This window comes from Ruditapes philippinarum, unplaced genomic scaffold (assembly GCF_026571515.1).
Source record: "Ruditapes philippinarum isolate M1 unplaced genomic scaffold, ASM2657151v2 ctg4042_1_1_1_1, whole genome shotgun sequence".
Lineage (NCBI taxonomy): Eukaryota > Metazoa > Mollusca > Bivalvia > Venerida > Veneridae > Ruditapes > Ruditapes philippinarum.
The window spans coordinates 1-68,456 of NW_026853023.1; the positions used below are offsets into that span (position 1 = coordinate 1).

Here is a 68,456-nt window from a genome sequence, read left to right on the forward strand (position 1 = left end):
TTTACAATGTTTATAAAGGTAGCAATACTCTTCCTTTTTACAATGTTGATAAGGTAGCAATACACATACTGTAATTACAATGTCAATAAGGTAGCTATAACACATACTTTTATTACAATGTTGATATAGGTAGCTATGCACATATTTTTCTAACAATGTTAATAAAGGTAGCTTTAAACATATTTTTATTAGAATGTTAATATATGTAGCTATACACATTCTTTTATTACAATGTTAATATAGGTAGCTTTACAGAAACTTTTATTTACTGGTTCTTCGCGTTACATCGTATAGAGGAGAACCATTGTCTAACTGTAACGGATTACATAAACCGGTTCTGAAGGCTTGAATGTATTCAAGCATACATGTGTATTTCATACTCGGGTATATATACCCGCGGCAGAGTATGAAACTCAGTTCAAGCGATATTTCTATTACGAGATCACCAGCATTAAGCAAGCATGGAAGATTTAGACAGAGTTGTAGAGGACAAGGTCAAGGCGTCCTTGGAAGAACATAAGGAGAACATGTCGAAGGAAATAGGCAGCCTTTTTGAAGTCAAGTAGCAAATTTTCTAGTATGATGATTAACAGTGTAAAATTTAAGCGTAAAACTTAATAGCAATGAGAAACAGTATAAACATAATGCAAAAGTTATGATAAAATTAGAAGACGCTGAGAATGGCTTACAGGATAAGAAATTAGAGGAGTGTAGAGCTAATAAAGCAGAAAGTATTTTAAAATTTAATTTAAACCAATATTTTGTACTTCTATTCTTAACTCTCGATTTATACAAATGTTGGCACGCACATACGAGTGTGCCTTAAAAGTTATTCTAAATTGAATTTGTTTATCTGTCGGAAAGGTATGACAATTTGTTTCGTATTTTGTGCACTAAAGTATAGGTGAAAGAAATTTAGGATATTTGTGAAATTTTAACAAGTCATAAATTATACGTTATGTATGTGTGAAGACTAGAATAATCTTAGATAAATGAATTATTCATGTTTTCTGAAGAGAATACCTCGGCAAATGTTTTGTGAAACGTGTAGACCAGTATTTCCCAGGATACTCGAGTTACCGGTCATGTAACTGTGTAGTCATGTTTTCAAGGGTTTACCGTTATCTAAATATATCATTGACTGTAGTCACTTTGATATGGTATATTAATGCTTGTTGGTATTTGTATGGGATTTTCATGAAAGAACGAACGGACGAAATTTAAAAAAAAATCATTTCTTCTTGAAATAATAAACGTTTCTACAGATAATTGTTTTGTGAATAAAATTCGTCGATAATTTTAATTAATGATAGAATGTTTATTGTTTTTAAGTTTATAAATTCATATTGTTTTGATAATGTCGAAATTCGCTGTGTTTCAGCAAAAGAAATGATGGCTCGTCGGCAGAAGTTTATAAAACTTGCGGATTCAGCTGAGTTGGGTTGGAGAGTCGTTCAGTAATATGAAGCCAATCCTTGAGCGAGCGACTCAGACAATGAAAAAGAATCTTTAAAGCGGAAGCGAGGGCGTCTAAGAAGTACAAAGTAGAGAAATCAAAGAAAACTAAGTCTGCACGTAACTGGCCATACCGGAAACAGCAGCGTATGTTTACAGAGACCAGTACCGGAAGTAAACAATTGGTAGGTCTGTGCTTTGCATGTGGCAAACCGGGGCATTGGCGAGGGGAGCCGGAATGCCCAGAAAGGAATACTAATAATAAGATAAGTAATGATTCATTTACATGCATAAACAGAGAAAATATTTACGATGGCTGTTGTGATAGTAATTTATCAAACAGCAAAGGTGATGTATTACATATACCATATTTAAATGAGAAATATGTTGAAGAACATAAAATATGTTCACAGTAACGATCTGTAGAGGAGCAAGAAGACACAGTTGTTTCACCAGTAGGTAGGTTAGGAAATAGTGTAAATAAATGGAAAGAGGCATCGGATAGTGCATATATTATTAAGTTTGTTGAAAATGGTTATATGTTACCTTTGAGGGAAGTACCGCCAAGCGTACTATAAAAGCGTACAAATAATAGATGTGCGAGAGATAATACAGTAATAAGTTTTTAGAAAAAAAATAGGGCGTCTTTAAAAAAAGAAAAAATTTGTTTTTGCATTAATTCAAAGTAAAATTTGAAGATATCAAGGTAGGAGAAAAAATGTTTGAGAAACTCATTTTTGTTTACATTTTACTTAATAGGGGCATTTCATCATATTGATATTTTTTTTCAGAGCACCGCACATACTTCTTCATATTCTTGATATGTCCGAAAATTATTTATACGTAACATATCTTAGAATGGATAATCTTGAAAAATCAATAGATTCTGTTTTATTTCAAATCAAAATAGATAAATTTGGTATCACTAATGTGAAAAATTTAGCATCAGTGGTGGGAAAAATTATTTCTCTCCAAAATGTTATAGGGAATAAAGTAAGAATAAGAAGCTGAGAAATGTATAGATGTATTATGTCTAGAGCAAGTTGGAATGCTCCAGTCAAGGTAAGTGAGTCAGCTATCGCCGAATTAAAATTCCTGTGAGAAAATGTGAGGAAATTTAACCAAAAAGGGAAATATTTCAAAGATATGTCAGTTTGTGGAGTAAGTATATATCGTTGCAAGTGCGGAAGGGTATGGTGGATTTATACATAATGAGCAAATTACTGAGAAAAAAGACAAAGAGCTTGATGAAATCTATTCTCAAGGTGAGATATCTATGCTTCCTATATTGAGTGTACATTCCGAATGTATATCGGATATATGTACAGATAAAGTTGGGTTCCCGGAAGTGAATTGAACATGAATGACAGTGGGCTCCAAGAAGTGAGCACAAACTCCGATTTTCTATCGGAAGTGTGCACATGTGAAAACAAACTTCCGGAAGTGAGTATTAATTTCGAAGATATATTGCACACAAGTGCTCTTGGAAGTGAGCTTTGATACCGATTGTATATTGGAATGTCATGACAGTAAAGACAAGCTCTCGGAAATGAGCTTAGTTTCAAAATGTCTCCCGGAAATTAGTCATGGCAGGTTAAAAGAATGTAGAAATAATTCTTAAGGGCCGCCAGAAGAGGGCAAGGTTCTCGCAGGCGTTCCTGGTGTTGACAGGAATGATATGGTTAGCACTCTGGTTCAGAAAGTACGTTATATGCATAAAAGAAATGGAAAACTGAGTAAAGCTTACAAATGCATTACGCCAAATAGGCCAGGGAAGGGAGGAGTAATTGCGGAAACGGAATTTCAGGTAATTGGTAAGTGGGACGATTTCGAAAGAGTTCGAAGTTCCACGTGGAGAGAAACCGAAACTGTAAGTAGAGTGCATATGTATAAAAGAATAAGCAAGTTCAAGTATTGTCTGATAATAAAAATGTTAAATCCATTTTATTAAAACGGAAGTAAAATTCCAAGTATTCAAAAAACGGACTAAGATTTAGACATTTTTTGTGAAAATGAAAGTATTGTTTTATGTCCATAATGGATTCCTCGGGAACATAATGAGCTTGCAGATTATGAGTCGCTGTAAAGATTGCGATGATTGGGAAATACACGATAGTGTGTTTTCACGCATTGACCGTTTATGGGGACCGCACACAATTGATCGCTTTACCTCCCCCTAAAATAATTACTGTCTAAGATTAAATTCCTGTTGGTGGGTACCAGGCACTGTGCAAGAGCTGAAAAAAGAAAATAATTGGCTTGTTCCGCCACCAAGATTTGTAGTGCACTGCATAAATAAGATAAATAGAGAGCACATAAAATGTACATTGGTTCTGCCAAAAATGGAAAAGTTCTTCTTTTTGGCCAATGTTGATCAATGAAAATTGAAATTTCAAATTGTTTGTGAAACAGGTACTAAAGTTTTACAGAACAAATATTATTGTCGGGAATGGTTATAATGGCTCATTTGACAATGAACCATTAAAATTTGATATGATAGCTTAAAGAACAATAAGTTAGGTGATGTAAGATTATTATATATGGTAATATTTTTTCAGGTGTTGGCTTAAAATCTACACTGAAACGTAAAATGCACGATGCCGGAGTTTATAGCAGCGAAATGGACACTATTGCTAGTAATATGGCAAGCTATTTATTGCAGTCACGTGCTGATAGTACTACAACTAAATATAAACATTGTTTTACTTTATTTGAGGAATATTGGTAAGTGAATTGCTTACAGCACAATGCGCCATGTATTTGGTCAATTTATTGGATCAAGGAAAATCGTATCACGTTATTTCATCTGCATTTATGCAAATAATGGGTGCATTGATTAAATGATCAACCAGGTCCTACTGACAGTAACATTGTACAAAATTTGTTAGAAACAGTGAAAAGAATTCGTTCTTCGCCAACTTCTAAGAAAGATGTTGTTGTAACCGAAATGTTAAAAACGTTATGTGCTTTGTATGAGAATTTCACAGACGTTTTAGAATTAAGAGATTTATCAATGATTTTAATTGGTAATGCTGGATTTCTTAGGTTTAATGAATTGAGCAATTTATTGTGTAAGGATGTTGAATTCAAAATAGATCATACTGTTTTTTAAAGATTAAAAATAGTAAGACCGATATTTATAGATCGGGTAAAGAAGTTTTAATAGCTAAAGGTTGTTCGGTTGCATGCCCGTATTCAATGTTACAAAGGTATATGACAGCCGCACACTTGTCAATTATTTCAGATAGTTATTTTTTAAGTCTGCGTTTAGATCAAAGGGTAAATCATCACTAATTAAATAAACAAAAAAAATAAGTTATACAAGGGCTAAAGAATGCATTGTGAAAAAGCTTAAAGTAGTTGCTCCGTATCTTAAAAAAAGAACACATTCGTTAAGAGCAAGTTGCGCTACAATGGCCGCAAACAACATACTTTTATTATATATATATATATATATATATATATATATATATATATATATATATATATATATATATATATATATATATATATATATATATATATATATATATATATAATATTACAATATTAATAAAGGTAACAATATACATGCAATTATTATAATGATAGTATATGTAGCTATACACATACTTTTATCACAATGTTAATAAGGTAGCAATACACATACTTTTATAACAATGTTTATAAAAGTAGCTATACACATACTTTTATTACAATGTTAATATAGGTAAAAATACACATACTTTTATTACAATGTAAATATAGGTAGCTGTACACATACTTTTATTACAATGTTAATAAAGGTAACAATACACATACTTTTATTACAATGTTGATATAGGTAAAAATACACATACTTTTATTACAATGTTAATATAGGTAGCTGTACACATACTTTTATTACAATGTTGCGAGGTTATATTGAAATCCTTCTACACATGTAACAGCTTTGCTCAATCAAGCCTTTTTTAATGATCTCTAAGTGTGACCTTGACCTTTGACCTGGTTCATGCCTGCAACACGGCTTCTCATAGTGGAGAACATTTCTATGAAGTTTCATCAAAACCCCTCTATGATTGTAGGAGATATGCTCTGGACAAAACGTGGATGCTGCCCGCCAAACCGCCAGAGTCGTTCCTATTGTACAATCTGTTTTTTTTCAAATGGGCGCATAAAAAGGTAACAAAGAGAAATGGAACGAAATGCCTTTTTTCTTAAACTGTGTTTTCTCGTGCCTACAAGTGAAGGTGATGGTCTTTAAAAAAAATTGTCATATATAAAAGTTAGTTATGGCATCCTTTTGTTTAACAGCTAACACAGCTAACAATAATACAGAACTGTTTCCTTTACCTACCAACATATTAACACCAACCTCAATCCATTCTAAATGCGCTAACTTGAAATATTTGAAAGATAATTTAAAATGAAATATTTTTTTAATAACTCACCAAAAACATCTCTGCTGATATCAAAAGTTGATTTGTTGTAACACATAATGATGTTAATAGTTACAAAGTATAGACTATGTTGAAGAAATCACTTACTACAATTATGTTCATCTTCACCAAACATGCAGTCTCTATGACCATCACACACTTTCTCCTTTGAAACACAGCCACCATTCTCACACTCGATGTCAGGAAGACAACCTGTATAATATGATATAATATAATTTCAGGAACACAACAGTCTGTGTATCATAAATCTGAAACTATTGGAAAATTTCAAGCTTCCTTTATCAGATGGAATTTCACATAAGTACAATGTACCTTAATCTTGCTAAGTAATGTATGTATGTGTTGAATATGTATTTTGTTTGAATGTACATTGTTTTCTGTTGTTGTTGTTTTCATGTATATAATATGCATTTTGTGTTTTCATGTAAGTTATTTGAAAATTTCGCTGTATAACCATGATGTAAATTATGTATATTTTATGTATATTTATGTTTTGAGGCCCACATGGAAGATTGGGTAACCAAATTTGTAGCCTCAGTAAATAAAGACTTTACTTACTTACTTACTTACTTACTATATACTAGTCGCATGGGATTTCAGGACAACAGCCTGTATGTAATATATTGGCATGGGTTGTCAGGAAAACAGCTTGGATATAATATCATAGTCACATGAGATGTTGGGACATCAGCTAGTAATATAAATAGCATGGCCACATGGGATGTCAGGACAACAACCTGTTTATAATATATTCACATAGCATGCAATGAAGACAGCCTATATATAGTATAGCGGTTGCAATCTGTCATAAATATAACAGTTAAAAAAATTACAAAAGCTGTCAGAGAAAATAGGAATGCTTGACTAATGAAATACTGGATACAGTAAAGGAAGAAAAAAACTATGAAGAAAAAAAAACAATTATGATATAAATATATTTATGTTTCATGATCAAGAAAGCACGCAAATGTTTGATATTTTTGCACAGTGTCAATTTAAACAGACATTCATATACTCTTATTTGAAATCTGAAGTCAATCCCTTCAGTGGCAAAAATGATAAGAGCAAAAAGTATATAAAGTTTTTAAAGTAAAATTATAAGTTCAAAGAGGAAATAATTCTTGAAAGATGCTAGAGTTATGGACCTTGTCATGCATGATGTGAGTAATGACAAAAAGCAATTATCTTATGTCTAGACTAGATACCATTTATAATGAAAATATAACAATTTTTAGATAAATTAAAAAATTAATGGAAATAATTCTGGACAAACAGGAGCTAGAGTAAACATTTTTTATCACATATGACAAAGGTTATGATAACAAACATGTCTTTGAAGTTCCTAAAGTAAAAAAGAAGTTACAGAAAAAATAAGGACAATTCTAAGTTTAACAGGAAGATAATTTGAAAAATATTGATGCTAGAGTTATGAACCTTGCCATATAATTATTTAAAGATGCTAGAGTTATGAACCTTGCCTATTATTTTTTGATATCATAAGGGAATTGATATGAAACGTAAATTTAACGTTTAAAATAAATCCTTTGAAAAAAGAAACGAGATAGCAATTAAAAAATTCATTGGGGAATAATTCTAGAAATATTCATGCTAGAGTTATGAATCTTGTTACACATGATGTGAGTGATAATAAGTAACAAATATTTGAAGTTTGAAACAGATACTTTAAGAAATGACTAAGTTCCTATATATAGTAAACAATAACATTTTATAACATAAATTCAAAGTTTAAGGTAGGATAATTCTGAAAAATATTATTGCTAGAGTTACGAATCTTGCCACACATAATGTAGGTGATAAGGAACATATTATATTTGAAGTTTGAAGTAGATACCTTAAGACATAAGAAATAATAGTTCAAAATAACATTTTTTAAGTTAATGGGGAGATAATTCTTGAAATACTGGTGCTTGAGTTAAAAACCTTCCTTATCACATATGATGTGGTTGATGATAAGGAACATATATTTGAAGTTTGAAGTTGATCCCGCTAAAAAAAAAAGAAAATAAAAATTTAAAAAATAATTTTTCCTTTTAAAAAAAACAGTTTTAAGTTTAAGGGGGGGGATTTAAAACTTAAAAAAAAATTTCTTCTAAGATTTTTGAACTTTTTCAAAATAAGATGTTGTTTATAATAAAAGGGCCAAACCCAAATTTTAAAGGTTTTATAGTTTTAAAAAAACTAAAAAAATTTAAAAAAAAAAATTTTTTTTACTTTCCCCAAAAAATTTTAAAACTGGGAAAAAGGGCATGGACGCTGGGGGGAGTTGGAAAAATCTCCATAAAACCTTGAAAGTCAAACTTAAAATGAATAAAAAAAATCAATGTATAAAACAATGATATTTAAAATTTCTTTTTTAAAACAGACAAGGTATGACATTTCATAACCCTTATATTAAAACATTACCACAGTTTTAAATTCATCCGAGGCAAACAATACAATCGTTTTTATCCGTCACAGACATAGCTTCTATCAATACAGTCACCATTATTACAATGATACTGGTTCGCCTTACATTCTCCTGTTGTTATAACACATGAATATCAAAATAATTATCAAATTTAAGATAAAAAACTTCTTCCTCAAAAGCATAACACTTTTCATTGATTTAGTTCACATTTGAACAAAAATCAGAAGGATTTTCTTCTAAGCTACCAAGATATAATATTTATATTATAACAAATCTAAGTAACATTTATACACATTTATACACACATTTATACAATGTTTTAAATAACAATGCATTGTTACAACATATGTAACATTTATATGTTACAATGCATGTAACATTTTTATGTAACATTGTACGTAACAAATTATACGTTACAATGTGTAACAATGTATGTAACATTTATATGTAGCAATGTATGTAACATTTATACGTTACAATGTATGTATTATTTTTATTTTACAATGTATGTAACATTTATACTTTACAATGTATGTAACATTTATATGTTACAATGAATGTAACATTTTTATGTTACAATGTATGTAACATTTATAAATTACAATGTATGTAACATTTATAAATTACAATGTATGTCACATTTATACATTACAATGTATGTAACATTTATATGTTAGAATGTATGTAACATTTATATGTTACAATGTATGTAACATTTGTAACTGCAACAGTAAGTTTATCTCCTCCTTATAATGAAGCTGTCTTGACAGTAAAGCTTACAGTTTGAATGATTTCCATTCAGTTGTTATAGAGAATGTTTTATGCCAATTTTAACCCATGCTTATATCTCTGTGGTGTGTTTACCTTTTCAACTTACCTGGATTACTAACTAGTTATTACCAATTTATCTGAAAATGACCAACTACTTAGCTGGCATAATTTTCGAATCAGCTGTGAGAGACCAATGTCCATTAGACTTGATGTCAGAGATCATTGTCACAAAGAAATTTTGCTTTGCTCTGGGACCAAAAAAACCAGCAAGTCCTGGATTACAATTCCATGTATTCCCTTTTGAGCTTAACAGCCAGATGGTAGTAGTGAAATAGCCTGGACAAAAGCAGGTAGATATGGAAAACAAAAATACAAAGATGGAGAATTAAATAAGATGGTATGTAAGTGAGAAATGCTTACTACAGTTTTGTTCATCTGTTCCGTCCTGACAGTCTACATGGCCATCACATACTTTATCATATCTAATACATGTATTGGTATCACATTGATGATCTAAACCCTTACATCCTACAGGAAACAAAGTCAAATGGTAGTCAAATTACCAGAAGTCAAATTACCAGTAGTCAAGTACATAATATACAGACTACATATACATCTTATACACAAAGAGTTGCCAGACTATTTAAGTCATTAAAGTACGTCCTAGTGCTATTCAGAAAGATAATTCCTTCTGCTGAGGATAAACAGTAATTTTGTGGTATTTGAAAATGTTATTGAGAAGCAATTCATTCAAATAGAATTAAAAATGTATAAAAATGTACCCCATACAAAATCTGTTCATAAATAATGCAGAACTAGTGTAATTTCCTGAATTGACAAAATGTGACCTTTAACGTGAAGGTCATTCAGAGATTGAAATATCAAAGTGAGGCTCTAGACAACCAAGTAATAGATTTTATGGCCAGTATTTAAGTTCATAGTCAAACATTGATACAGGAGAACTAACTATATGCCAATCTGTCAATAAATCAAGGGGCATAAGAATTAAACAAACTGATGGTCAGATGTTTCATTAAGACTCAGATAATTTGTTATTATATAGGTTGCTGACTGTTTACCTGTATCTTGGTGCTTACCAAGACATACCTAGGTCTCAGAAGGCTATATTCTCTGGTATATCCCATCAGCATTATTTTGTTAAGAATTTGTAATATTAAAATAAACTCTTTTTAATTACCCCACAGGACGCATGACGTATGTATTGTTTGTGTATATACTTAATTTTAATTGAAAACTGTTGTAATGCAATAATTAGTTGATCGATATACACTAAATACATATTCAAAATATACAATAATACTTCCATCACACTTCATACTATTTCTCTATCAAACTAAGTGCATTATTACATGATAAATGCACAACATAAAAATGAATGATTACATGTCATATGACATCAGATATGACATCAATTAAACAAATGTACTTGTACTCTCAATGTTGTTCAACAGAATTAATTTTATTCTTTTTCTTTTATATAAGCATGTTGTAATTAAAAATTGATATTATTTTTTTGCATTATAGTATAATAATGCACGCTTAATAAATGCTTTGGTCTTCGTGATTATATTCCTACGCATTTGAACTCGAACCGTGCATTTTATACTTAAAAACAGTGTCTCTGAAAATCGATAACTAATCGGACCACCCCAAAATCGGTGACAATCGATAGTCCTTTTTTTAAAATCGATTATTCAAATGTTCTACCACCGCTGAATTGCCTAGGGCGTAACATGTAAATGAATACACAACAGGAGCACAATTAAATGATTAAGACAAACCAGTATAAATGTATGTACACATTAACAAATGTAAATAATAAAATTCAACTAATTTACAAAACCTAATATTGACTGCCATAAAGTTGTATTTTTCAAATATTGACTGAGACAAGAGTTTATTTATTCACAAAATGAGGTCACTACTGTATAAAAAACCAAGCATTGGTACCTTTAAAGAAAAAAGGGATATAAAAAATGCGAAACTCGATTATACTATCGGCAGACAATCGATTGTGGTGGTCCGATTATCGATAGTGATTTTTGAGTCCGATACCCAACACTACTTAAAAACACTAAAAATTGATTTCTATTTCCTAAATATCACAAACTGACTATTAGTGAAAACACTAGAAAATGCAAATGCCTTTCCACCATATCATTGAAACTAGGACGTAAAAAACAATACTCAATTACATCTACAGAGGCAAGCACAGCCCTTAAGGCAGATAAGTGTTCATGGAATATATTTGGCAATGCATAATATTCGAGAAATTTTAATTATTATTATCATAATAAACATATATATTTATTACCAAAAGTGAGCTCAAATGATTTCTGCACCCAACCTTGGTCTTTCAGCCATCCTTTGCACTTGTAAATTCCAATGTCAGAGTATAACATGTCCTTGATTGTCAGAATATTTACTCTATCGAATGTTGTTCTATCTTGATACATTCTGTAATATAAACAAGAGCTGTCAGTAGGACTGCATTTTTGATTATTCTCAGTGCTTATAAGCCCTCAGTGTCGGTAGAACTGTATCTCAACTATTCTCAGTGCTTGATAGTTAAACAACAGCTGTCAGAAGGACTGTAGGCTCAACTATTCACAGTGCTTGATAGTAAAAAAAAGCCCTGTCAGGACGACAGCAGGATCAACTATACACAGTGCTTGGTAGTAAAACAAGTGCAGTCAGAAGGACAGCAGGAGCAACTATTCACAGTACTTGATAGAAGAACAAGTGTTGTTAGGACATCTGGATCAATATTCACAGTGCTTGATAGTAAAACAAGTGCTATTAGAAGTGCTGCAGGCTCAACCATTCACAGTGCTTGGTAGTAAAACAAGTGCTGTGTAGTGAAATAGGAGCTGCCGGCTCAACTTTTCACAGTGCTTGATAGTTAAACAAGAGCTGTCAGAAGGACTGTAGGCTCAACTATTCACAGTGCTTGATAGTAAAACAGGCCCTGTCAGGAGGACAGCAGCATCAACTATTCACAGTGCTTGGTAGTAAAACAAGTGCTGTCAGAAGGACTGCATGCAAAACTATTCACAGTGTTTGGTAGTAAAACAAGTGCTGTGTAGTGAAATAGGACCTGCGTGCTCAACTTTTCACAGTGCTTGATAGTTAAACAAGAGCTGTCTGGATATAAATCACTAATGGTTCCTAAGGCAGGGATGGGATTTAAATAACGAATGGTATTTAAGGCAGAGATGGGATTTAAATAAATAATGGTACCTAAGGCAGGGATGGGATTTAAATAACTAATGGTACCTAAGGCAATAATGGGATATAAATCATTAATGGTACCTTTGACAGGAACGGGGTTTTAAATAACTAATGGTACCTAAGGCAGGGATGGGATTTATAAATCACTTATGGTACCTAAGGCAGGGATGGGATATAAATCACTTATGGTACCTAAGTCATTGATGGGTTATAAATCACTAATGGTACCTAAGACAGGGATGTAATTATAATCACTATTGGTACGTAAGGCAGGGATGGGATATAAATCACTAATGGTACGTAAGTCATGGATGGGTCATAAATCACTAATGGTACCTAAGTCATGGATGGGTTATAAATCACTAATGGTACCTAAGTCATGGATGGGTTATAAATCACTAATGGTACCCAAGACAGGGATGTAATTATAATCACTAATGGTACCTAAGGCAGGGATGAGAGTCAAATTACTAATGGTACCTAAGAATGGGATGGGATTTAAATAACTGACGGTACCTAAGTCATGGATGAAATATAAATCACTAATGGTACCTAAGTCATGCATGGGATATAAATCACTAATGGTACCGAAAACAGAGATGGGATTCAAATCACTTATAGTACCTAAGATAGGGATTAGATTTAAATCAATATTGTAGTGCAAAATATCTTTGATTTATATTAAAAAAAAAGATTGTTTTACTTTGCAAGGCTATGTTTCAAGAGCAAACTGAAAGGTCTTATAGCAAACTGACCTCCAAGCGTAGGGCCATTTTCCCACAGGAATATTTTTAATGTAAAGAATATGAAAATGAATATGTTTTTTTCTCAGTATGAGCCTTACGGAAGATTTACCACAAAACAACATAATTCAAGTTTATGTGGATGTTCTAAAATACAAGTTTTAACAAGTTTAACACTGGTTAATAAGTGACAAACCTTCCGCGGAACATTCTGACTGGACGTTGGTTAGGTGCCTTGTACCATTTAAGGGCTGGGGTGGGGTTCGGTCCTGAACACAGAGCCTTGCAGTAAATCTGATTAATTTGTCCACCTAAACCAATAACATATTCACCATCCTGTAGTTCCAGACCATCTTTCTGTATTGTGAGATCACACTGATTACCACTGCCTGTAACAATTGTTTTAAAATAAATATTTAGAGAATTTCTCTTACATTTGTAACCTAAGTGCGGGTTTACTCCCATTAAATGATTAAAGGAGTTAATCCGTTAATGCACCAAGGTGACAATTTCACATCATAGATCATGAGGTAGTTTCTAGGTGCGTTAAACTTATGTCTTTAAATCATTTATTCAAGCCATTTTGCAGTTCACATTTTATTTTATTTGTATAATATTGCTCAAAAAGAAATAGGTAAAACGATATTAGAATTTCTCACATAGCACCGTAGTTTCTCACATAGCACTTTAATTTATCACTAACCGCTTGTTTAGATTTTCTAGTTGATTTTTAAGTACCACATTGCTTTAAAAAAGTGTTTATCAACCTAATAAGTTAAAAAACATTTCACCCTAGTTTAATGGACATTCTTCAAACAAAATGAATTAAAGGACCATTATGCCTCAGAAATGCTTTTATTATTTCTCAAAATCTTTTAATTTGTTTTCCTGTTAAAATTTCTAAAAACTTACATGTTGGCCAATTTATTTATTGAATCATACACCTTAACTTAGTATTTCCTGATAAGGAAATAATCGAAAGTTATGTTTTTGGCGGCAATAGTGCACGGGATTTTTGTAATTAGTAAAGCGGGCATTCGAGGTTTATTTGTCAAGCCGTTAGATATGAAATTTTGTCAGAAGAAAATCTAAATATATTAGCTTCAAATAATGTCTGAAAATTTAGAGCTTGTGGAAATAAAATTTTCCAAAATTATCACGATAATAAGTTCACGGAATTTAAAAAGGACATTTATAAAGTGCCAGAAACAACTAAAGAAAAGTCAACTGCCGTAAAATCTAAAGGAGCACAGGTACAAATTGATTTCAACTGTGAATTGCTGACTTTAGTTTGGAAGCTTGAATCGTGTTTCGACAATCTTGAACATTACGGAGCGAGCTTTTGAAAAATAAGCTTGATCGTCGAAATAAACTTATCCGACTAGCATACACGTCGCCAGGTGGTTGGCTTACTGTTTCCGAGTATAAACAAAACGATCTAGCGAGTGACGAATAAGACAGCAAGAAAATTAACAAGAGCTGTCGGAAGGACAGCAACGCCCGACTATTCTTAGTGCTTGATAGTAAAAAAAAGCTTTGTTTAAAAGGTAAAATTTTCTCAGTAAAGAAAAAGGCAAAATTTTTCTTTAAATCCATATTACAGTTATAGGCATTGCAGAGAGTCCTATTATGCTCTCAAAGAAGAGTATAAAATTTCAACATGTTTCAAAGCCTTATGTCAATGAACTTTGAAAATATTTGAGGTATTACAAAAAATTAAATAACGTAAATTCTAAGTCGAAAAAGGGGCATAATTCTATCAAAATACTTGATAGAGTTACATCATCCTGTTTACAGGTTGGAATCATGATGGTGAACAAGTGTGCAAAGTTTCAAAGCCATATGTCAATGGACTTTGAAAATATTTGAGGTATTACAAAAACTTTAACGTAAATTCTAAGTCGAAAAAGGGGCATAATTCTGTCAAAATGCTTGATAAAGTTACCTCCTCCTGTCTACAGGTTAGGGTCATGATGGTGAAGAAGTGTGCAAAGTTTCAAAGCCATATGTCAATGGACTTGAGGTATTTGAGGTATTACAAAAACTTTAACATAAGTGGTTACGCCGACGCCGACGCTCGGGTGACTACAATAGCTCTACTTATTCTTATCGAAACGGATGGCCTCGGCTGAGGACATTGATGGTGTTTGCAGTAATTCCACCAGTACTGTTTGTAAGTAACTTGTAATCTGGACCTACCAGTGACTGCTGGGAAAGACCGGCTGACAACCAAGAATAGAATGGTGACGTCTGGAGAGACAGATGGCATTCAGGGAAGACTGAAACCAGGGTGTGAAGGGTTGGCATCCCAACACACTGTTCCTGTTCCTGCCAAGCTACAGAACAGAATAAAGAGCAATACCCCCAGGGTCTTCCGAGAGGGGGGGGGGAGGATGAGAGACCCATTGAGCAGGATAAAACGGTAACAACTCGGCTAATCCAACGGACTTTGACTGGAACAACGGCAGAAACCAAGTGTCATTGTGGGAAGGTTTGCAAGAACTTAAAAGGTCTGAAGATACACCAGGCAAGAACTAAGTGTGGATCTGGGAAGCAGCAAAGGGAACGCACAGTTAACACTGATGAGACGACGGAGGACCACAGCCAGGAAGCACACCACAGTGCTGAGGACCTCTTACCTAATGAAGCTACTCAGATCAACATTGAGGAGGAGCAATGGAATCAAAACCAGCAGAGAACATCGACACCTTCAACAGACAGCAGGAAAGAAAAGATACAATGGCCACCAACAGATGATAGGAGATGGGAGATCTTTGATGAAGACCTAGACAAGATCTTGGATAACACACTTACTGGAGACGTACAGAGAAAGATATCGGCATTGTCAACTATTGTATATGCAGTAGGACAAGATCGATTTGGAGTTAATAACACCAAAACCAGAGAAGGCACTCAGGGTAACATGAAACATAACAGACGTCAACAAGAAATACAAACACTCAGAACCGAAATAAATGATGTCACAAAGCAGTATAGAAGAGCAAATGAGGAGGAAAAAGAAGGATTGAATGACTTAAGATCAATACTGAGGGAAAGAAGAAACAATCTACAAAGAGCAGAAAGAATCAGAAAAGCAAGGAGAGAAAGAGGGAAGAAGAGAGCAATGTTTGTTGCCAACCCCTACAAGTTTACCAAATCAACACTGGACGGAACAAAGGCGGGATCAGTAAAAAGCACAAAAGAGGAAGTGGAAAAACATCTATCAGAGACACACAGCGACGAAAGGCAGTGGGAACATCTAGGTAACTGTGATAGGATAGAAAAAGTACTAGAACCAGAAATACCAATGAACACTAAGGAACCATCATGGAAAGAAGTGTCAGATATAGTGAAAAAAGCCAGGTCTGCATCATCACCAGGACCAAATGGCATCCCGTACAAGGTATATAAGAAGTGCCTAAAAATTTTGAAACACCTGTGGAGGCCACTGAAAGTAGTTTGGAGGAAAGGGAAGATACCATCATGTTGGCAGAAAGCAGAGGGGTGTTTCATTCCAAAAGAAGAAAAATCGGAGGACAATTTCCCTCCTCAATGTAGAAGGAAAGATCTTTTTCTCTATTATGGTTAGAAGGATGACATCATATATGACAGATAACAACTATGTAGACACTTCAGTACAGAAGGGCGGAATACCAGGATTCTCAGGATGTATTGAACATACGAGCATCCTTTCACAACTTGTTCAGGAGGCCAAAGTGAACAAGAAAGATCTTACAGTAGTATGGCTAGATTTGGCCAATGCTTATGGTACTGTTCCTCACATGCTGATACAAGAGTCATTACATCATTACCATATTCCCGACCACTTTAAGAAAGTGATAAGAAGTTATCTCAGTGGGATTGAGCTGCGATTTACAACAAGCACATTTACAACAACATGGCAGAAACTACAAAAAGGAATAGTTATAGGATGTACCATCTCAGTTATCTTGTTTGTCATAGGAATGAATATGATTATCTGGAGAGAGAGAAACTAGAGGCCCAAAAACATCAACTGACATCAGGCAACCACCAAATAGAGGGTTCATGGACGATTTAACCATCACTACAGAAACCGATGTCCAGGCTAGATGGGTATTAAAGGCCTTGGAAGAGACAGTAACATGGGCAAGGATGTCTTTCAAGCCAAAGAAGTCTAGAGCTCTAATTATAAGAAAAGGGAAGAGAGCACACCAAGTCGAACTAAGGGTGCAAGGAGAAGTCATTCCATCAATAATTGACAATCCCATCAAGTGCCTAGGAACATGGTATGATGACTCTTTAAGTGACAAAAACAATATCAAGAGAATTGAACAACAGGTGTCAGAGGGAATGAGGAACATCGACAAGACAGGTTTACCAGGGAAATTAAAGGCATGGATATACCAACATTGCCTCCTACCAAGGATATCATGGCCACTTATGCTGTACGAAATTACATTGACAACGGTTGAGAAGCTTGAAAGAACCATCAACAGACATCTTAGGAAATGGTAAGGTGTCCCTCCAAGTTTTACAACTGTAGGACTGTACAGCAGAACCGCAAAGTTGCAGCTACCAATTACATCTCTAGTGGAAGAATTCAAAGTTAGCCAAAAGTCGCCTTGTGATGACACTGAAAGAATCTAGAGATGACGAAGTAAGAACAGCAGGTGTCCAAGTAAGAACAGGACGAAAATGGTCAGCATCAAAAGCAGTTTCAGAGGCAGAGAGTAGATTGAGGCATAAAGATATCGTAGGAACAGTGGCAGTAGGACGACAGGGCCTTGGTACATCAAAAAGTTGCTACTGGAAGAACGCTAACACCCAAGAAAGACGAAGTCTTGTCCAAAGAGAGATAAAATCTAGAGAAGAAGAAAACAGACAAGCAAAGACAGTAGAATTAGGGAGCCAAGGCGCTTGGTCGAGATGGGAATTGGAACAACGATCCCTAACATGGTCAGATATATGGCGATATCCGCAATACCAACTGCAGTTCCTTCTGAGATCAGTGTATGATGTGTTACCGACACCTTCAAATCTGCACAGGTGGAAACTTTCAGAAACACCAGATTGTCCCTTGTGCGGAAACAGAGGAACTCTACAACATGTTCTTTCAGGGTGCAATATCGCTCTTACACAGGGGAGATATACATGGCGACACAACCAAGTACTCCGAGAACTCGCTGAAGTGATAGAGAAACAGAGGAAAGATGCAAAACACATTAGAAACAAACCTATGAAGATCCAGTTTGTGAAGGAGGGTGAAGTAGGCCAGAAAAGTAAAAAGAACATATCAGGAATGCTAAATCAGGCAAAGGATTGGCAGTTAGAAGTTGATCTAGGAAAGAAGATGCAATTTCCTGATATTGTACCAACTAACCTAAGACCAGACATGGTACTTTGGTCTACAAGCAGTAAAAAGGTAGTAATCATAGAGTTGACAGTTCCCTGGGAGGAGAGATGTGGCGAAGCAAATGAAAGAAAGAGGGCAAAATATGATGGACTGTTGGCAGAATGCAGAGATAGAGGATGGCAGACATGGAACTTTCCTGTTGAGGTTGGCTGCAGAGGCTTCCCTGCACAGTCAGTGTGGAGAATGTTTTCTGCAGTGGGAGTGACTGGCCAGAATAGAAGAGCAGCAATCAAGAAACTGGGCCAAGCAGCAGAGAAAGCATCTTGCTGGATATGGATGAAAGAGAGACAGTAGTAGCTGGAAACCCACCACCAACGCGCAGTGATTCATCACCACTGTGGACCCCCCATCCTGAGAGTGTACGAGCTAGGGGTCGAAACACATGATGGCGGATGGCCTCGGCAGTAATTCCACCAGTACGGTATGTAAGTAAAAATAGTCGAGCTAAAAAGGCAGAAAAAGCGGCACTCAATATCATAAAAGAAAGAGATGAAAAACGAAAGTCTGAGAAAAAGCACGTTAGTACCCGTTATTCTCCTTATTCTGTTATTCTGCTACCAACGTATATGTTCTTCCTACCATTCAGCAGCCGAGATCAGGGTTTGAACAGAGTCTTTTTCGCCCCTATACCTACGCTTATCAAGGACATCGGAGATTTTTTCAAGGACCAAAATCCACGGACTAATGCTTTGCTTGCGGAAAATTCGGATACTATCGTTCCAGCTGTCAATACAACTACATCAACCGAAAATCCGATGTTGAGCTCAAAACAGTCGTCGACGCAGACATCATCAAAAAGTCCACTTGAAGGACAGTCCCAAGAAGTAAATGAACTCAAAGTTGAGTATTCTAACTTTCATTCTTTGTTTGTGACATATAAGGAACACAGAGAATATTTTGAAATTAAAGAAAAATAAATCTATAGATAAAACGTCGTTAAATGGCAGACTTAAACAGAATATAAAATGTTGGGAAGAAATTGGGGCTAACAGTTATATCAAAACGCATACATTATCCCTTTTATTCATACGCCAAAAATCTATGTTTATGAAAAACAACAGATAAGCTCTGGATAACATGCCTTTTGTTTTAGATTCAGTTTCAGAATAACTAGAATCTGGCAGAATTTTAGAGGTTCCTTTAAACCTTTAGTAGCCAACACTCTTTTGGTTTCTGCAAAAAGCGGCTCATTTTATACTTACGACATATTTATAAATCAATAAGTTTAGAATGAAAAATGCGTTTCGAGGACGTTAATCTAGCACAAAATTATATTTAAAAGGGAGGATTTATGTTTAAATTCGATTCAAAATCAAGTTACCATCATATACGTAGATATATCGGCAAAGCAACAAACTTTTTGGGATTTTAATTAAAGACAAAAAACAAAACGGAGTTTTCGTTTAACCGTTTTACCCTTCGTTTTATGTTCTGCGGGAAAGTTTTGCGCGAATAAGTACACATGGAATAAAAATTATTGTATATTTAGACGACGGTTGGTCAATTGATTCCTCTTACAAAAAGCGGTTACAAATTCAAATTTTATACCAGTTTCCTTACGCAAATCAGTTTTTTTTTCGACATGATGAAAAGTCCGCCTGGACCCCTGTTTAAATTCTGGCATGTTTCAATCACAATATAACAAAGTAGAGGATAGATAACCTTAAACAGGAAATTGAAGAATAAGTTTAACAGAGTTACTTCCCTTCCTGGTGTGCTGGCTTCTTTGCATTTTGTATTTGGCAATCTACATTTTATTGCCGTTTAGATGTAAAATTTCCGAAAATTTTCAAATATTTTCGACTAGAAACGTTGTTTATATTTTGTTACTTTTGTGACAAATTATTTCACATTCATTGCTACTGTCTTTGGGACATGAACAGGAACATGCTCTAAAACCATTTTTTAAACGTAATGAAATAAATGCCCTTTCTTCAGAATGATTTTTTTTATTTCTGAGGCATGATGTGCCTTTAAGGCTTGAACTTTCAACTGTGACTTTGATGTGGCTTCATCTTTGTAAAAGTCATTTGTAACTAATTACAACTTACCTTGTGATGTAAGAAGCACAGTCTGTTTTGTAGAAGTAAATATCCAACAATTGTGAAATATATTGCAAATTTTATGGACATTTAGCAGATAGAACACTTCGTATGTATTTCCTTTGTATACGTAACCATATTATAAATATTTAATAATGTTATTTCAAAATATCAATTTATCAAAAATCAATATTGTTACATATCCCGTATGTGACTGGTATTAACATTAAAAGGGTCAAGACGGCTCTAGATTGGCCACCTGAGAGCCATAAAATGATGCTACACGTTTTATTTTCCCATATGAAGATATTTAAATACCTGTCTTTTAACAAGTCTTTGTAATTTAGTCACCCTTACGGCAAGGTCTATTTTTTGACCCAAGGGCATGATTTATTTAACGTATGGAGCATACATGTGATAAGTAAAAATTGGGCCAAAACTGGATTTTCAGCTGGATTTAGGGGTTCTAAACTGGATTTTTTTAATCAGCTCGAATTTCAATGTGTGACACAATTGGTATAAAGAACCCATATTTCCATCAAAATGACAGATATTTTTTATGGTTTTATTCATGGTCTAAAAAACCCATCGTGATATATAGCCTATGTCTTACATGTCACAAAGTGACAAGGTGGGCTATTGTGATCGCTTTTCGGCCGGCGTCCGTCTGTAAACTTTTACTTTAAACAACATATCCTAATAAACTACTAAGACAATTTCATCCAAACTTCACAGAAATGTGGTTTTGGTGGTGACCTTTAAAAAATTGTTCAAAGAATTTCATTCCATGCAAACTCTGGTTGCCGTAGCAACCAAAAGAAAAAAACTTTAAATATCTTCTTTTATATACCCAAAGAGCTAGAGCTTAGATATTTGGCATGAAACATCTTCTAGAGAGTGTCTATCAAGTTTGTTAAAAAGGGCCCTAGGATTAAAATTGGCCCTGCCCCTGGGGGTCATTGATTTTCCTTATATGTATATAGTAAAAACTTGAAAAATATTAAGCATGAAACATTTTCTAATGAGTGTCTACCATGTTTGTTCAAATAAAAGCCCTTGGATCAAAATTGGCTCTACCCAGGAGGATCACTGATATTCCTTATTATGTATATAGTAAAAAGAGTTTAGATGTTCAGCATGAATTATCTTCTAGTGGGTGTCTACCAAGTTTGTTCAAACTAGAAATGTATCCATAGGACACGGGTACCCCTACATTCAACTGTTTTGTGAATTTTATGACTCTATGTAAAATACTTTTTGGGGAACATGTACCACATGTTGAAAACTAAAAATCTTAGATAATCGTTTTTAAATAAGTATTGTAAGAGCATGAGGTGATGTTACTTGCCAAATATCTAAGCTCTAGGCATTGTAGTTTCTGAGGGAAAGATTAAATTTTTTATGTATATTTTAAGCTTTTTGGAAAAAAACCCTGAAAAAGTGACTTATGCGCACGAAAAAAAACTTTGACATAAAATCCGCAAAATTTGCCAAAAATACAGGTAATATACATCCGACCACCTTTGATAAATATCATACTAAATTTCATTACAATTCACAAAGTTTGGGGGAAAAAAGTCAAAAAAATTTTTAACTAAGGTTTCAATAATTCATACCAAAACTGAAAAATCAAATAGGCTTAAAATATGACACCATGCAAAAAATTTTTTTAAATTTTCCTCAAATTTCCCAAATTTTTTTTGGAGATAAGGGTGGGTTAAAAAAATTCAAATACTATCACCCTGGGGTTTGGGGCAAAAAATCCTTGAAATTTCATAAAAACCCCAAGTTTTTTGGGGAATGTAAATGGGGCAAACTTTCTTTACTCAAAATTGAAAAGATATAATGTGAAAAAATTTAACGGGAATCAAAATAAAAACCCTTTAGACTGGGCCCCAAACAAACCCGTAAATTTTCACTGAAACCCCACGGTTTTTTTAGAGTAGTTAAAAAGATTATTTAACTAAAATTAAACCATTAAGGGACCATAACTGTGCCCAAACATCAAGCAGGATATGAAGACAGTATGCGAAACTAGGCTTGGTTACAAACAATCCTGTGAAGTTTCACTGAAATCCCCCATAGGTTTTGGTGATGAAGCGCGGACAAGATTATTTTACTAAAAAAAATACAATTAAGGGGCCATAACTCTGCCAAAAGAAGTTCAAACGGAAAATCAAGATACTTTGCATAACTAGGCTTGGTGACAATCAATCTTGTGCAGTTTCACTAAAATCCCCCAGCGGTTTTAGAGATGTAGTGTGGACAAGCTTATTTTACTAAAAAATTGACCCGTAAGGGGGTCATAACTGTGCAAAAAAAATCAAGCGGAAAATCAACATACTATGCACAACTAGGCATGGTGACAAACAACCGTCTGAAGTTTCACTGAAATATCCCCAGTAATTTTGGAGATGAAGCGTGGATAAGATTATCCAACAGAGGAACAGTGCAATTACTATATTATAAGGCCCTTCAGAGGGCATAAATAAATGGAACCATTAATAAATCTATTTTAGAGTCACCTGTAAAGTTTGGTACAAATTCACCTTGTGATTTAAAGACCAAGATATTGTTTACAGAAAATGTTGATAACCAAAGTTGACAAACCAACATGCTATCCTTTGAACAATTTGTGCTCAGGTGAGCTTAAAACAAGGAATGATATTTTACAGAAAACTTAGGGAAAAGTTCATACTCAGCATTAAAGTACAATTTTTTTACTTATTGCAAATATCTGTTAGACACTATATAGTTATGAAATAGCTACATTTATAACCCCCAGAAGTGTCAGTTATTCTAATTATAATTATATGACTTGCTAGATTAAACTTTTTATTACTTATAAAACTTAAAATAATATTTTCTTCAATTATGAAAGCTGCCATATGAAATTTACTGTGTTGGTGCAACACTAAACCCAACCAAAAAAAATTGTCAGAGTAGATCTACTGTTTAATTGTCAGCATTACAGATAATAACCCTGCCATTAAAAGAGTAATTTTACATAGTTTGATTTCTTGTCAGTATTTAAGTACCTTAGTTACCACGCATTTCAATTATTATACAATTAGAATGAATATTGGAGGCATGCTGCCTGACTGTGTCATAAATAGAACTTTTGAGAATACGTACTATATGTAAAATAACTTACACGTTTGATAGATTCCAAAAAGAATCCCGGTAAAAATTAAACACTTCATGTTGAAATGCAAACTTTTCATTGACTTGTCTGAAATTTCCTAAAATCAAACTTATACAACTGTACCAGTTTATTCTCAATTACACTGATTGTTTAATCTGACACCCTGACCTCAGTCTGTTTAAAAATATAGCAGAGTGTGGAAACAAACATAAACAGTCCAGAAAGCATTTTATTGTCTTAGTGCTTGTTTTCTCAGATACATTTCTTCACTTCTAACAGGATATAAACAATCTAAGACTCAAGTGACTTATTAAAAAGATATGAACAAGGATGTAATAAGAGCCACTTAACTCTTAAAATGTTCCCTGGAGTAAAAAACTTGTTTATGTAGTTTACTGACAGCACCATCGCATATTAAGTTTCGTGGTAATGGCAAAAAGGCAATGAAATTCTGCTAAGAAAATTACGTATCCTATAATGCTACATAACTGTTTATATAATGACAAAACATTAGGGAGAGATTTAATAGTAATTACATACATATGCAACTATATTTTCTAAACATTATATGATAAAAATAAATATTATATAAATTTCCTCTTATTTCGCCAATTTATCAACTCTGCCATAACCATGATATGTAAAATAAATATCAAGATATCAAATAGATATCAGATATATTCCATGCAGAAGACTGATATCAGATATCAATATGATATCTTAGAAATGTCATGGATTTACTTTAATGAAATAACATAGATGATATCAGAGATATCTATATGGCATCACAGAGATATCGAGGTGATATCAGAGATATCCACAAGGCACAACAAAGATATCAAAATGATACCAGATATCAACAAGGTGAAAAAAATCTACAAGACATCACAGAGATATCGAGATCAGGGATATCCACAAGGCATCACGGAGATATAGACATAATGTCAAAGATATCTACAAGGCTTCACAGAGATAGCGAGGTGATATCAGATGTATCCACGCGGTGATATTAGAGATATCCACAAGGCATCACTGAGATATAAAGATATCAGAGATATCCACAAGGCACAACAAAGATATCAAAATGATACCAGATATCAACAAGGTGAAAAAAAATCTACAAGACATCACAGAGATATCGAGATCAGGGATATCCACAAGGCATCACGGAGATATAGACATAATGTCAAAGATATCTACAAGGCTTCACAGAGATAGCGAGGTGATATCAGATGTATCCACGCGGTGATATTAGAGATATCCACAAGGCATCACTGAGATATAGAGATAATATCAGAGATATCCATAAGGTATCAGAGAGATATCAAGGTGATATCTGAGATATCCACAAGGCATCACATATATTTCAAGGTGATATCCGAGTTATAAACTAGGCATCACAGAGATATCGAGATGATATCAGAGATATATACAAGGCATAACAGAGATATAATGGTGATATCAGAGATATCAACAAGGCATCACAGAGATATCAAGGTGATAATCAGAGATATCTACAAGGCATAACAGAGATATCAAGGTGATATCAGAGGTATCCACAAGGCATCAGAGATATAGAGATAATACCAGAGATATCTACAAGGCATCACATTGATATTGAGGTGATATCAGAGATGTCTTCAAGGCATCAAAGAGATATCAATGTGATTACCGAGAATGCAGTGTATGATACTTTAAGGCTTTAATAGTCGTGATTCCATGTTATATCAACCAGAAAACAGTAATTTTGGGATGACTTAAAGCGGTAAGTACTTAAAACGTCAAATGATATTTATAACAGATATAATGAATATGCAGGACTAATAATCCAATGGTCAACAGGCGCATACAAAAGACGTCTGTGTAAGGTATCATTAGACGACCTTTTCATCTGTTATTTAAATTTAAACAGCAGGGTGTTAAAGATTAAATTTTATTACCCCTGTATTACATAATATATCACAATGTGTACTGTACACTTCCCTTGGATTGGCCAGGCGGTAAGTGTTAAACAGATTGACACGCGACCGTGGTTGTTTGTTTCCAGCTAGATATTGTATAAATATCATTCAACCGGGACGTTTTACAACCATGACATAGTTAATCACGTACAATTATGAAAATCGTAATTTAAGTTAGATAGATAGTTAGATAGATACTTTTTATTCCTCCAATATTGAAGAGCAAAACATATTTACAAAACCGAACAATAACAGAGCATGGCATATGTACAATAAATTACAAATCATAACATCTAAGCAAACATCATTTGTTATACAATTCTTTCAGATCGAATAAATATATGGAGATATGCTGATATCTACATTTATCTCATTTATGATGTATGTAACAGACTTTAATTATATAAAAACCACATCGTATATTTGTATTTACTCTGCAAAAACTAGAAGTTGACTATCAAATTATAAAGTATACAGGATACAAAAGATATATTTAATTGCTAAAGTTTAGTTTGAGAATTCATGTATATTCATATCTTTCTTCGGTTACTTCTGTCAAAATTTTACTCGAAACGAAATAGCAAAATGATGACTAAGTTATTAGAGTATTTAAAGGTACTCTTAAGAAAAGACGACATTCAATGTTACAATACCTATCATACTGTTATATAATTACGATGAATTTTTTCCAACCGAGGAAAACAAACAAATTATAAAAACAAAGATAGATAATGATAGTTTTTATGAGATCATATCAGTGTTTAAGGCGTTACGTTAATGTCTCACAATAATACAATTATATATATTTGAACAACTTGTATAGGCATTTTGCTATACTATAATTGTGCAATATCTTCCCATCATTATCTGCAGCAAACTGAACAACGCGCCAACACTGACTTTCTATTGTTGTTGTTGTAAGGGATAAGAATATATCCATGCCTTTCGATTGAATTATTGCATCCCATAATTGTTTTCTCCTTGCAGAGTTTTTTGTACAAAAGCATATCACATGCGCCACAACACTATCGTTTAAAAGTTCACAGTTTTTACATAAAGAAATATAGCTTGGTGTCAAACAAGTACCAATTAAGTCTAACAAGAAGGAGCAAATATATTGTTGTTTCGGATTATGTCGGGCCACTTTCCATAGTTGCGATGGACTATCAGACAGAACAATCCGTTGGAGCTCTTGCCTTTTTGAGAGCAACCTTTCAAATCTATCACTATTCGCTCTCTGTAAAACAGTTTTAATCAGTACCGATTTCCAAGACTGTTTAGAAGGAAATATACCACAATTCAAAAAAGTTATCAATACTTCTTCAAGATTATACTTTTGAAGCAGGCGATAAATGTCAGGGATAAATCCAAATATTTGTTTATCAAAGAGTAGATATTTAGTCAGTCTGTTGATAAATACGTGTTTTACCAAATATATGCAGGGCAAACGACACAGTTGTCCGAAAAATTGAAGCTTCCTGTAATTTATGATAGTTTCAATATCATTGAGGTTAATTGCATTCAGGGCTAAGTCTGTTGGAGTTCTTGGTTTGAGTCCCTGAATGAATTTCGCACAAAACCTATGAGAAATTTCCAGCTGTTGCATATCTGTAGACGAGTAACTATTCCAAAGTTCACAACCATACAATGCACGAGGAATGACAACAGAGCAATAAATAGTTCTTGAGGTGATTGGGTTTAAAAGTTGAGGATTTATGCCATTATTATGAATACTAAGCAAAGTGCCGCGAAGTTTGTTCCCTGCATCAAATATTGGTTTCTTTGTGTTGAGGGTTTTTTCAGTCTCTATGCCTAAATGTTTATAACTTTTTGTTTCTTTGATCACTTCATTTCCTAATTTGAACACACGATTATCTTTTGATTCTGTATCTCTTTCGTTATAAACAATTATTCCACACTTCATGACATTATAGTTATATCTCCATTGACGGGAATAATTGGAGCATATCTCGAGCATTTTGTCCATACCACATTTCGACAATGACACTAGGACCATATCACCGGCTACAGTTGGGGTTGAAACATTTAGGTCATATACACAAAAGCCATATCCACACTTCTCTAATTCCTTTATCAACCCATCAATGAAGAGGAGGTAAAATAATGGCGAACTTTTCCCTCCTTGTCTAGTTCCTTGTAATACGGGAAAACTGTCTGATTTGATACCCTGATACTTAACATAGCTAGTCACTCGTTTATACATTTCGACAATGCAGATTATTGTTGTATTGTCTACTTCACACTGCATCAGTTTGTAAAATAATCCCGAATGCCAGACATTGTCGTAGGCTTGACGTCCATCTAAATAGCACACGTACAACTTAGAAGAGTTTTCACGGGCAAACAATATGCTCTCGCGTAATAGAAATGACGTCATCAAGCAACCAAGTTTCTCTTGAAAACCACCTTGTTGAGAACTAAGTTTTTCCAGTAAAGTATTTTTACATCTTGATAACAATACCAGCTCGTACACTTTCAAAATTACTGATGATAATGTTATAGCACGATAGTTATTGGGATCATCCTTCCTTTTAGTTCCTCCTTTATGTAAGGTTATAATCACGCCTTTTTTCATATCGTCTGGAATGTAGCCAATCCTAAGCATATGTGTGAAGATATTGGCTAGAATTCTAGAAACAATGTCTTTTGAGTAAATTAAATGTTCGTACACTAAATTATCCTCTCCACAAGCTTTTCCTACTGGCAGGGTCTGTATAGCCTCAGAAACTGTATCTGGAAGCACGCGTACTGTTTTATCGGTTGTGATACGCCCTAGTGTTTCATTTACCGTCGCTGTCACTGACTGATTGGCCAGGCGGTAAGTGTTAAACAGATTGACACGCGACCGTGGTTGTTTGTTTCCAGCTAGATATTGTATAAATATCATTCAACCGGGACGTTTTACAACCATGACATAGTTAATCACGTACAATTATGAAAATCGTAATTTAAGTAACTTTTATTTATACCGATCTCATCAATGTTTATTGATTTGTGAAGAGGCAATAATTGTGACTTGCATTAAAAATATTAACATGTGTTACGAGGAACCGGATAAAACGAGTGTTATATCACTTTACTTAAAGATTTTGAAAAAAAAAATAACTATTTAAAATATATTTATGTGACTTAAAACTTATCTGTTTTGCATCACAGTCAAATAAAGGATAAAATCAGGTAAGCTGAACACTAAAAATCACGGATATATATAATATAAATCCGTGTAAAAATGCATTATCACCGTGCCGGCCTGCTCTGACTATTTTCAGAATGCTAATTAACCTCGATTTCATATGTTATAAAATTTCTTTTATCTTTTTTATGAACCATTTCAACAACAATTTAGTTGACTCCCATTTGAATAAAATATATAATTCCACATTTTCTTACAAAAATTCTCAATGTCAGGTCCGTGACCGTAAGCGGGCCCACCGTAAACAATTTCCTTTTCCATGCCTTTTTATGGCAATCTTGGCAACAAAGCTATAAAGGAATCTTTTCTAGTTTTGTTTAAAGCTATTTTATATAATTTTCTACCTTTTACCTTATTGTCTAGGAACTTCTTCTATATTTCTATGTTGGACTAAGCTTTTTTTTGCCCTACGCAGATCGCGCATATGCGGGGAAATAAGTACTACTTCGGTCGATTTTTCATAGCAACGGACCGCGTCGTAAAAATGTCTTTAACTTTGCAAAAATTATGTTAAGATTTTGTGCCCATCTGAAATGGTGTCATGTTTAACAAGTTAACATGTTTATAATTTTAAGATTATCTGTCCTTTTGAAAATTTTGCGTTCTTCTATGACAATAATCGTGTATACCGGGTTTGAAGTGAATAACTTTTATGGTTTCTGAGAAAATGGACCTTAAATTAAAAGGTTAACCAGCGCTGGCAGGGCATAACTCTTTTAATTATGAGTTGATTGCAGTAAAAAAAATCTTATTTAACCTGTGTTTTGATAATGCATACTTAAATGCCAAATGTAAACACAATCATTCAAAAGTTATGCTGCTGAAACCAATAATTTCACTTAAAATGTAACCAACGCCAAGGGGGACTTCATTCGACTTTTTATTTTACAGTAAAACACATCATCGGAAAAATAACTTAATTTTCTTGAAACAAAATATTTTTCAAATTTCATATGTGACTTTGACGGTTAAGGTCACATTGGGATAACCATGAAGACATTTCTGTTTTGTCATATGTGTTCTTTTGTACAAGTATGAATGAATTCTGTAAGATAATAACCAAGTTATGAAAATTAAAGCAAATTTCAATGACTGACATTGACGGTAAAGGTCATTTAAAGGTCAAGGTCATACTGAATATTTAAGCAGTCAGTTTTGTCTTTATCAAATTCGTAATTAAATGACAAAGTTACAACACTTTTAGCAAATCTTTATAATTTTCCCTTAATTAACTCAACATGTTGGTTTTGTCATTTGTCCTTTTGTTAAAGTTCAGATTTGTAATTAAATAACAAAGTGGTGACGATTTAAGCAAATTTCAATAGTGTGACATTGAGGGTTTGTGAAATAAAAGACAAGGTCATTTTTAACTAGAAGGTTTTTTTAAAAAAAAACATATGTCTCCAAAAACAAGGTATGGTACCGATCACTCCTGTGAATTTTGTTCAAAATCCCGCAAGCAGTTGGACTTTTGAAAGGTGGAGAAGATTGTTCTTTTTATAGCTCTGACGGCATTTTTTTGCAGCAAAGCGAAACATGCTGTTTCATTGAAATCCCACATGCAGTTCAACCTGTGAAAGTCAGACAAGATTTTTCTATTACAGCGGAACATGCCGGCGATATGCACAACTAGGAATGTTATTGATCTATCCTGTGAAGTTTTATTGAAATCCCAACAGCAATTTCACCAGATTTTTCTAATAATAGTTCTGAAAGACATCTAGTGCAGTGGTCAAAATCCCGCCAGCAGATTAACCTGTGAAAGCCAGAGAAGATTTTTAATTTTTAGTTCTGGTGGCCATTTTGCGCCAGGAAGAGGTACATGCCGGCCATATACACAACTAGGGATGGTACTGATCACTCCTGTGAATTTTCATTGAAATCCAAACAGCAATTTGACCTGCGAAAGCCAGACAATATTTTTCTATTTATAGTTCTGAAAGACATCTAGTGCAGTGAAGCAAAACGTGCCAGCCAATTGCATATCTAGGGATTCGTTCTGACCACACCTTAACAGTTTCATTGAAATCAACTGTAATTTTTTTTCAATTTTAAGCTCTGGAGGCAATTTCGTGCAGCAGAGCAGAAATTGCCGGAGCTATGCATAATTTGGGATTCTACTGATCACTTCTGTGAAGTTCCATTGAAATCCCGCCAGCAGTTTGACCTTTGAAAGCTTGAAAATATTTTTCTAGTTATAGCTCTGGTGGCCATTTTGTACAGCGAAGCAGAACGTGCCGACGATATGCACAATAGGGATGGTATTTACCGCTCCTGTGAAGTTTTATTGAAATTCCGCCTGCAGTTTTTGACCTGTGAAAGCCAGACAAAATTTTTATTTTCATAACTCTGGCGACCATTTTGTGCAGCGGAGCGGAACTTGCCGGCAATTTGCACAACAAGGGAAAGTACTGATCACGTCTGTGAAGTTTCATTGAAATCCCGCAAGCAGTTTGACCTGTGAAAGCTGGACAAAATTTATCTTTGAATAACCCTGACGGCCTTTTTGTGCAGCGGAGCGGGACTTGCCGGCGATATGCACAACTAGGAATGGTACTGATTACGTTTCATTGAAATTCCGCTAGCACTTTGACTTATGGAGACGGACAAGCTGAATGCGGACGCACGGACGGACAGATAGCGAAGGCAAAATCAGTATTTCTCACAAACATTTTGGGAGACATAATTGTTCAACATGTTGGTTTAGTTATAAGGGTTCTTTTTACAAAAATTATTCAAATCAGTAAAGAAATAACGTTATTCATAGGCCAAGGTAATATTGGAATAACTTAATATGTCAGTTTTGTTTAAAGTGTTCCTTTGCTTTAGCATAAATCAAATTCATTTTTAAATAACAATTACGAAAATTCACTTACTAGTATTTGTCCTTTGGTGTCAAGATCTTATTAAGGTCAAGGTTAAATTCAATTGAATCTTTAATGTCAAGTGACAAGGAATGTTGTGCCCAAGTATTCATTACATACAAAGTTATAGCCAATTGAAGCGAAAAACTGAAATTACAGAAATAACAAAGTTATGAAAATCTTGGCTTAATTTAATATTTGACCTTCAATGTCATTTATTTTAAAACATTGCCATTAGGATACTTGTGGTCAAGTATGAAGACAATCCATTCATAACAAAGCTCCATGATAACCAATTATAGCAAAAGTCGATCAAAATTCAATACTTTTACCTTCAAGGTCAAGGTCATTGATGAGTGGGGATCATGATCAATTTGAAAGTCTTGTCCATAGGATTGTTGTGTCCAAGTTTGATGACAATCAATTCACAAATAACAAAGTTTTAGCCAATTATAGCAAAAATCAATCAAAAATCAAACATTTCAGCTTGAAGGTCATGGCCATTTATAAGAGAAGATCAAGTACCCTCTGGTCATTTTAAAGGTTTTGTTCCAAGGATTGTTACGTCAATGTTTGAAGGCAATTCATGTAGTTATAAAAAAAATTATGACCAATGTTTAAGTTGTCAGATAGCAATGTCAACATGATTGTAGCAATAGCTTTTTTTCTTCGAAAGATAATCTGGCTAAAAATTTCTTTAAAAAAGTGGCATGACTCTGTTCACTTTGAGTTGATTGCAGCAACAATAAATCGTGACTCGTGTTTTGATATAACATACTTACATGCTTTACATGCAAAAAATAAACACAATCACTGAAATCCATCAAAAGTTATGCTTCACAAACCAATTATCTACCAACAGATAGACAGACAGACATGCCTCCAACTTGAGAAAAGGGGTCATTTCTATTGTTATTTTCTTTTGTTTAGTAGAAGGGAATTTTCACCTCCTTTTATTTTTTTGTAATGAACTATTGTTTTTCTTTTGTTCTATTAACAGTAAGATGGCCCCCATTTCCTGTTGTAGTGCGACGGACAGACGCATTAGATAGTGCCATGCCTTACTACATCCGTAATTTTTCGGGCATGGAAAAAAGGTCAAGGTCAATGGTTTTCACTTATTACTAGAAGGGGTTTCTTTTGTCACAAGAACATATGTCAAAACAAGGTATGGTACTTATCACTCCTGTGAATAATGGTCAAAATCCCGCCAGCAATTAGACCTTTGAAAGCCGGACAGATGTTTCTATTTGTAGATCTGACGGCAATTTTGTTCAGCAGAGCGGAACATGCCGATGATGTGCACATATAGGGATAGTACTGATCACTCCTGTATAGCTTCATTGAAATCGCATATGCAGTTCAAAGTCAGACAAGATTTGTCTATTACAGCGGAACATGCCGGCGATATACACAACTAGGGATGGTACTGATCACTTCTGTTTGTTAACATCCCACCAGCAGTTTGACCCGTGCAAGCCGGTAAAGAGTTTTCTATTTATAGCTCGGGCGACAAATTTGTGCAGCAAAGAAAAACGTGTTGGTGATTTGCACAACTTGGGATGATACTGATCACTCCTGTGAAGTTAATTGAAATCCCGCAGGTGTTTGACCTATGAAAGCCAGACAAGACTTTTCTATTTGTAGCTCTGCTGGCCATTTTGCGCAGCGAAACGCAGCGTGTTGGAGACATACACATCTAGGGATGATACTGGTCACTCCTGTGCAGTTTCATTAAAAATTCCGCCAGCAGTTTGAAAGCCAGACAAGCTGAATGCGGACGGACGGGCGGACGTCTTGACAGGGAGACATCGAAAGAAAAACAATATGTCTCCAAAAAAATTTGGGAGACATTATTATAACAAGAGATCAGGAGACATTTACCTCTGAAAAAAATTATGTTTAATGGTTTTAATGCTAATTTTATTATGTTTTTAGCTCACAAACTTTGTCAGTAACATTCTTGGAAAGTCTTTAATCAAATTTGCTCATATTAATTTGATTGGACCCTTTTAGCTAAAAATAGAGAAAAAACTTTAAACGTCTTTTTCTACTGAACTAGTGAGTGAATGATCACCAAACTTTGTCTGCATTATTCTTAGGTGACCTTTTATCAAGTTTGCTCATATAAATTGATGGCCGATATAGCTAAAAATAGAAAAATCTTAAAACATTTTTTGTACTGAACAAATTGATGGATATCACCAAACTTTGTCTGTAGCATTCTTACATTGTCTGTTATAGTCTTTTATCAAACTTGTTCAAATTAATTTCATTGGCCCCTTTAAGGGGCCTCTAGAGCTAAAAGTAGAAAACCCTTTAAACGCCTCCTTGTACAGAACTAATAGATGGATGATCACCAAACTTTGTCTGTAGCCTTCTTGGGTTGTCATGTGAATTTGATTGACACCTTTTAGGGGCCACTAAAGCTAAAAATAGAAAACCCTTTAAACGCCTCCTTGTACAGAACTAATGGATGTATGATCACCAAACTTTGTCTGTAGCATTCTTAGGTAGTCTTTTATGACAACTTCTTATATTAGTTTTAGGGGTCGCTTAAGCTATAATAGAAGAAAAAAAACGTTAATTGTCATCACCAAAAACTTATGATCGATGATCATTAAACTTTGTCTGTAGCATTCTTAGGTAGCCGTTTATCAAGTTTGCTCGTATTAAGTTGATTTAGGGGCCGCTATAGCTAAAAACAGAAACTTTTTTTGGACTGAACTAATTAATGGATAATTGCTTTGACATATCCATATGTCAAATTTGAGTACAAAGGGTTGATAACGAATGGAAACTGAATTTTTTTTTCAAAATGAAAGGTGCACATTTTTAAGTTGAATGTGTACAGCCGTAGGGGAGATAATGAACGGAAACTGAACATTTCATCAAGGGGTATAACTCTGTCAAACATCATCAGACCATGACCAAAGTTGATCTGCATTGTCCTATGATATATCCATATGTGAAATTTGAGTTGAATGTGAGAAACCGTTACCAAGATAATGAACGGAAACTAATGATGATGGAAGGACAGAATGACGGAATGACGAACTTGGAAACACTATATATATGCCCCGGCCATTTTCAGCGAGTGCATATCGCCGGCAAGTTTCGTTCCGCTGCACAAAATGGCCGCCAGTGTTATGAAAAGTAAACTTTTGCCCGGCTTTCACAGGTCAAACTGTTGGCATGATTTCAATAAAACTTCACTTGAGTGATCAGTACTATCCCTGCTAGTTGTGCCTATTGTCGGCACGTTCTACTTCGCTGTACAAAATAGCGCAAGAGCTATCAATAGAAAAATCTTGTCAAACTTTCAAAGGTCAAACTACTCGTGGAATTTCAATGAAACTTCACAGGAGCTCTTGTTGTGCATATAGTTAGTTTCTTGCAGAGAAATCGATAATAAATGGTTAGTTATCCAGTAAGTGTTTCATGGCCAAGATATGACAATAAAAGGGCCATGATGGCTCTGAAACGCTCACCAGTACAACTCTTTTTCAGTGATTATAGAAATATTTTTTCAAATAAACTTGTAGAAAGACAAGTCTAGCTCAACTTCAGCTTGCCTCTCTAGTTAAAAAGTTTCCAGACACTGATTTTTTTTCTTTATAGTAAAATGTCCCAAATATCCCAAGTTCATTGTTACTATTCATCTGGTAAGTAAAGCATATTGGCTCACGCCACTTGATTTTTTTTTCATTTTCAGCTCTAACGACCCCTAAATGGGGGCAAATAAAATTCATTTGAGCAAACTTGATAAAAAAGCATTAAAAATGCTACAGTGATCATCCATCCATTAATTTGTGATAAAATATGCCTTTGTCTGTCTTTCAGAATTGCGACGTTTCTTTTGTTTGCTTATCTTGAAAATTTAGATCATTACATAATCTAAGTATTTTGATATACATGTATACTGTTTGTCAGGATGACACCAACGGTCTATATTTATTTCAGATAGCATAGTTGTACTAGTCAACTCAACCAGAAACTTAACGTTTCAGGTTGAATTATCTTACTCTAGCTGAGTCTCTTATACATGTAGAAATAGGAAAAATTGTAACTTCCACTACATAGACGAAAATAGCTAAAGGTTGTTTTGATGAAATGTATTCAGTGAACAAGATAACTCTTTTAATAAAACAACTTTGCATAAATGGTGGAAAAAATATAATTTGGAAAATGCCATGGCCTTGGGCATTTTACCTTAAGCAGCTGCGCCTAAAAGGGGCCAATCAAATTAATATCAGCAAATTTCGATAACAGACCATCTAACAACGCTACAGACAAAGTTTGGTGGACATCCATCAATATATTCAGTAGCAGAAGCCGCATTTTTTTGCTCTAGAGGCCCCTAAAGGGGGCCAATGAAATTAATTTGAACACGTTTGATAACAGACTATCTAAGAATGCAACAGACAAAGTTTGGTGATCATCCATCAATTAGTCAAGTACAAAAAATGTTTTTTAGATTTTTCTATTTTTAGCTATAGCGGCCTCTAAAAATAAGCCAATCAAATTAATATGAGCAAACTTGATAAAAGGCCACCTAAGAATGCTATAGACAAAGTTCAGTGATCATCGATCCATAAGTTTAGTAGAAGATGACGATTATAATTTTTTTAGCTTTAGAGGCCCCTGAAAGGGTCCAACAATCAAATTAATATGAGCAAATTTGATAAAAGACTACCTAAGAATGCTACAGGCAAGGTCTGGTGATCATCCACCCATTAGTTCTGTGGAAGGACACGTTTAAAGTTTATTCTATTTTTAGCTTTAGCGGCTGCCCCTAAAAGGGGCCAATTCATATTAGCAAATTTGATAGAAGACTACCCATGAAGGCTACAGACAAAGTTTGGTGATCATCCATCATTTAGTTCTGTAGCAGAAGCTGTTTTCTTTCTATTTTTAACTCTAAAGGCCCCTAAAAGGGACCAATCAAATCAATTTGAACAAACTTGATAGCAAATCATCTAAGAATGCTTTAGACAAAGTTTCGTGATAATTGCAATGATGCACAGGTCAAGTTCAAATATGGTCATGCTTTGATGTTTTTGGGCACAGTTATGCCCATTTTACATTGAAAGAAATAACAAATTTTTAGTTTTTGTTCATTATCGCCCCAATGTACAAAATGTAGTCCACATTCTTCTCAAATTTGACATTTGGATATATCAATAAAATGCATAGGTCAAGTTCAAATTTGGTCATGCTTGGATGATTTTTGACAGAGTTATGCCCCTTAACTTTGAAAAAAGAGGAAATTTTGAGTTTCCTTTCATTACCTCCCCAACGGTTGTACACACTCAACTCAAATTTAAAATATGGATATGTCATAGAAATGTGCAGGTCAAGATTTTATATTGAACTTTGTATAAACATGGTTTGTGTTAACATTAAATAGTTAAAGGGCTTTGAACTTAGAATATGAAAAAAAATAGTTTGTGCAGATTTGGAATGAAGCATTTAAGATTTTGGCTGCATGCGGGGGCATCTGTGGCGTGACAACACATTTCTAGTTTGATTTTGCCTTGCATGAGATTCGAAAAATAACTCCTGAATCCTTATTGCACTAAACAGGCTGATAACTCTGAAATTTCCATAGCGGTTTTGGAGATGAAGGATGGGCAAAGTTAATTTACTGAAATTTATATAGAAAATCAAGGTACTATGCACTAAATGGCGACAAACGAATACTGTAAACTTTCACTGAAATTTCCCCGTTCCCCAGCTATTGGATATGAAGCGTGGACAAGCTTACTTTACTGACCATTAAGGTGGACAAGCTTATAACTCAAAAATGACCATTGAGAGACAATAACTGTGCCAAACTAATCGAGGGAAAAATCAGAACACTTTGCACAACTAGGCATGGTGACAAATAATCCTGTGAAGATTCACTGAAATCTCATTGCAAATAATCCTGTGAAGATTCACTGAAATCTCATTGGTGGTTTTGGAGATGTAGTGTGGACAAGGTTATTTTACTCGAAAATAAACAATGAAGGGGTCATAACTGTGCTAAACAATTTAAGAAGAAAAATTAAGAACTTATGCACAACTAGGCTTTGTGATAAACAACCCTTTGAAGTTTCATTGAAATACCCTCCAACGGTTTCGGTGATGGAGTACGGACAAATTTATTTTACTCGAAAATTAACCATTCAGAGACCATAACTGTGCCAAAAAAATCAAGCAGAAAATCAAGATACTATGCACAACTATGCACGGTGAAAAACAATCCTGTGAAGTTTCACTGAAATTCCTCCAGCGGTTTTGGAGATGTAATGTGGACAAGCTCATTTTACTAAAAAATAGACCATTAAGGGCCATAACTGTGCCAAAAAATCAAGCAGAAAATCAAGAAAGTATGCACAACTAGGCCAGTGTTTTTGGATATGAAGCGCGGATAAGATTACCGTACAGACAGTGCAATTACAATATGCAGTCCTTTGGGGCATAAAAAATCAGTAACCGGGCAAAACACGTTTTTTTCAAGAGCCATAACTCGGCTAAAATTCTTCAACAATTGGAAAACCTTCATTATATGCTCAAGTACTGCAAATTAATCTTGTACTTAAGTTTCATTGAAATTGCATCAGTGGTATAAGAGCAGTAGTTTGGACAAATTCTAAGAATGAAAATCATGATGTGATGTGACATCTATAGTTAGAGAGACGGTGATGATGTGACATCTATAGTTAAAGAGACGGTGATGATGTGACATCTATTGTGAGAAAGACGGTGATGATGTAACATCCATTTTGAGTGAGACGATGATGATGTGACATCCATTGTTAGAAAGACGATGATGATATGACATCCATTGTGAGAGAGACGGTGATGATGTGACATCCATTGTTAGGGAGACGATGATGATGTGACATCCATTGTGAGAAAGACGGTGATGACGTGACATGCATTGTTAGAGAGACGCTGATGATGTGACATCCATTGTGAGAAAGACGGTGATGATGTGACATCCATTGTGAGTGAGACGATGATGATGTGACATCGATTGTTAGAGAGATGATGATGTGACATCCATTGTAAGAGTGACGGTGATGATGTGATATCTATTGTGAATGAGACGGTGATGATGTGACATCCATTGTTAGAGAAACGTAGATGATGTGACATCCATTGTGAGACAGACGATGATGATGTGACATCCATTGTGAGTGAGACGATGATGATGTGTCATTCATTGTGAGAGAGACGGTGATGATGTGTCATCCATTGTTAGAGAGACTGTGATGATGTGACATCCATTGTGAGAAAGACGGTGATGATGTGACATACCTTGTTAAAGAAACGTAGATGATGTGACATCCATTGTTAGAGAGACCAATGGACGAGCATCTGAATATGATATTTCTGTCGCTTTCTCTTTCTCTGCCGTCATAATATATAATTAGTAAACCCCAGCAAAATGAACCAATCAATGGGCATGCTCTGGAGTGCGGGTAACTAATACCTGCACTCCAGTTAACGCACTGTGCATGTATGAGTATGTGTATAGGATGTTACTCCGACACATTGTCCCCAAACTATGATACAACAGGGTGTTATAAGATAGAATTTTATTACCCCACGTATTACATAATATTACCCAATTGCATGGCATTCCTTTGAAAATGGATTGATACGTGACCGGTTGTTATTTGCCAGCTAGTTTACAATATCATTCAACCGTGACATTTTAGTAACATGCCATAGTTAATCACTTAAAATTATAAAAATCGTTATTAAAGTTACTTTTATTTATACCAATCTTATCAATGTTTATTAATTTTGTGTGTACGTGATGTGCAGATCGACATAGAATGTGTGTTATTTCACCACCTATCTTAACTTCTCAAGAGTTTGAAAAATTATTTAAATATATTTATGTGACTTTCAAAAAGTTCTGTTTGACATCACTGTCAAGTCGAATAAAGGATAAAATTATAGGTAAACTGAAAACAAAAAATGCATTATCACGTGTTCCGACTTATTTTCAGAATGATAATTTACCTCGATTTTATGTTATAAAATTTCTTTATTTTGTATATGGACGATTTTAACACCAATTTAATTGACTTGTTTATTTGCTAATATATATTTTTTCACATTTATTACAAGAATTCTCTCAATGTCAGGTCCGTGATCGTAAGAGGGAATTCTTAAACAATTATCTTTTCCATGCCCTTTTAAGACAGTCTTGGCCACAAAGCTATAAAGAAGTCTTTTGTGTTTCTATTAAAGGCTATTTAATATGATTTTCTAATTTTTACCCTAAACTAACTCGGAATTGTCTATGAACTTCTACTACATTTCTTTGTTTACAAACGACGATTGCTATTTTTTTTTTCTTTTTAAAAAATTTTAAAAAAATTTTTTTTTTTTTTGCCCTACGCATATTGCGAAATGGCGGGTTTTAGAAAATACTTTTTTTAAAAAATTTTTTTTTAAAAATTTTTTAAACTCCCAAAATTTTTTTTAAAAAAAAATTTTTTAGGAAAAGGGGGGTTTTTTTTTTTTTTTAAAAAAAAAAAAAATTTTTTAAAAAAATTTTTAAAATTGGGAAACAAAAAAAAAAAATTTCCCCCTTTTTTTGGGGGGCCTTTTTTTTTTTTTAAAAAAAGGGGTTTTTTTGTTTAAAAATTTTTTTTTTTTAAAAAATTTTTTTTTGGGGGTTTTTAATTTTTTAAATTTTTTTTTTTTTAAAAAAAAAAATTTTTAAAAAAAAATTTTTTTTAAAAAAAATTTTTAAAATTTTTTTTAAAAATTTTATTGTGGCACCTAATACCTACACTTGTCTTTATATTTTCAGTAGAAATCAAAAGATGTTTTAGATTGATAGTATTCTACATCACACTATTATCTTTTAAACAGCTGCATATACACTGTTATCTTTTGAGGAGCTGCATATATATAACAGAATGATATTTCAGATATTCAACTGACAGATACATTCGAGGGTTCAAAGGTAAAAGGTAATACCTGCCATTTTCTAGATTTCAAGAAAAACGCAAAAAACATATATTTTAATACAACTTTATTTTCCGTAATATTTTTATAACAATTTTGATTCTCCCATATTTGTTGACTACATTAGACAATATTTTGTTTAGTTTACCTTGCTTGGTGCTGATAAAACACTGTAATTATGTTTTGTTTTAAAGTTCTAAGATCAAAATAATATCATTTTACAGAAAAAAAGGTAATAATTGTACTTAGACCCTGTCAAGACAACAAGTTTGAGCGGTAAAAGGTAATAACTGCACTTACGACCTTTTACTTCTGAAGGTTTAGCAATAAAAGTTCGAGATAAATTGTGGTAAAAGGTTATAAGTGCAGTTATAGCCTTGTTCCTCTGAAAAAATTTAGATGTTGCAGTAATTGTTACTGTTGCAAATTTATTAATTATGTCCTCACTTTGAAAAATCTTACGTAATGTAATTAACACACATGCACAATAATACTCGTACACAAAATTGACAATTTTATTCATAGAAATATGAAACATGTACCTGCTCAATATTTAGATTCTACAGGAATGAATTGATAACTAAAAAGTTAGGAAAATACGCACTTAAATCTAATTTTACAAATTTTCATTTATTTTGAATGTTCTCTGGTGTCAAACAGACCCCAAAAATCAGCAATTAAGGATATTAGTGACCTATATCAAAGTTAAGTAAATAAACACTACTGTTTCATGTCACAAAATGTGAATGTTTGTCATTAATTATTTCATGAAGTTCACTCATCTTCTTCACTCTCACTAACAGTTTGTCTTTTATAGATTGATTTGCTGCATGGCAATGACTCGTTATATGATTCGTACTCATTCGGTATTGTCCCAGAGGAAACAAGTGACATCAAATCAGCTTTTTTGCAGCATATATTGAAAGTTTCTCTGTATAAGCCTTTCGTGGAGCCTTAAGAGACTTTTCTTTGCTTTTGCTCTTCTTCTGCATTAACCTAACTTCCTTGAACTCACTAACATCCAAAACCATAGTTCACAAAAATACTGTATTCTTTCATTTCTTTGTCTTTACGAACTTGAATCCATTTTATATTCAGCCAATTAACACATTCTCCATCAACATCAATTTTCATTGAGCCAAAGTTGTGTTCTTTGTACATATTGTATTCTAGTATGTCAGTGTATTTTATCAGAACGACAATATGGTTGCTTCCGGCGTGCTAATGATATAACTGTTTCCCACTGAGATGGAACATGTACTTTTGTGAGGCTTTTTGCATGCTCGACAGGTACATGTATGGAATCACATTCCATTTCTGAATGAGTAAAATTGTGGTTTATACACTTGTTGTGAGGAATATGCTGGACACAGTGAACTAAGCAACTTGCAACAAACTGATTGCGATTCTGTCCCCCACATGTATCACTATATAATGTCTCTTCTTCAATAACAGATGTCTTACTTGCATCAGAAGTAACATACAAGTACATACAAGTTCCTACTTCGCACGAGCCTCGTCTCCCCAAAGATAACAAGTCCCGTTACTATTTCCCAGTTCATAGAATGACAAATTGTAACAACACAGTTTTCTTTTGTAATAAAAATCACCAATTAAACTGCATGGTGTTTGGCGATACGGCCTGGATATCAAATGCCGACACAGAAAACATTGGATCTTTCTTTGCCCGTTCTTTATCGGCTGATTTTTTCATTCTAGCATTGTTTTTATTTGTTTGGGTCGTCAGACCAAACAAATGATGGTAGCGAAATTTCAGACTCTAATGCTGTTAATTGCAAGGGCCGAAAGTAGTCCGCTTTTTTTGAAGCGGTTACTTCCCTTTATATGTAACACTTAGGCTGAAAAATTTAGGGGAGATCACTGCGTAAATATGGTAATATGACAGGCGGATTAATTTTCAAGCAAAATAATTCCCGAATGGTCGAATATTTCTAATATTGTTTTATTCTTTATAGATATACATGCTTATAGTAAGCGCCATGATTATTTACACAAGTGTTAAACAACAGTTAGCGTCGTTGCAAACCCTAACTAGAATAATATGGTTTTCTTCAGGCCATTAACATATAAATTCACCGTGGCCGAGGGGTTTCCGCGCTCGCTAAGGAAGCGAGAGGTCTGTAGTTCAAATCCCAGTCAAGGCAACTCATTTTTTTCAAATTGTTTAAGTCAAATAAACATTGGATCGAATATCAGTGTTGCAATTAGTCTTATAGCCATTCTACTACAATTAAAACACTGGAAAGCATTGGTGGCACTATACAAAAATAAATTATTTTATAATCTCACAACCTTCACCTTTCTGACATTCTGAGACCCAAACAAATTCAGCGCCTTCTGTGCTTTGATTTCTTTCTTGGTGTGCCTGATATTTTGCTTTTGTTGCCTCATCTAGTCTATCTCTATTCTCAAAGTGTCATACAGATTGCAGAGTGGACATTGATCTTTCTTAGGATGGAAGAAAGACAAGTTATATTCTGTGCAAAAAAATGTTTCTGTACACAGCCTCTGAAGCACACCTTCTATTTTGTCCTTTGCATTTTTCTTCATACAGTGAGTACATTCGTCTTATACTTAAATCTTGCGTTAGATACTTCCTGTTGAGGTCTTTTCGTGTGTAGTGTGATTCAAAAGTCGGAAAGCTTTCGATGCGTTTCTTTACAAATGATCTGTGACATTTCTTTGTTTTATTTCCAGGCACAGCTTTCCCTTTCTTGTCATTTCCAACACATCACCCTGCCACTTTGTGCTTAACTGCGTTTGCAACTGTTTTGGAACCGATATCGAGAGTTTTTAGAAAAAGTCATTGCACACTCTAACCATTTTGCAAGAAACTGTGAAGAAAAACGAATTGAAATAGTTCTTTGTTTTCTTCTCTATTTAGATACCTTCTCTGGTTCCTTATTGGCAACATGGAAACAAATGAATTGCCTCTGACTTTTGTAATCACCCATTGACCAGTATGTACTGGATATTTTCTGTCTTTCATCTTCGGTGCATTTAAATTTACAAGATAAATTTCTTGGAAAAGAGATAACAGATAGTGCCTGTGAAGTGTATGAATGCAGTATTCTGTCAGAGGAAAAAGGTAATAAAATCAGTTATAACCTTTTTCCACTACAGATTCTTCACAACCTGTTGAACAACAAGTAAACAACGGGTAATAAGTACACTTAGAACCTTTTACCCCTACATAATTTGTAGAAAAGAAGTTATTACAAAATACTTTTTAATGTTTTGCCCTTATAAGGATTGAATATTTATATAATATTTTCGCCAAACATAAAGGACAATAAGTACATTATGAAAAACATAAAAAGTCGATTTCAGCAAAAATGGCAGTTATAACCTTTTACCTTTGAACCCTCGCATTGATACATTTTTAAAAAGGAATGCATTAAGACACGCCAATTCTCATCAACTTCACAGCAATCTACAATCTATTACAAAGGAAACTTTATTTAAATGAATTTTGAAATCAGTGCTTTAAAGTTATACGAAGCCGTTCAAAATGGGATGTAGTTAAAATGTCTGAGAAAAAAATTAAGAGTTTTTATTAATGTCTGAGAAAAAAATTAAGACTTTTTATTATTACTAGAAGTAAGTTATCAAGAACTACATGTATATTGCCAATAAATGTAAATAAAATATCCATTACAATTATATATATTATGGCAAAATGAAATAAAAATTTTATCATTGCTTTTTACATGGAAGTTTTTTCTTTTTCCTATCTCTTTTGGGTTTTACGTCGGACCAACACAGTACTGGTCATAATTATGACAACTTCCCAGCTTTACTGGTGGCGGAAGACCTCACGTGCCCTTCCAGCACGGACTGGCACTTGAGTAGAGCCACTAACGATCTTAAGCAAGTTGGGTAGCTTCCTCACATATGTTTGTCGGGATTCGAACTCAAAGCAGCGAGAAGTCAACGACCTTAACCACTCTGCAACCTAGGGGAATTAAAGCACTATGAAAATTATTAGGTTGCCCAAGGAGGTTTACACTTGGTAAGTACATCTGTAATTATTTATTGATTCCTAGGTTTATAACTTCTTTCATGAGTTAAAAAAGAGCACAAATAACAGTAAATCCAAGAATATAATGATATAAATGTTTATTAACTAAGCCTTTATTCTTACACACAGTTCATACAGACAGGTGAAGTTATGATTACAACAAGAATTTGTAACAGAGTTACTAACGTCCCCCGCCTCGGGAAGTTTTATATGAAGCATAAAATTGTGCTATTTCAAAAGATTGAAGTATGGATCTCAGGACATTCAGTCCAAAATTATGATCAATGCTAGATCTGCAAATGCAACAATAAATTTGTTAAAAAATAGAATGAAACACGGAATTTAAAAATCTATCATGTTGACCTCTAAGTGTGACCTTGACCTTGGAGGTAGGGGAGCAGGTGTTGTGCATGACATAATGTCTTATTATTGAGACTATTTGTGCCAAGTATTTTAAAAATCCCTTGATCTATGAAGAAGTTATAGATTGGACACAAAATATACCCTATTACAGACTATGTGAATCTTTGACCTCTAAGTGTGACCTTGACCTTGGAGATAGGTGTACAGATGTTGCGCATGACATATCACCTAATCATTGTGATTTTTTGTGCCAAGTATTTTCAAAATCCCTTAATCTATGAAGAAGTAATGGACGGGATACAAAATATACCAAATTACAGACTCTGTTAACCTTTGACCTCTAAGTGTGACCTTGACTTTGGAGGTAGGGTCGCAGGTGTTGTACTTGACATGTCATCTTATTATTGTGACTATTTGTGCCAAGTTATTTCAAAATCCCATGAACTATGAAGAAGTTCTAAATCCGACACAAAATATACCCTATAACAGACTATGTTAATTTTTGACCTCTAAGTGTGACCTTAACCTTGGAGGTAGGGATGCAGGTGTTGCGCATGACACATTCTCTTATTATAGTGACTATTTGTGCAAAGTATTTTCAAAATCCTTTGATCTATGAAAAAGTTATGGACCGGACACAAAATTTACCCTGTAACAGACTATGTAAGTATTTGACCTCCAAGTGTGACCTTGACCTTGGAGGTAAGTGACCGGTTTTTGCGCATGACACATCGTCTGATTATTGTGAACAATTATGGCAAGTATTTACAAAGTTCCTTTATAGAAAAGAAAGTTATGGACCGGACACGATATATACCCTCAAATAGACAATGTTGACCTTGAATGAGCAAGTGGGACCTAGACCCTGGAGGTAGGGGTATGGTTGTTGCGCATGACACATTGTCTAATTATAATAAACATTTGTGCCAAGTTATTTCAAATTCCTTTCATAAATGACAAAGTTATGGACCGGTCACGAAAGTGTGACGGACGGATGGACGGAGCCTATTTCTATGTCCCCCTTTTTTCTTCGAAAAGGTGGGGGACAACAAATAATCTTATATACATGTACATATATAATGTAACATCAATATCTATGCAAGTAAAATATGTAATTACTAAATGTTTAAGTGTCAGTAATGGTAAAATTATTTCTCAGCATATGGAAAACATTCTCAACGAGTATCGCGACCAAAACTAGAAATAGATCAGGTGTCAACTGTGCAGTATGCTCTACTCTGCACATCATTTGATAGTCAAATAAAGATTAGTTAGTTAAGGTAATAAATGAGCATTCCAGATTACATGAAAAACCATACATTACCTTACCTTGAGAAATAAATGAGAATGTCTCTAAAATTGTAATCAATAAATCAGGTGGTATGAAAACGCACAATTTTGTGACAATTCACGAGATGTTGAAAGTTATGCATTCGTGTTTGCAACTTAAGATACTGTTCATAAGATTATGTAGATATATAAAGAGAGATATATAAAGAGAAAGTTGGAAAATATCATAATAAGCTAGGACATTTATTTCATACCACTGACAATAAAAATATTACTGTGTCAACATATGTCCATTCTACCACAATGTTTATATCTTACTTGGTGTAATCATAAAATGAGAAACAAAAGTTTAAAATCTTCCATTTAGACAAGAAGGAAAATACATTTATTTATACAAAGCACATAATAACAAGCAAAGGTTATAATATTCATTTAAAGAGTCACCCAGTTTTACAAGAAAACATTACATCTCTATATTTTAACCGGGACTTGCACATACCTTGTCTCAGATTTTATGAATTTATCAGAATTAGACTTGAATTTATTGTTCAGAAGTTTTAGTAATTGGAAATGTTTTACTTTAAAAAAAAAGAAGAAAGAAAGTAAAATGTTCAAGAGTAAAAAAAGTGTTGAAGTTCTCTCTGAACCATCCATTATTTCTGTAGTTTTCTGTAGTTTTAAGGAAACATAATTCACATAATCTGCAAACTCATCATAAACCAAGCAAGTAGTGTTCATCAGGGCTGTATGTATTTTCTATTGCCGTCTTGAAAACAATCTATGGCATTGCTTCTGTCTCACTATTTACAACTGAATAAAAAAATAAAAGCACATTGTGTATTTCATCATATTATATAACAAATATCAAACAAGGGTTGTCAAAAAATGGACAGTCACTCATCTATTTTCAGTGCTTGTTAAGTTAACAAAAACAACTGGGTTCTTTAAAGGGAGCAGGAATGTTGGATTCTATCACTTTGATAGTTTTGCTGTTCTGGATAACTTTTATCATGGAGAGTTCAAAATCAGACAATGTTTGTTCATGACATGTTTTATCACAATGACTGTATATAACTTGATGTACAAATAAACTTGTATATTATTTGTTGTATCACTTTGTTTGTATATCATCTGTTGTATCACAATGTTTGCATATAACATGTTGTTTCACTTTGTTTGTATATAACCTGTTGTATCACTTTGTTTGTATATCATCTGTTGTATCACAATGTTTGCATATAACATGTTGTTTCACTTTGTTTGTATATAACCTGTTGTATCACTTTGTTTGTATATAACCTGTTGTATCACAATGTTTGTATATAACCTGTTGTATCACTATGTTTGTATATAACATGTTGTATCAAAATGTTTGTATATAACTTGTTGTATCACTAAGTTTGTATATAACCTGTTGTATCACTATATTTGTATGTAACATGTTGTATCACTATGTTTTTATATATCTGTTGTATCACTATGTTTGTATATAACCTGTTGTATCACTATAATTGTATGTAAACTATTGTATCACTATGTTTGTATATAACCTAGTGTATCACAATGTTTGCATATAACCTGTTGTATCACAATGTTTGTATATAACCTGTTGTATCAAAATGTTTGTATATAACTTGTTGTATCACTAAGTTTGTATATAACATGTTGTATCACTATAATTGTATGTAAACTGTTGTATCACTATGTTTGTATATAACCTGTTGTATCACAATGTTTGTATATAACCTGTTGTATCACTATGTTTGTATATAACATGTTGTATCAAAATGTTTGTATACAACTTGTTGTATCACTAAGTTTGTATATAACATGTTGTATCACTATGTTTGTATGAAACCTGTTGTATCACTATGTTTGTATATCACCTGTTTTATCACTATGTTTGTATATAACCTGTTGTATCACAATGTTTGTATATTACCTGTTGTATCACAATGCTTGTATATAACCTGTTGTATCACAATGTTTGTATATAACCTGTTGTATCACAATGCTTGTATATAACCTATTGTATCACTATGTCTGTATATAACCTGTTGTATCACTATGTTTTTATATATCTGTTGTATCACTAGGTTTGTATATAACCTGTTGTATCACTATGTTTTTATATATACAGTTGAGTTCACACTAAAGGTTACACAAAGTGCACTAGGAGTGCACTAGATGTGCACTACTAGTGCACTTCAAAGTGCACTAGTAGTGCACTACTAGTGCACTTCATAAGTGCACATTGTAGTGCACCAGACCTATTATATGTATTAAGCAGATACCTTTTATTTCACTGAATAGCAATTTGACTTTTACAAAAAGAAAGATAAATATAGATATCTGTATAATAGTTTTTTATAAAAAATTTGAAGTTGTGAATATTGGATTTTGTAAAATATTGCGTAAAATATTAGAACAATAATTTTTCAAAGTCATTAATTTTACTGATTTTAAAACTTAATTGTTAGAATAAGTAAATATAAATAATTATAACTTTGATGTTGATAAGTGCATAAACAAACAAAATTAATTGATATTGAATATGATTCTATTTTATTATAATCTGGTAATGAAATATGGAAGTACATTTAAATGCTAGTTAAACAAAATTCAGTCAAGATTTTCTTTTTTTTTCTTTTTTTTTGTAATAGCCTTTAATACATTAAAGATTTAATATGTTTATAATTGGCCAAAATTTTGTCAATTTTATCTAATTTATAAACTCTCTTACCTTCTGAAACTGAGATTTACCTAAGATTATTATAAATAGAATCCCGGACAATCCCCCTCCCGGACGATTCCCCTTCCATATTATTTTCACAACCCGGACATTTCCCCTCCCGTTATTTTAATAGGGCGGACTTTTCCCCTCCCGTTAATTTTACAGGGCGGACAATTCCCCTCCCGTTATTTTAGCAGAGCGGACAATTCCCCTCCCGTTTTTTTCACAGAGCGGAACGTGACATACGGCCCTTAATCATAGCCGCCACTGCGTATAAAAAAATCTATAACCATTCTTATTAAAGATGACAGTTTTTACTCTTAACAATAAACTGTTAAAGATCGGAACTTTTCACATTCATTATTTCACAAAAGTGACATTATACCGCCTTTAATCATTGCCGCCGCTGCTTAAGATAAACAAACTGTCAATAAAAAATCTTTAATCATTGCCGCCCTTAATTAAATGTGTCCTTGATTGCAAAACCAATTAAAAATGAAGGCGAATATTCCTAAAAATGTGTTCAATCATATATAAAATCAAAATGATCACTGATATTTTGTGTTAGGACTTCATGTACTGATTCAATATGGTGAATGTGATTTTCTAATCATAATGACGATGATGACAGTTCAATTTACTATAACATGTGAATAATATATTTTTTGCAAGAATCTACAGCTTAATTGCTTTTTTGTTCATATCAATTGTTCTTTTATTGTTTTGCCGCTGCAAAAATGTATTGACGAAATAAAGATTATTTAAAAAATGCGTTCTGTTTTGTTTATATTCATGTATAAAAATTGGGGATATACCATTCGCATGTATTTAAAGCCGATTGAAAATACCTTTCAAATAAACAATATTATATAATATATATATGAGCCGTGTCACGACAAAACCAACATAATGGGTTTGCGACCTGCATGAATCCAGACCAGCCTGCGCATCCGCGCAGTCTGATCAGGATCCATGCTGTTCGCTTTTAGTTTCTTTACTTGTTATAGGGTCTGTAAGCGAACAGCATGGATCCTGATCAGACCGCGCGGATGCGCAGGCTGGTCTGGATCCATGCTGGTCGCAAACCCATTATGTTGGTTTTGTCGTGACACGGCTCATATATTCAACAGCCACGGGAGGGAAATTGTCCGCTCTGACAACAGCGGGAGGGGAATTGTCCGGGTTGTTAAAAGAACGGGAGGGGAATTGTCCGGGTTGATAAAAGAACGGGAGGGGAATTGTCCGCCGTAAAAAAAATAACGGGAGGGGAAATGTCCGGGTTGTGAAAAAACATTCAAATTTACTGGGAGGGGAATCGTCCGGGAGGGGAATTGTCCGGATACCTTATAGATGATATATATTATTCTAAAAATAAATATTTAATGGTGGTATATTAAGTATTGATACGTGTGGATAAAGTATTGATATGTACCTGTGGGGCACTAGTATACATGTACTTTAAGTGACATGGATATTAACAAAAAGTTTAGAAAATCTTTCAATTCCATTTTTTGAGACAACACCAATTTTTTTTCTTCTTTTTTTTGCATTGTAACATAATTATGCAATATGATTATTTTTATGAGTTTATTATAATATGCAAAAATATTTCAGTTTTCTTTTTTCTTTTTTGTACTACTTGTAATGAAATTTATTTGCACCAACATCCTGAGAATACAGAATTTACATTGCCTACTTATATTTATCATCCGCCTTTTGTTATTTACCCTGAGGGGCTCTCTTATCAGCAGGGCACTATATTAAAACACCAATACACAGCATGACTATTGACACATCAATCTTCTGTAACTGTTTTCTGCTCATGTATGGTATTTTATCAACAAAAAAAGAAAGAAAAAAACAGATCTGCATTAAAGTGAAAAGGAAGTTGCAGAAGTTTTATAATCATGTATTTAAATATTTTTTAAAAAAATATATTATCTTCTAAATGTGTTAAAACTGACAAAGTAAATTGTAATCTTGTAATTTTGTTGTGATTAATGCTTCCGAGGGATCACTTTTTTCCAGAATTTTGTCAAATCTATAATAAAAAAATTAACATTTCCCAGTTCAGAAACTAAAAGATGATTTATGTGGATAAATATTGTGGATAAATATTGATATGAGGTCTCTCCAGAATAGTTAACACTGATATTGATTTTAAACCAGTTTTTTATGATAAGATTAGAAAATTCCACTTCAAAGACAATAATGACAATAATATCTAACATGCGTTTATGCCATTATTATTATTTTTTACATTTGATTATACAAAAATTATAGTCATTAAATGTGGATAAATATTGATATGAGGTCTCTCCAGAATAGTTAACACTGATATTGATTTTAAACCAGTTTTTTATGATAAGATTAGAAAATTCCACTTCAAAGACAATAATGACAATAATATCTAACATGCGTTTATGCCATTATTATTATTTTTTACATTTGATTATACAAAAATTATAGTCATTTATCTTAGATGTCTTACATGTATTTTGGGGAAAAAAACAGGAAATTTTAAATAAATATTGCATATATCCTTATCAGCAGGAGACCAGTATAATGAAAGCAGGCATTCTCAAAAAATAACAATACACAGCATGACTTGAGGCTGTCCTCTTGTATAAAAGCATTCCCTTTATACATTAAATTTTTAATATAGAAATCTTAAATAAAGTTATCAATTTTATTTATTTCATGCACAGATATATAAACTTGTATTTAGCTCCATGATTTCATGGAAAAATTCTAATTATTTATATCTTTAAAAGTATGCAAGCATTTCATGGTTGAAAAACATAGTATCACAGTGTATGGATTGTGTGTATATTTGATTACACAAAAATTATTGTCATTTATCTATATGACTAACTAGCCTGAGTGCCAACGTCTGATGAATCCCAGGCTTATTTTTAACATGCATTTTGAGAAAACCAGAGAATTTCAATGCATACTTATAATCCGCAAAATTGACTGTTCTTTGTTATTTACCCTGAGGCCCTCTTATCAGCTGGAGAGTGGTATGATGCTAACAATCCACCAATTAACACAGCATGACTTGAGATTTTCCTCTTCAATAAAAGTATTCCCTTTATACATTAAATTTTAATATTGAAATCATGAATAAAGTTATCAAATTTATTTATTTTATGGATTATATTTTAATTATTTATATGCTTAAAACGTATGCAAGCATTACACAGTTGAATAATAAATTATCACAGTATTATATTGATTGTTTAAAAATCAATGTATTAATATTCTCTTTCAATATTGAACATAAGGAATTGTCTCTAAGTTATATATTATAGAAATAATATTTTAGCTTTAATATAAACCTTTCCTTGATTTGTTTGAGCTTATGAAAAAAAGTTTATGTTGTTACAAACTAAATTAATTGGGCCCGATTTATCACATTGATTTTCCCATTTGTACACTAGAAAAATTGAAATACATGGCCATTAAAATAGCTTTAAAAAACACTTTTACGCAATTATCCATTACGGAGCATATTTAAATTTAACCTTATTAATTCTATTTCCTAATTTTTTCCTAAAGTTTTTTTTTCTGACAGCAGCTTAACAATGGATGCCCCCCGTCACTTGATATACAATTATCCAATAAACCATTTAGGTGTCACCTTCCCTGGCCAGCCTGGTCATATGGTCTAGTGCACTAGAAGTGCACACGGTGTGCACTTCTAGTTCAGCTCTAGTGCACTAGAAGTGCACAAGGGTGGGAAGTTTAGTGTGAACTCAACTGTATGTTGTATCACTATGTTTGTATGTAACTTGTTGTATCACTATGTTTGTATATAACCTGTTGTATCACAATGCTTGTATATAACCTGTTGTATCACAATGTTTGTATATAACCTGTTGTATCACAATGTTTGTATATAACCTGTTGTATCACTATGTTTGTATATAACATGTTGTATCACTATGTTTGTATATAACCTGTTGTATCACTATGTTTGTATATAACCTGTTGTATCACTATGTTTGTATATAACCTGTTGTATCACTATGTTTGTATATAACCTGTTGTATCACTATGTTTGTATATAACCTGTTGTATCACAATGTTTGTATATAACATGTTGTATCACTATATTTGTATATAACCTGTTGTATCACTATGTTTGTATATAACCTGTTGTATCACTATATTTGTATATAACATGTTGTATCACTATATTTGTATATAACATGTTGTATCACTATATTTGTATATAACATGTTGTATCACTATGTTTGATATAACCTGTTGTATCAAAATGTTTGTATATAATATTGTTGTATCACTTTATTTGTTTTTAACCTGTTGTATCACTTTGTTTATATATAAACCTGTTGTATCAATTTTGTTTATTACCTGTTAAAGAATCATGTTAGTATATTACCTGTTACACCACCAGGTTTGTATATTACCTGTTACACCACCAGGTTTGTATATTACCTGTTACACCATCATGTTTGTTTAATACCTGTTATACAATCATATATGTATTTTACCTGTTATACTTCCATCTTTGCATATAACTATTTATACAATTATGTACGAGGTATGTATATTACCTATTGTTTCACAATTTTTTTCATCAGACCCATCATCACAGTCTGGATGCTGATCACAGCGCTGGGAAGATGTGATACACTTGCTCTGATCTGAACAGAGTTCCTGGCCCTCCGCACAAATCTCTGTAAAACAATACATGTAGTTTATTTCAGATATAATATTGTTTCAATGTGATCCTTGTATTCACCTGAACATAACAACAGTCATTCCCTCAGAAGTGTTTTCAATAACACTATAATTTATACGAAATATTACAGCTCTCTAGTATCCAACAAACAAATAAAATTCTTAAAAATGAGCAATCTATCAAGAAGTTAAAAATGGGTCAAAGACAGAAAAGGCCAGGTTGCATTTGTACACCAAATATCATGAGGCTGTGATGTTACGAAAAAAATTTTCCATTTAACCATTAATGTCGAAAATTTAATTCAGTAGGTAAACAGGTAATGATTAGCTACACACCTAAAATCGAATCCAACAGTATAGGACCATGTGTCAATGCTGCATGCCAAATATCAAGAGGCTGTGATAAGTAGTTGCTGAGAAAACTGTTACGAAAATTTCCTACCATTGACCATTAATGTCAAAAAATCTAACTAATTTAACTAAGTGGATAAACAGGAAGTGGATGAGCTGCAGACTTGAAATCGAATCCCACAGTATGGGACCATGTGTCAATGCTGCATGCCAAATATCAAGAGGCTGTGATAAGTAGTTGCTGAGAAAACTGTTATGAAAATTTCCTAACATTGACCATTAATGTCGAAAAATCTAACTAATTTAACTAAGTGGATAAACAGGAAGTGGATGAGCGACAGACCTGAAATCAAATCCCACAGTATGGGACCATGTATCAATGCTGTATGCCAAATATAAAGAGGCTGTGATAAGTAGTTGCTGAGAAAACTGTTACGAAAATTTCCTACCATTGATGTTGAAAAATCTAACTAATTTAACTAAGTGGATAAACAGGAAGTGGATAAGCGACAGGCCTGAAATCCAATCCCACGGTATGGGACCATGTGTCAATGTTGTATGCCAAATATCAAGAGGCTGTGATAAGTAGTTGCTGAGAAAACTGTTACAAAAATTTCCTACCATTGACCATTAATGTCAAAAAATTTAACTAATTTAACTAAGTGGATAAACAAGAAGTGGATGAGCGACAGACCTGAAATCTAATCCCACGGTATGGGACCATGTGTCAATGCTGTATGCCAAATATCAAGAGGCTGTGATAAGTAGTTGCTGAGAAAACTGTCACGAAAATTTCCTACCATTTGACCATTAATATCGAAAAATCTTAACTAATTTAAACTAAGTGGACAAACAGGAAGTGGATGAGCGACAGACCTGAAATCCAATCCCACGGTATGGGACCATGTGTTAATGCTGTATGCCAAATATCAAGAGGCTGTGATGTAGTTGCTGAGAAAACTGTTACGAAAATTTCCTACCATTGACCATTAATGTCGAAAAAACTAACTAATTTAACTAAGTGGATAAACAGGAAGTAGATGAGCGACAGACCTGAAATCGAATCCCACCGTATGGGACCATGTGTTAATGCTGTATACCAAATATCAAGAGGCTGTGATATGTAGTTGATGAGAAAAGTGTTACGAAAAATTTTTCGTAGCCCGCCCGCCGCCCGACATTCACCATACTATTACCCCGGTTTGCACCTGTGCAACCCGGCCAAAAATAGAGTTTGATCATGACCAGAATAACATTTACAAAATTCTAATGTTGATGGAAAGGTTTCAGACTTTACGTCACATGTCCTTAAATGTTATGGGTGTGGATCCAACCATCTTGATCAATTCCTTGGGCTAACACAAAAGAAATAATCATTATAGTATCTTGGGCCATTCCTCTGACAAACACAATACCTGTCTGCAGACCAACCCTTGATAGTCAACACATTTTTCAAGTTTGAAGTGAATGCCTGACAGTGTTTGATTTTAAGTAAAAAATGGAAATAATTAAGCAAAAAAAGGACTGTCAGGATTATCTGCCCTTTAATAATGCATTTCAAATTTGATACTAATGAACAAGTATTTAAAGTTTGAAGTAAATTACTTTAATACTTTTGAAAAATGTATCTACCAAGGAATTCAAAATCAAAAAGGGGGCATTTAAACTAAAACATTAATTATAAATGTACCGATATTAAGAAATGCATTTCAATTTAATAATAGAATGAGTATTCTACGTTAGAAATGATTAATCTTGACAATTTTTTAAAATTGACCTTAGGGTAAAAGAAAAAAGTATAAATCAAACAAGGGGAATAACTTTGCTAAAATGAATTTTTATCTGCCCTTTTGCAATGGTAGTGAACATGTAATAAAAGTTTGAGCTGAATTACTTTTAGCTTTTATTGTCAATGCCTACAAGAGGGTCATGACCTCTTTTCTGCTTCTAAAAATGGAGCTAACACAATAGAAATTATCATTTTGATATTTAGGCATTCCTCCAGCTAACACGAGATAAATAATTATTCCAGCTAACATGAGAGAAATTATCATTCCAGCTAACACAAGAGAAATTATCACTCTGATATTGAGGCATTCCTCCACCTAATACAAGATAAATTATCATTCCAGCTGCAAATGAAGCATTCCTCCAGCTAACACAGAAGAAACTATTATTCCAGCTGAAGCAGGATAAATAACCATTCTAATCTTGAGCCATTCCCCAGCTATGAAAATTATCATTTTATTATCATTGGCCATTTCTCTGGCTAACACGAGAATAACATTAATCTATAATTTTAATGTCTACACAGGTGATATCAAAACCTAAATGAGAATGTCATCAAAAACAAAATTAAGGGCAACATTGTCGCAAAATACGCCCATCACAAAAGCTTTTGTCGGAGATGTAGGCATTATAGATATACATATAGAGATATGCTCTGGGTAATATCAAGACAATATCTGGATATTTTATCATCTCTAAATTACACGTGTCAGACATGTAGTCATGATAGTTATCTTTTGTGTTACAATCCATCAATAAATGATAAATAAGTGTTATCCGTACACAAACTTTGACCTCTCTTTGTGACCTTGACTTGGTAGCAGGGACCTGGATTATATGCACAATACTTAACTTCAGAATGGTAGTCATAATAATGACCATTTGTGTTTCAATCCATTGATAAAAGATAACTTAATGGTCCCTATACACATCTCTTTATCTGATCTTTGACCCATTGACATTGGCCGCAGTCACTTGAATTTTGCATGTAGCACTCCGCTTTAAAATGGTGAATATTTGTGCCAAGTTATATTGAAATCTCTCTATGCGCGTAGAAGTTTCTCAGACAAGTGTTTTATAATGATCTTTAAGTGTGACCTTGACATTTCACCTAGAGTCCCGGTTCATGTGCATGACACTGCTTTTCATAGTGGTAAACATTTCTATGAAGTTTCATAAGAATCCCTCCATATGTATAGGAGAATATGTTGAGGAGATAATTATGCTATGGACAAAATCTCTGGGAATCTATAATAGAATCCATTTTTCTAATGGGCATCATAAAAACCCTATATGGTCAAGTTAAGCTTACCGTTATTGCATTCTTTCTCATCATCTTCAAATTCACAGTCTGGTACACCATCACACTTTCTTGCCATGTCTATACACATTCCATCACTACAATGATACTCTAATTCAACACAACCTGAAACAATATTTTTCATACATCATTATCATTTCAGAATTTAAACTGTATATTCAAAATCATTCAATGATATCAGTTTCGTAATACATATAAAGAATATTCTTTTATTCTAAACATCTATATACAAGACTTTCACTTTATGACTGACATTACATGTTTTTCAGATTGAAAGTGTGAAGTTGGTGTGTAGAGGGTAAGTTTCCAAAATAAGTGTTGAGTGTAAATATTGTGTGAGATAAGTGTTGAATGGGTAAGTGTTGAGAAAGTGTTAAGAGGGTATTTTTGGATAGAATAAATGTTGTGAGAGTAAGTGTTGAGAGAGTAAACATTGAGACATTAGTTTGGATAAATAAATTTTGAGAGAATAAATGTTGAGAGGGTAAGTTTGGATAGAATAAAGTGTTGAGAGAGTAAATAAGTGTTGAGAGAGTTAACATTGAGAGAGTAGAGTAGGTGTTGAGGGAGTAAATAAGTGTTGAGGGGGGTAAATAAGTGTAAGTGTTGAGGGGGATAAATAAGTGTTGAGAGAGTAAATAAGTGTTGCGGGTTTTTTTTGTAAGTGTTGCGGGGGTTTATAAGTATTGAGAGAGTTAATAAGTGTAAGTGTTGAGGGGGGTAAAATAAGTGCTGAGGGGGGTAAATACGTATTGAGGGGGGGGTGTAAATAAGTGTTGAGGGGGTAAATAAGTGCTGAGGGGTGTAAATAAGTGTTGAGAGAGTAAATAAGTGTTGAGACAGTAAATTAGTGTTGAGAGTGTAAGTGTTGAGAGATTAAGTGTTGAAAGAGAAAAAGTACACAGAAAATAAGGAGAGAGTAAATGAGTGACAGCTGAGAGGCTTAATATCGAGGGTGTAAGTGTTGAGAGAGTAAGTGTTGTGTGAGTTAGTGTTGAAAAAGTAAGAAGAGAGTAAGGGAGTGACAGCTGAAAGGCTTAATATTGAGGGTGTAAGTGGTGAAAGTATTGAAGGAGTAAGTGTTGAGAGTTGTGTGAGTCAGTAGAAAAAGTGTGGTGAGAGTGAATATTGAGAAAGTAGGAGTAGAGAATTTAAGTATTGTGAGAATAAGTATTGAGAAAAAAAATATTAAGATATAAGTGTAGAGAGAGTTAATTTAGAGAGATTAAGTATTGAAAATGTAATTATTATCCCCGGCGATGGATTGGGAGGGGGATATTGTTTTGGTGTTGTCCATCCTTCCGTCCAAAATTTTGTTTCCGCGCTATTTCTCTGCAACTACTGGCTGGAATTCAAGGAAACTTTATAAGAACCACCAATACCAAGAGGAGATGCACATATCATCGCCTTGTTCTGGTCAGACCCTTTAAATTCAGAGTTATGGCCCTTGATTAGTTTTGCAGTATGCATTTAGAGCAATAATCATTTCCACGCTACTTCTCTGCAACTATTTGCTGGAATTCAACGAAACTTTATGGGAACCTTCGATACCAAGAGGAGATGCACATATCATTGCCTTGTTCTGGTCAGACCCTTCAACACAGAGTTATGGCCCATGTTTAGTTATGCAGTATGCTAAATGGAAAAATAATCTTTTCTGTGCTATTTCTCTGCAACTTTTGACTGGAATTCAACAAAACTTTATGGGAACCAATAATACCAAGAGGAGATGGGCATATCATTGCCTTGTTCCACTCAGAGTTATGGCCCTTGATTATTTATGCAGTATGCATAAAGAGCAATAATCATGTCCACGCTATTCTTTGCTACTACTGGCTGGAATTCAACAGAACTTTATGGAAACCATCAATATCAAGAGGAGATGTGCATATTGTTGCCTTGAATGTTAGACCCTTCAACACAGAGTTATGGCACTTGATTAGTTATGCAGTATTTATATAGAGCAATAATTGTTTGCAAGTACTGACTTGAATTCAATAAAACTTTATTGGAACAATCAGTATCAAGGGGAGATGTGCATATCATTGTCTTGTTCCAGTCAGACCCTCCAAGACAGAGTTATGGCCCTTGATTAGTTGTGCAGTATGCATATAAAGCAATATTGCTATTTCTTTTCACTGCTGGATTGATTTCAACAAGACTTGATGGGAACCATCAATAAAAAGAGGGAATTTGCATGTCATGATAAATTTATGTAAACAAGCAAATTCGTTGAATTTATATTCCCCCCTGAGTACTGGTTATTACTAACACAACAACTGAAGACATAAGGCTTTATTTATATATTTATTATGGCATAAACAGTAATATTCTTTGAACTTGATAAATATTCAGGGCAAAAACAGAGCCATAACTCTGTGTTAAATAGTGATATCTGGAAATGCCAATGAGATGTATGCATACTGCATAACTTATCAAGGGCCATAAATCTGAGTTATAAGTGTCTGACAGGAACAAGGCGACTATATGCACATCTCCTCTTCGTATCCCATTAAGTTTCCTAGGGATTCCAGCCAGTAGTTACAGAGAAGTAGCACAGAAACGATCATTGCTCTGGTTGTATACTACATAAGTTATCAAGGGCCATAACTCTGTCTCATGTCTGACCCGAACAAGGCGATGATATGCCCATCTCCGTTTTGTATTGAAGGTTCTGTTAAAGTTTCATTGAATTCCAGCCAGTAGTTGCAGAGTAGTATATTCTCTATATGCATACTGCATAACTAATCAAGGGCCATAACTCTGAGCCCAACAAGGCAATGATATGCGCATCTTCTCTTGGTATTGAAGGTTCCCATAAAGATTTGTTGAATTCCAGCCAGTAGTTGCAGAGAAGTAGCGCGGAAACGATTTTTGCTCTATATGCATACTGCATAACTAATCAAGAGCCATAACTCTGAGTTAAAGAGTCTGACCCAAACAAGGTGACGATATGCCCATCTCCTTTTTGTATTGAAGGTTCCCATAAAGTTTTGTTGAATTCCAGCCAGAAGTTGCAGAGAAGTAGCGCGGAAATGATTTTTGCTCTATATGCATACTGCATAACTAATCAAGGGCCATAACTCTGAATTTAAAGTGTCTGACTGAAACAAGCTGACGATATGTGCATCCTCTCTTGATATTGAAGGTTCCAATAAAGTTTCGTTGAATTCCAGCCAGTAGTTGCAGAGAAGTAGCGCGGAAACGATTTTTACTCCATATGCATACTACATAACTTAAATCAAGGGCCATAACTTTGAGTTTAAGGGTCTGACTGGAACAAGGCGATAATATGGACATCTCCTTTTGATATTGATGATTCCCATAAAGTTTTGTTGAATTTAAGCCAGTAGTTGCAGAGAACTAGTCCGGAAACGAATTTCGGACAGACGGAAGGACGGACAACGCCAAAACTATATCCCCCTCCGATTCCATCGGCGGGGGATAATAAAGCACCTTATGTCTCCAGTTGTTGTGTTAGTAATTACCAGTACTCAGCGGGGGATATAAATTCAACGAATTTGCTTGTTGTGAGAGTAAGTTGGGAGATAGAAGTGTGTAAGATTATGAGTGGAGAGAAAAGAGAAAGTGTGTGATAGTCAGTGTGGGAAGAGAATAAGCATGAGACAGTCTTAAGAGACAGTATGTTAACTTACCACATAGTCAGTGTGGGAAGAGAATAAGCATGAGACAGTCTTAAGAGACAGTATGTTAACTTACCACATAGTCAGTGTGGGAAGAGAATAAGCATGAGACAGTCTTAAGAGACAGTATGTTAACTTACCACATAGTCAGTGTGGGAAGAGAATAAGCATGAGACAGTCTTGAGAGACAGTATGTTAACTTACCACATAGTCAGTGTGGGAAGAGAATAAGCACGAGACAGTCTTAAGAGACAGTATGTTAACTTACCACATAGTCAGTGTGGGAAGAGAATAAGCATGAGACAATCTTGAGAGACAGTATGTTAACTTACCACATAGTGTGGGAAGAGAATAAGCATGGGACAATCTTGAGAGACAGTATGTTAACATACCACATAGTCAGTGTGGGAAGAGAATAAGCATGAGACATTCTTGAGAGACAGTATGTTAACTTACCACATAGTCAGTGTAGGAAGTGTGGGAAGAGAATAAGCATGGGACAGTCTTTAGAGACAGTATGTTAACTTACCACATAGTCAGTGTGGGAAAAGAATAAGCATGGGACAGTCTTTAGAGACAGTATGTTAACTTACCACATAGTCAGTGTGGGAAGAGAATAAGCATGAGACAGTCTTAAGAGACAGTAATGTTACCACTTAGTCAATAAGCATAGACAGTCTTAAGAGACAGTAGTACCACATAGTCAGTGTGGGAAGAGAATAAGCATGAGACAGTCTTAAGAGACAGTATGTTAACATACCACATAGTCAGTGTGGGAAGAGAATAAGCATGAGACAGTCTTAAGAGACAGTATGTTAACATACCACATAGTCAGTGTGGGAAGAGAATAAGCATGAGACAGTCTTGAGAGACAGTATGTTAACATACCACATAGTCAGTGTGGGAAGAGAATAAGCATGAGACAGTCTTAAGAGACAGTATGTTAACATACCACATAGTCAGTGTGGGAAGAGAATAAGCATGAGACAGTCTTAAGAGACAGTATGTTAACATACCACATAGTCAGTGTGGGAAGAGAATAAGCATGAGACAGTCTTAAGAGACAGTATGTTAACATACCACATAGTCAGTGTGGGAAGAGAATAAGCATGAGACAGTCTTAAGAGACAGTATGATAACATACCACATAGTCAGTGTGCATGAGACAGTCTTGAGAGACAGTATGTTAACATACCACATAGTCAGTGTGGGAAGAGAATAAGCATGAGACAGTCTTAAGAGACAGTATGTTAACTTACCACATAGTCAGTGTGGGAAGAGAATAAGCATGAGACAGTCTTGAGAGACAGTATGTTAACTTACCACATAGTCAGTGTGGGAAGAGAATAAGCATGAGACAGTCTTGAGAGACAGTATGTTAACATACCACATAGTCAGTGTGGGAAGAGAATAAGCATGAGACAGTCTTGAGAGACAGTATGTTAACTTACCACATAGTCAGTGTGGGAAGAGAATAAGCATGAGACAATCTTAAGAGACAGTATGTTAACTAACCACATTGTCAGTGTGGGAAGAGAATAAGCATGAGACAGTCTTGAGAGACAGTATGTTAACTTACCACATAGTTAGTGTGGGAAGAGAATAAGCACGAGACAGTCTTAAGAGACAGTTTGTTAACTTACCACATAGTCAGTGTGGGAAGAGAATAAGCATGAGACAGTCTTGAGAGACAGTATGTTAACTTTCCACATAGTCAGTGTGGGAAGAGAATAAGCATGAGACAGTCTTAAGAGACAGTATGTTAACTTACCACATTGTCAGTGTGGGAAGAGAATAAGCAAGAGACAGTCTTGAGAGACAGTATGTTAACTTTCCACATAGTCAGTGTGGGAAGAGAATAAGCATGGGACAGTCTTGAGAGACAGTATGTTAACTTACCACATAGTCAGTGTGGGAAAAGAATAAGCATGGGACAGTCTTGAGAGACAGTATGTTAACTTACCACATAGTCAGTGTGGGAAGAGAATAAGCATGAGACAGTCTTGAGAGACAGTATGTTAACTTTCCACATAGTCAGTGTGGGAAGAGAATAAGTATGAGACAGTCTTAAGAGACAGTATGTTAACTTACCACATAGTCAGTATGGGAAGAGAATAAGCATGGGACAGTCTTAAGAGACAGTATGTTAACTTACCACATAGTCAGTGTGGGAAGAGAATAAGCATGAGACAGTCTTAAGAGACAGTATGTTAACTTACCACATAGTCTGTGTGGGAAGAGAATAAGCATGAGACAGTCTTTAGAGACAGTATGTTAACTTACCACATAGTCAGTGTGGGAAGAAAATAAGCATGAGACAGTCTTGAGAGACAGTATGTTAACTTACCACATAGTCAGTGTGGGAAGAGAATAAGCATGAGACGTCTTGAGAGACAGTATGTTAACTTACCACATTCATCAGAACCGTCAACACAATCAGCAGTACCATCACATCTCCATGACAACGGAACACAGGCATCCTTGCTGTCACAGCGGAACTCACTAGTCTCATTACATACAGTAACTATAAAATCATATAGTAATATCAGTATTATCTATTGTAGATGTATTTCAGCAATCATCTGATTTCAATTTATCGCTAGAATAGGTAACAATTCTTCAATTAATAAGTACTTAGATTAAATTGGGTGTGTCATTATACTGTAGAATATTTGTAGAGGTCAGCTAGGAAATGTTATATGCCAAATAGCTAAGCTTAAGTACTGGCCACAACATTTAAATGTGTCCTATACAAGTCTCTATAAAGTAAGTGGGCATGGCCAAAGGTCAAGGGTGTTGACTACAAACAACTTTTTCTCTCACTGCTGAGGTTATAATCCCACCAGAAACTTTGGATTATTTCATATGAAGAAGCTACACAGCTAACTTAAGGATCACTGGTGGTTATTGTCATCCAGGGTAGTACTTGTAGACCCCCCTGTCCATGTGTACCTTGAAGTTTACTTGAAATACCCCAGAGTACTTTATGGTACTCAGATATACTCTTTGGTACATGGTATTACTAAAATACCCCCAACTTTGATTCCTGCAGTAGCTTTATCAAATATGCATAACAGTATATTTTTAAACACACACAAACAATTTCTTCAAAAACTCTAGTTATATCCACCATACATATATGTTTGTATTGTCATTAAATCTAATGATACACCAAATCCACCCCACACCAAACCAAACAAAACTAAGATAAATAAATAAATAAAATTAAAAAAAAAACTACATGTAAGTGATGACAGGGCTGAACTAATTCTAACACCAGGGGGATGATCTATATTACTATTGTAGAGGACCATAATGTGATGCTACATGCCAAATATATATGCTCTGATATCTGAAGGAGAAGGAGATTTTGAAGACATGTTTACTTATAATATAAATCTGTGTAAACTAAGTGACACTTTTGACAGTAGGGATATGATTTATGTATATTTTATAGAAATCCAGTGGGCAATATTATGTGTAATGTATTTAAGCTTGGGGCAGTGTAGTTCACACATGAAGACTTTAATGTGCTTTCTATTTTAAAATTATATCAACTAAGGGACACCCGGGCCATTATGAACATTATTTTTAAGTCTATTCTTAGCACTTGTGACTTGCAATAAAAACATTAAACAAAATTCATCAAAAATGATTAAATAGCAATACATTACACTAAACTTGTTCTGCTTCACCTATTAAGGCAGTTAACATCTATATAACAAGAGCCCGGTTTGAGCCTGGTGATGCCTCTTGTAGTTTCAGAGTTATGTCCCTATGAAAAAGTTCAAAATGCAATAATTCCAAAATTAGGCAAGGCAGAGTTACTGTTCTTTGCACTGCACTTCTAATCAATATGATCTATCAACCTACAAAGTTTCTTGTTGATATCTCTTATGGTTTCCGAGTTATGTCCCGGACAACTTCAAAAAGTAAAAATAAAGAAAGGGCAATAACTCCAGAATTAGGCAAGGCAGAGTTATGATTCTTGTGCACTGTACATCTTCCCATGAGATATATCTACCTACAAAGTTTCATGTTGATATCTCTTATAGTTTTACAGCTATGTCCTGGACAAGATTTTTCCTAAAAGGGGAGATAATTCAAAAATGAGGCTTAACAGAGTTATGGTTCTTTTGCACTGCACTTTTACTCAATGAGATCTATCAACCTTCAATGTTTCATCTTGATATCTTTTATAGTTTTAGAGTTATGTTCAGGACAAAGTTCAAAGTGTTAAAAATTAACAAAGGGCAATAACTCCAAAATTAGGACAAAAAGAGTTATTGTTCTTATGCACTGCACATCTACCCATTGAGATCTATTCACCTACAAAGTTTCATGTTGATATCTCTTATAGTTTTAGAGTTATGTCCAGGACAAGATTTTTCTATAAGGGGAGATAATTCAAAAACCGGGCAAAATAGAGTTATGGTTCTTTGACACTGCACTCTCCCTCAATGCCCTCTACCACTGTATGAAGTTAAAAACAAATTATCTCCAAGGGTTTTCAAGTCATGCACCGGACAAGACAACGGACGGACAGACGGACAAGGCGCCGACAATATGCTCCCCCCGAAATTTTTCGGGAGCATAAAAACATATTCAGATCATTTTTAATACATGTAGAAAATTATTTGACAAAACTGGTACTGATGCTGTCATACCAGTAATTTTACATAAGAATATCTATATACTTACTCTTTCCCCCACAGCCCTCTTCATCATCACCATTGGAACAATCTGTGATACCATCACATGCTGCAGATGCCTCAATACACTGCCCATCATCACAAATAAATGAATCTTGTGAAACATGCTGAAAATGAGAATAAAACATGCTTATCACACAATCATATACAGATAGATAGCGAAGGATGGATTAAAATATTACTGTCATAATAACAGGGCCTGCTGTTAAATTACATAAAATTATAAAATTGCTGAATATAACCACTCTACTATCAATAATACCTGGTTGTAGTAAAGGACTTATAGAGAGAGCAACTGTCATAAGTCATAAATAACAATCAATGTTCTTCCAATTATAGAAGAGAACAGACAACTGTCATAATGTCACCAATGTACTGCCAATAATACAACAGAACAGACAACTGTCATAATGAAATCAATGTGCTTCCAATAATACAAGAGAACAGACAACTGTCATAATGTCACCAAAGTGCTGCCAATAATATAAGAGAACAGACAACTGTCATAATGCCAATAAAACAAGAGAAGTGACAACTGTCACAATGTCACCAAAGTACTGCCAATAATACAAGAGAACAGACAACTGTCATAATGTCACCAATACAGGCAACTTCCATTATTCACAAATGTGCTGCCAAGAATACAAGAGAACAGACAACTTCCATTATTCACAAATGTGCTGCCAAGAATACAAGAGAACAGACAACTTCCATTATTCACAAATGTGCTGCCAATAAAACAAGAGAACAGACAACTTCCATTATTCACAAATGTGCTGCCAATAAAACAAGAGAACAGACAACTTCCATTATTCACAAATGTGCTGCCAAGAATACAAGAGAACAGGCAACTTCCATTATTCACAAATGTGCTGCCAATAAAACAAGAGAACAGACAACTTCCATTATTCACAAATGTGCTGCCAATAAAACAAGAGAACAGACAACTTCCATTATTCACAAATGTGCTGCCAAGAATACAAGAGAACAGGCAACTTCCATTATTCACAAATGTGCTGCCAATAAAACAAGAGAACAGACAACTTCCATTATTCACAAATGTGCTGCCAAGAATACAAGAGAACAGGCAACTTCCATTATTCACAAATGTGCTGCCAATAAAACAAGAGAACAGGCAACTTCCATGATTCACAAAATGTGCTGCCAAGAAATACAAGAGAACAGGCAACTTCCATTATTCACAAATGTGCTGCCAATAAAACAAGAGAACAGACAACTTCCATTATTCACAAATGTGCTGCCAAGAATACAAGAGAACAGGCAACTTCCATTATTCACAAATGTGCTGCCAAGAATACAAGAGAACAGGCAACTTCCATTATTCACAAATGTGCTGCCAAGAATACAAGAGAACAGGCAACTTCCATTATTCACAAATGTGCTGTCAATAAAACAAGAGCACAGACAACTTCCATTATTCACAAATGTGCTTCCAATAATACAAGAGAACAGGCAACTTCCATTATTCACAAATGTGCTGCCAATATTACAAGAGAACAGGCAACTTCCATTATTCACAAATGTGCTGCCAATAAAACAAGAGAACAGACAACTTCCATTATTCACAAATGTGCTTCCAATAAAATAAGAGAACATGCAACTTCCATTATTCACAAATGTGCTGCCAATAAAACAAGAGAACAGACAACTTCCATTATTCACAAATGTGCTGCCAAGAATACAAGAGAACAGGGAACTTCCATTATTCATAAATGTGCTGCCAATATTACAAGAGAACAGGCCACTATCATCATGATAACTGTAGTGTATATATTGTATAGACTTACTGCATTATAACTGTAGTGAATATATTGTATAGACTTACTGCATTATAACTGTAGTGAATATATTGTATAGACTTACTGCATTATAACTGTAGTGAATATATTGTATAGACTTACTGCATTATAACTGTAGTGAATATATTGTATAGACTTACTGCAAGATAACTGTAGTGAATATATTGTATATACTTACTGCATTATAACTGTAGTGAATATATTGTATAGACTTACTGCATTATAACTGTCGTGAATATATTGTATAGACTTACTGCATTATAACTGTAATGAATATATTGTATAGACTTACTGCATTATAACTGTCGTGAATATATTGTATATACTTACTGCATTATAACTGTAGTGAATATATTGTATATACTTACTGCATTATAACTGTCGTGAATATATTGTATAGACTTACTGCATTATAACTGTCGTGAATATATTGTATAGACTTACTGCATTATAACTGTAGTGAATATATTGTATATACTTACTGCATTATAACTGTCGTGAATATATTGTATAGACTTACTGCATTATAACTGTCGTGAATATATTGTATAGACTTACTGCATTATAACTGTAGTGAATATATTGTATATACTTACTGCATTATAACTGTCGTGAATATATTGTATAGACTTACTGCATTATAATTGTAGTGAATATATTTATAGACTTACTGCATTATAACTGTCGTGAATATATTGTATAGACTTACTGCAGTCTGCTTCATCTTCACCTGATGTACAGTCGTGAATATGATCACATCTATATGTATCATTTACACAGGAACCATCATCACATTGGAGCTGGTATGGCATACACGCTGAAACAAGATATACTTGTAAATTGAGTAGTAACAATATATAAAATATTGAATCTTTAGTAATATTTAACCTTCTAAATTTCTAATATGGACTCTTAAACATCTAGCTTCTTTTCCAGAACCTGTCAATTTATTAATTTTGAGATATCGAGATGAAAATTTCAATTTAGTATGTC

The 68,456-nt window shown here is 34.0% G+C and overlaps 3 protein-coding genes across 3 annotated transcripts; all 3 read right to left on the reverse strand.

The window, feature by feature from the left end:
- Positions 1 to 8,359: 8,359 nt before the first annotated feature.
- Positions 8,360 to 23,936, reverse strand: LOC132731882 (basement membrane proteoglycan-like). The gene is made up of 5 exons (XM_060718181.1): positions 23,680 to 23,936; positions 13,285 to 13,477; positions 11,429 to 11,571; positions 9,514 to 9,621; positions 8,360 to 8,433 (listed from the first exon to the last, which is right to left on the reverse strand). The coding sequence occupies exons 1-5, from the start codon at positions 23,747 to 23,749 to the stop codon at positions 8,360 to 8,362; spliced, it is 588 nt and encodes a 195-aa protein (XP_060574164.1). The 5' UTR covers positions 23,750 to 23,936.
- Positions 23,937 to 44,811: 20,875 nt separating this feature from the next.
- On the reverse strand, positions 44,812 to 65,737 carry LOC132731907 (low-density lipoprotein receptor-like; the record flags this gene model as incomplete). Its single annotated transcript, XM_060718207.1, is given in 5 exon segments — positions 44,812 to 47,193; positions 53,701 to 53,823; positions 57,279 to 57,392; positions 63,342 to 63,455; positions 65,633 to 65,737. Coding segments are annotated over 5 exon segments (488 nt in total), but the record flags the coding sequence as incomplete, so codon positions are not given.
- Positions 65,738 to 67,370: 1,633 nt separating this feature from the next.
- Positions 67,371 to 68,280, reverse strand: LOC132731897 (very low-density lipoprotein receptor-like; the record flags this gene model as incomplete). The annotated part of the gene is given in 2 exon segments (XM_060718197.1): positions 67,371 to 67,423; positions 68,173 to 68,280. Coding segments are annotated over 2 exon segments (161 nt in total), but the record flags the coding sequence as incomplete, so codon positions are not given.
- Between the last annotated feature and the right edge of the window lie 176 nt (positions 68,281 to 68,456).

Coding starts and splice junctions, on each gene's coding strand:
- LOC132731882 (XM_060718181.1), bottom strand. CDS start 23,749: ATGAAAAGTTTGCATTTCAACATGAAGTGTTTAATTTTTACCGGGATT. Junction 13,478..23,679: donor TTTTGGAATCTATCAAACGT/GTAAGTTATTTT, acceptor CAATTGTTACAG/GCAGTGGTAATCAGTGTGAT. Junction 8,434..9,513: donor AACAGATGAACAAAACTGTA/GTAAGCATTTCT, acceptor TTATAACAACAG/GAGAATGTAAGGCGAACCAG.